At 37.2% G+C, this 71,376-nt stretch overlaps 6 protein-coding genes and 2 pseudogenes across 7 annotated transcripts in view; 1 reads left to right on the top strand and 7 right to left on the bottom strand.

The window, feature by feature from the left end:
- Nucleotides 1-742, top strand: part of LOC149011041 (homeobox protein knotted-1-like 1) — a 7,986-nt gene extending 7,244 nt beyond the window's left edge. The window contains exon 5 of the mRNA XM_089163162.1: nucleotides 127-742. Within this exon, the coding sequence (XP_089019288.1) occupies nucleotides 127-315 (189 nt within the window). The 3' untranslated portion in view covers nucleotides 316-742. The remainder of the gene's footprint in view (nucleotides 1-126) is intronic.
- A 4,214-nt stretch (nucleotides 743-4,956) lies between these two features.
- LOC149011040 (nicotianamine synthase-like) lies at nucleotides 4,957-6,073 on the bottom strand. Its single transcript, XM_089163798.1, has one exon. It carries the CDS (start codon nucleotides 6,025-6,027, stop codon nucleotides 5,017-5,019), a length of 1,011 nt encoding a protein of 336 aa, XP_089019924.1. The 5' UTR covers nucleotides 6,028-6,073; the 3' UTR covers nucleotides 4,957-5,016.
- Nucleotides 6,074-24,206: 18,133 nt separating this feature from the next.
- LOC149011039 (receptor like protein 27-like) lies at nucleotides 24,207-26,429 on the bottom strand (annotated as a pseudogene).
- A 271-nt stretch (nucleotides 26,430-26,700) lies between these two features.
- LOC149011038 (receptor-like protein 50) lies at nucleotides 26,701-27,478 on the bottom strand. Its single transcript, XM_089162552.1, has 2 exons — nucleotides 27,110-27,478; nucleotides 26,701-26,916 (listed from the first exon to the last, which is right to left on the bottom strand). Exons 1-2 carry the CDS (start codon nucleotides 27,476-27,478, stop codon nucleotides 26,701-26,703), a joined length of 585 nt encoding a protein of 194 aa, XP_089018678.1.
- An 11,635-nt stretch (nucleotides 27,479-39,113) lies between these two features.
- LOC149011037 (putative jasmonic acid carboxyl methyltransferase 2) lies at nucleotides 39,114-40,752 on the bottom strand. Its single transcript, XM_089163757.1, has 4 exons — nucleotides 40,646-40,752; nucleotides 40,100-40,504; nucleotides 39,763-40,017; nucleotides 39,114-39,681 (listed from the first exon to the last, which is right to left on the bottom strand). Exons 1-4 carry the CDS (start codon nucleotides 40,718-40,720, stop codon nucleotides 39,322-39,324), a joined length of 1,095 nt encoding a protein of 364 aa, XP_089019883.1. The 5' UTR covers nucleotides 40,721-40,752; the 3' UTR covers nucleotides 39,114-39,321.
- A 4,676-nt stretch (nucleotides 40,753-45,428) lies between these two features.
- On the bottom strand, nucleotides 45,429-46,842 carry LOC149011036 (putative jasmonic acid carboxyl methyltransferase 2). Its single transcript, XM_089161764.1, has 4 exons — nucleotides 46,735-46,842; nucleotides 46,231-46,635; nucleotides 45,894-46,148; nucleotides 45,429-45,812 (listed from the first exon to the last, which is right to left on the bottom strand). The coding sequence occupies exons 1-4, from the start codon at nucleotides 46,807-46,809 to the stop codon at nucleotides 45,453-45,455; spliced, it is 1,095 nt and encodes a 364-aa protein (XP_089017890.1). The 5' UTR covers nucleotides 46,810-46,842; the 3' UTR covers nucleotides 45,429-45,452.
- Nucleotides 46,843-53,308: 6,466 nt separating this feature from the next.
- On the bottom strand, nucleotides 53,309-54,948 carry LOC149011035 (putative jasmonic acid carboxyl methyltransferase 2; annotated as a pseudogene). Its single transcript, XR_016174677.1, has 4 exons — nucleotides 54,812-54,948; nucleotides 54,293-54,697; nucleotides 53,955-54,210; nucleotides 53,309-53,873 (listed from the first exon to the last, which is right to left on the bottom strand). The product of XR_016174677.1 is annotated as a putative jasmonic acid carboxyl methyltransferase 2 (transcript).
- A 5,703-nt stretch (nucleotides 54,949-60,651) lies between these two features.
- LOC149011034 (putative jasmonic acid carboxyl methyltransferase 2) lies at nucleotides 60,652-63,200 on the bottom strand. The gene is made up of 5 exons (XM_089161763.1): nucleotides 62,977-63,200; nucleotides 62,072-62,176; nucleotides 61,597-62,001; nucleotides 61,260-61,514; nucleotides 60,652-61,178 (listed from the first exon to the last, which is right to left on the bottom strand). Exons 2-5 carry the CDS (start codon nucleotides 62,144-62,146, stop codon nucleotides 60,819-60,821), a joined length of 1,095 nt encoding a protein of 364 aa, XP_089017889.1. The 5' UTR covers nucleotides 62,147-62,176; nucleotides 62,977-63,200; the 3' UTR covers nucleotides 60,652-60,818.
- Between the last annotated feature and the right edge of the window lie 8,176 nt (nucleotides 63,201-71,376).

Genomic DNA, 71,376 nt, shown 5'->3' with positions numbered 1-71,376 from the left:
GTAATACGAACCCTTTCATATATAGCCTTCCTGGTTGTGTTCCAAATTGTAATAACCAGTTAGCTATCCAGAGATGAGCTGTGTTTCCAGATTTGGATTATTTGAACATTGGCTGCAATGGTGCAGGAAGAGGAGAAGAAGATGATTGCCAAAGTTACAGGACTAGATCAAAAGCAGATCAACAATTGGTTCATCAACCAAAGGAAGAGACATTGGAAGCCGTCAGAAGATATGCGTTTTGCACTGACGGAGGGTATCAGTGGGGGTGATGCAGTTCCTCAGGATGTGTCTGATCACAAGAGGAACTGGCATTGATGGTCCTTCCAGTTTGAACTGCGCCTACCAAGTTGATCTTGTTATCCTCACCTTCTCTTATACTTTTACTTTCTTCTGTAAATATGTATGCTCTGCAAATAGTAATGTTTTTCCGGCATTATTTGTGGACTAAACTGATAACCATATAACCCAAGAATTGATAAACTAGGGCCCAATAAATTAGGAACCATCCAGTGGTAAGATCTTGGTACTGATCATCATCTTTGTCTAATGTCTCTAGAAGAAAATTTAGCAAGTGATGTTAAGCATGCCTGATCTCTGAATACACAATTGAATGTCTAATGCCTTAATGCGGCAAACGCTTTCATGTATAGATTTATAATCCTTGCCGAAGCTACAACTGATTCTACTACCTGAACCATAATTTAGGACTTCAAATTGACTCTACCTCCCCTGTAGCCTTCAATTTTCTTAACCCCCCTCCCCCCATCTTTTTTTCCCCCCCTTCTGTAAAGAAAATTTCTATGGTTGGCTTAGAATTCTCTGCTTATTTCTCTGAGTTCTCGTATCATGTGTTGATGCATTTTAGTTTTTACAAATGCGCACCTGGTAAGCATCCTTTTTCTTCTCTTCTTAAATTAAGGATCTAGTGATGATTGAGTTTTGCAATAGGTGAAAATTTATCTATTTACATGGCAAAAGAGCCAGTGTTATTGGGCCCATGTTTGTGCTTGCTGTAATTGCATTTGTAAGTTAAGCTATGATCTCTGCAATATTTCTGTTCTGAAGTAAGTCCATGGCCTTGGGTTGCTCCCCCAGGGTCCGAATTGTACACAAATACAAGCATGAAGAGTATGTCCATTTTCTGTTTCTGTAGTAAGTCCATAACCTTGGGTTTCTCTTCCTCTTGCCTGTACCTTGGTTACAGCTTCATTCAAGGATCACCAAAACAGGGAATGCTTTTGGTAAGAACTAGTTCGACTGCCTTTTCTTTTCAACCAACCATCATAAGAACCAGCAAGTTTCAATAAATTTTGTAATGAAATTTGCAGAGAGAGCGAGAGAGAGAGAGAGAGAGAGAGAGAGAGAGAGAGAGAGAGAGAGGAGAACTCGTAAATTCATGGTTTGTCTTTTGGCTCCCTGGTCCAAGTTTTGTGCTCTTCCCCATAGCAAGCAACCCATGCCTAGGTAATCAAATGCCTGGTTCAACTTCAATGCCCAGGCATTTAATAGGCATTTAATGTACAACACTGAGCTGCATATGATTATGATATTTTAGATGTTTTTTTGGTTACAAGTTGGTATGATTAAATACATAAAAAAAAAAAAAAAAAGTATGAAACCAGTGGTTGAGATTTGGACCTCGACCGCTCATTCTATCATCACCATACTCAGCACTGAAGCTGTATACCAAATGCCCTGCATGTTGCGAGACTGTTTGGTAGATTTTTTTGCAGATTGTTTCAATTTTATTAAAAATTTATAATATATACACTGTCTTAGGGAGCCACCGTCAATCAATCCACAACAGCGGTTCGTCTTCATCACACTCAATCTTACCGGTCCCTATAAAGCAGAACACGTTTCAAATGCATACTGCATACAAGAACTAGGATAACTTGACCAAGCTTCAGAATTTCTAGCTAAGTCTTCCTTTATGATGGGTTTGCAGGTACAGTATTTGACCCTTGGCCTCTAAGGAAGGAGATTTAACTTTCCACCATTGAGGCAATCAAAGCTACCGGTAGCTAAGTCTTCCTTTACCAACATATAGGTAGATTTCTCTGCAAATATTGTGTAAATGGAATCGTTGAGGCACCAATTATTTGATCCATTCTGGAACACGGCTGCTAGTTTCTCCGGAATATTTGTCTGTAGGAAGGATTTGTGAATCCAGAGGAATTAGATACTGTACAGAATAGGGTTATGTAAATTCTGGATTGTCAAGCGAAGCTTTCAGTTATTTGATTAAAACGCCAGAACGCAAATTGGTTTCTTGGGGTTCGATGATTTCTGGGTTTGTCCAAAGTGATGAAGCAGGAGGGACAGGGTTCGATTGGGTTCTATCAAAACAGAGAAGTTGTGGATATGAAGACAGATAAGATCACAATGACGACATTGCAGTGTACTTTGTTGGAGATTAATGCTGGCACATGGTTGGGGCCAATTGCTTTAAGCAATAAATAGGAAATTGATGCCCATCTATCTGATGATTGGCCACAATGGATTATTGAAACCAGGCCACTTGCACTTGCGGCTGATGATTGTGTATGGAAAGCATTACTGGGTACCTGTAGGTTTCAGGGGAATGTCAACTTGGGCGAGCACAAGTATTATAATTGAATTGGAGCCGTTCTTTTAATCAGGTAAGTTTTTTCAATCAGTTTCTTTTGGTGTAGATCATGGTTCTGATTTGCTTGTTTGCTGCTAAACTTTGTTTATTGGGAAGACTCTATTAGTTCATCCCTCCTAGCTAGTCTTGCCACATCTCTGAATTCCAGCATAAGCTTCTGAGACACAACAGTGCTAGCTATAATAGAATAATAAAGTTAGATCTCTGTTCTCACTCAAGTATTTCCCTGAGATATAGATTTGCAGAAATTTTGACTATAACTAGAAACTTAGGAAACTAGGTAATTTAGAATAAAATTCAACAGTAACTTGGGAAGTTAGGGAACTTTGTGAATTTTTTTGCATGAAAGGGTTGTGTTTGGTGATTATGAGAGAAATCTTGTGCATATCAATGTTGGGTCTGTTAATGCAGGATCTGAGGGGTGAGTTTGGATTTGCGCCTAACTTTTATTGGCACTTTTTGTTTTATTGGTTGCATAGCCATCTTCAAGAATGAACCTGACATATCTTCTTGTAGCTAGAACCACATTTCATGGTCCCATAATTCAGAGCAAACGATAAAATACGGAATTATAATGATTAGATGCCATATGTATAGCCCAATGTAGTCTTGTGTAATGGGTATGCTTTTCTTTCAAAAAAAAATGATCGACTAAGAGGCAAAAACAAATTTCCTGGACTTCATGGTCTTTAGCAGAAACAATTATATATATATATATATATATATAAAGAAGAACTTGAAAGAAATGGGAAGTAGGGAACTAACACTTAAAACAATCACACATGTTGTTAGGTTTTTTTTATTAAAATTTATATTATTTATATATTAAGTTTCAAAAATTACCTTTTGCATTTCTTTATTTAATTGTTTTGTTAGTGTGAGGATCCATAAAGTAAGGGTGGTAATGAGGCATCATGAGTAAAGGAGGCTCTTCATAACATTGGTTATAAGGCTCTTCATGACATTGATCATGGGTCTTAAAGGTCTTGATCATGGTGATGAGGTGCGCTTACTTGAATGATGGAATTTACTCAAATTCTAACTCTTGACCTTCATTTCTCATTTCAACTTCATGACCATTCATGGCCATTACCATGAGGGGGGTTAAGGTCTTTGAATGGATTAAATTCAATTCATTCCAAAGAAGTGAATATGAGAGTTACTTCTCTAAGTAGTGGGGATGTTAGGTCAAGGGGGTTTATTCACATTAGTAGAGAAGAGACAAGCCCATTGATTCTCCATTAGTGGATAATTGATTTTCCAATTCATTGCCTTAAGAATCCTAAAGGGTGTAAGGTGAGGTTTAGGCCTATATAAACCCAACATTTCCTTGCATGTGGTGGGCAATTGAGACACTTCTCACACTTGCATAATTTGTGTTATAAAGTTAATTTCTTTCTTTGAATTTGTCTAAGTGTTGTGCTCTAGCTTTTGACTCCTTGAAAGGACTAGAAGAACTACCTCATCTTCTAGTTGGAGGTTGCTTTATCTTGGAGGTGGTGGTGGAAATAACCCTTGGTAGTAGGGTGCATCAATTACCTTAAAGACAGCACTCAAGGTGTAACTCAACCTCATTGATCGGTGGTTCATTTGGTTGCACTTCAAGCTCTCTGGATTGGTTAAAGATCTTCATCTCTCAATTATATTGCAGTTTATTTTTGTTTGTTTGAAGAATTTTGTAATACAATTACCCCAACACATATGGAAATTACAAACAACAATCACACTATCAGGCACAAAATTTGCTATCTATCAAGAATGAGGTAACAGCTCACTGCTCGTCCTCAGGCCTCTCTCAGAGTGATTATAAAGAAAGACTGCCAATACAAAAAATATTGAAAAACCCTAAATAGTGAATTACTATAATAACCACATCTAGAGCCCTTCGGCATCTTAATGGCAGCTTTGTTAGCAGTCACTGCTAATACAAGCAACAGAATGCAAGACAGAATAATTATCTACAATTAAGCAACTGTAGAGCATTTTGGATCGATAGCTTCACTACTATCCATCTTCTTGAGCTTTAAGCCAATAAAGTCAAAATTGGGAACTGTGAATGGTTACAGTTTGATAGATGGCGACCTTGATGTGGATGTCTGAGTGCGGGCCACCATGATTTTATTGATGAGTAAGTCTTCGGAAGCCTTGGCTTTTAAACAGTGAAGATAACAAGCGATATGCACACTCCAACAGTTCAATTAACATCATGGATTTATAGATCAATCTTATCTTCAACTAATAATGGTAAAAGGAAGAAACATAAACAGATAAGAGATGAAGTTATCAATGCTTTTTTTTTATCATTTATTCCAAAAAAAGACCCAGAACAGATAAGGGAAGAGGATGCAAATTCAAAATGACTCAGGCATGCAGTAAGGGAAGTTCAATCAAGAAGGTTTCTCCTCAATGGCCAACTCTTCATGAATCATATTTCCACGGCTGAGGGGATTGAAGGCTTCAATCTCAGAACACTTGCCAGGTAAAATTATGTGTCCGTGGCCTTGATCCATTGGATGAGTGATGGGTACTGGATATTTTCGTGCGATCACCACCGAGTTTATCACTTCATCAGTTGGGTGAAACACCGATAACACCTCGAATCCATGGAGATCACCAGGTTCAATAACTGGGTAGAGGAAAGCCCGCGCACCATGAGCACTTCTAAGCAACAAAAGAGCACCAGGAGCCATATGCTTGGCCAGGTGATCAATGAATTGAGCCTTCTCTTCTTTGTTCATGCCCACAAGAGCTGCCAAGAAAACAACTTCATAGTCCTTTAGGGGAGTGGATACATTCATGATATCAGTAGTATGAAAGAACATGCGCTGGGAGAGGTCAGGGTCAGAAGAGATCAAGTTGAGGGCCAGAGAATTGGCCGAAGCATCGATGTCATAGTTGTGGAAAGTAGTTTTCTTCAGATGATAAGAAGCCAAGACAATGGAGGTGAGAGGTAGGGGACCAGACCCAATGAAAGCGATACGAGTAGGGACATGGGTGCATTGCTTGATGAGAAGACCAAATTCAAGGTGAGAGAGCTTGAGATAATTGGAGTAATAAGGGAAGATATCTATGTGATCAAGTGGGTTCTGAAAGGAGCCCAGGAGAGAGGAGAAATGAGATTCCAGGAACCCCTCAGCTTCACTACAGAGTCTAATGAGTTTAGAACGAATGTCTTGAACAGACTTGCTAAGCTTGGTGATATCTATGGAAATGGGTGGTATGCATGTGAGCACAAGCTGGGTGAAGAGCATGTTGACATCTTCTGATGGTTTCAGAGAGTCAAGTTTTGAGATGTTGTTGTAGATGGCACAGATCTTCTCTATCACCATCTCTTCTTGGGAACCCATGTCGACACTATGACACACTATGAGATGAGAACTCAGGAACTTCCCTTCCATACCTGAGACAGTAGTCCACGACCCTCTCTTTTCCTCCTTCCAAGAATAAAACTGAGGATGGCACACTTCAAGAACTCCAATGGGGTCTTTATTTATGATCAGCAAGAGTGTGGTTCCCACACACTGAGATTTAATATTCATTATTATTACTACTTTAATTCATTTTCAGATCTAGAGTGAAACCCGGGCAATTAATACTCGAAAATAAAGGCTGAAACTGCCGTGGGTTGAGCTTGGGGTATTACCAAAAAAAAAGAAAAAGGGGTTGGGGCTTCTATCGTTAGAATTTAGAAGTGTGGCAGCCATGCACTGGGTGTTCATTTTTTTATTCTTAGCTAAAGAAGTTAAAGCTGGTTACTGGTTTAGACTGCCATAAAAGCTGGAAAGACCATATGGGTTGACTCATATGGAAGAATCATATTTCATAAGAGTTAATGACTCGAGGGGATTAACCAAAAAAAAATAAAAATGACTCAAGGGGTTCAATTTTTTTTTTAGAAATTATTTAGAAGAATATAAGGTACCATAACAGCAGCATCTAGTAAAATGTCATGCGAAATTAATTGGTTAATATCATAGTAAAATCGTATATTAATCACCGGATTAATATTCTCTGATATATTTTAGAATCATTAAAAGAAAATTTAAAAGTCGACAGCATGAAAAGTCTGGTGATAGAAGTTCCAAACATTCCTTAAGTACAACTACTTAATTTGCGTAGATTGTCTAACTTTGAATTCTTCAATGTTTAATTCGACAATAAAAAAAATGATGAATATTTGTGGATTAGCTAAAAGGATTGAATACGAATAGCAATCAAGCATTTTTGTCATGTAAAACGGCCTTTTTTTTTTTTTTCATTTATTTATCTATGCTAAGAAGCATTTTGAACCCCGCTTACTAGTGTGTCTTTGTGTGATGCGTGCCTTTGGAGGGCTTTGCCGCTTGGTAATTTTACTATAAAATCAGCTTGGGAGCTATTTAGAAGAAAAAGAATGAAGGTTGATATGGCAATCTTCATTTGGAAGTCAACTTTATTGCCGAAGCAACAAGCTTCTCGTTGGCATTTCTTCCATCGGAAGATCCTTGTCGATGATTTGATTATGGCTACGGGGATCTCTTTGGCCTTTTGCTGTAGTTTATGTATGGAGGCTATGAAATCCCCTGGATTTCTACCCCTTTAACCTGTGGTTTCAAGACCGAGAACCCGGGCCTCAAGTCGGGGACAATTGGGGTCCATTCAATTCGAGCCCGAAGGATTGAAAATGGAACCAATGTTGATGGATGACCTTTGTAATGACTCAAAAACTCTCTTAGAGTTTAAGTGAAGAGAGAAGATTAATCACGATGGTGTAAAAAGGTGATCTTGAAACGTCCATAGGTCAACAATGGAGAATCTGATTGATGCGAATAAGGTATCAAATCGAAGATCGTCGAAAGACCTTTCCAACGAGTCAAAAATCATTAAAATCGGAGTTCGTTTGGGGTCCAACCATGGCCGGTAAGTTGGGCCAGTTGAGTGAACCAACCCCCCCATCCCATTTTCTATTTAGGGGCAAAATTGGAATTTTGGGTTTTTAAGCTCTATTTATGTTTTATCTCATCCGTAAACGCATTTTGGAGGCTAGAACGAGGCGGAGGCTTGGAGAAAAGGAGAAAGGAAGGAGAAGAGTATTTCCCATCTAATCAAAGGTGCTCTGTTACTCGGATCATTGCGAAAATATTAGGAAATGTTAGTTTTCTTTAACCCTTCTCTTATATATGGTTTTGTGAGCAATTTTTCTTCTCTTCTTTTGAGGAATCTAGAAAGGGAAGCATATTAGATTATTTGGATGCTTTTCTTTTCTTGTATTAATGTCCCTTCCTAGTTTGTAGGAGTAATGGTAAGATCCCTTACTTTGATTGATGCATTTTGACTCTCTGGATCACCCATGGGTGATTTAGGATAGCCAAATTTGGGATTTTTGAGTTGGGTCAAATTTGATAAAATTGAAGGTATCCGTAGGATCCTTTTGCTGCCAATTAGCTTCCCCAAAGTTTTGTTTCATTATAGACTTTGAATTGGTGGCAAATTAGAGACCATTCACTAGTGAGGTTGAGAACTACCATTTTAACCTAGTTTTCAGATTTGGGTTTTCGTGGGAAGACTTTGGGATATCCTTTGAAACCCAATTTGACTCTAATTTGTGATAATTATTTCCGTTACATAAATAGGATTATATATCTTTAGTCATCAACTTGTTGGAAGGAATTATTAAACTTTGGAAGAAGAACAAAGTAAAAGGTGATAATATACTTAACCTTATCTTGCATGTTTAATTATGTTAATCAATTTTTATTATTGATATCTTGACTTGCTTTAGTATTATCTTGTGATTATATATATATTCTATTTTTCAATTTCTTTGAATGGTAATATGAGATTGAATAGATTGAGTTTTTTTTGTTAAATCCTAAATTATTGATATGAAAATATATGGATGAAGTTGAATTAAATTACTCATTTTATTTTATGTTGCAAACTAGGGTTGTGGGTTCACCCATTGCCCTAGTGACATTATGTGATTGCTTAGATTGTGATTGGGAATGTGGAATGCCCTTTTGGCATTTTTGCTATAGAATACCAGAGGAGGTGGTATGAGACGCATTCCTATGGTGCCCTTGACGCTTCCCTGATTACTAATTGACAGCTAGGGCATGTTTAGAAATGTTGGGTTAGGTGATCTCATGAGTACTACTACCCTTTTGGCAGGGATATTGAAGCCGGTTAACTCGTGATGTTAGTGGCTGGGTCATGTGTGTCAAACAAGCCCACTATCATCATAGGGAGGTAGGGTTGCATATAATAGATAAGGGCTCTTGGGCGCTCAAGACCGGTGAAATGATCCGTGAGAGGACATGGAGATCATCCTGTCCTTATATGTGGATGACCACTGGATTAAAGAATGGGGTCCAACAGATGCCTCCCGTTGAGGATTCCATTCATAGGTGGGAAGGTATCGAACCAAAAGGGCACTAGGCATGAGGAGAGATATCTGGACCATATGTAGTACGAGACCGTAAGACTTGCATTGGGCCTAGGATTATCCTTGACACGCGCCAGATCTTATACCAATGGTGATGTGAGAGAGTATTATCTTGTAATATACTTAACCTAGGATTATCCTAGGACTTGCTTTAGTATTATCTTATAATATACTTAACCTTTATTTCTTCTGCAACCAAGGTTTAACGTATCAGTATCGAGTATCGTATCGTATCGGTTAGGTGATTTTAAGAGACGTATCGTCCTGTATCGAGTATTGTATCGCTCTAGCTTATGTATTTTAGTGTAATTCAATGGAGAGACGTATTGAGATGTATCGTATTGGTATGGTCAAATATGGATTCGTATCGGCTAGTATCATATGATATCTTGGGATACTTTAAACATTGCCTGCAACACAATATTATCTTGAATATGTCGGAAGATTTTCATATATTCGTGCAAAACATTTTGTGGGTTGAGTTTTTCAAAGAATCTCCTCACTCATAGTGATGCTATGTTTGGACTCTTGCATGTATCATTAATTCGTATTGTTTATTTTTATAAATATCTTTCTCCGATGCAGTGAGCGCCTAGACAAAAATACCTTTTGAGTTTTCACTATAAATAGATCTAGTATTCATTTAATAACTTGAAAATTACAGAAAATTTCGTCTTCCATTATACAAAGGGGAACAACCATGAAAGTTAGGAGAAATCTACACTTTTCATTAGGGTATTGAAGCCACCTTTTGACTGTGGGATCCATGCCTTTAGATGTGGGAGCTATACCTCATAGATGGTTCATGGTACCAAATCTATCTCTACATCTACTCATGCATGTTCATGCGAAACTAATCTGAAACCTAATTGCCTTCTATTATGATGCCCTGAAGGCATTTTGGCCTTTGTCACTATTATTTGGAAGGGACTTATGGGAATTTGGATCCAATGCGGGAAAGTTTATACCAAATTCGGTCTACCTTCGGTTTAATCTTTGACCCCCAGTCGAATACGGCTCAACCACGGTTGGGTTCGGACAATTGTTGAATCATTAAGAAGGAACCTTGAGATTCCAAGGATGAACGTGACCTCGAAGAATTCGGGATATGTAATTGACTTATAAACGGTTATTGCTACTTTAAGGAGTAGGCAATTGTGTTATCATGGAAACTACCACTGATGCGGGAGAAAGATTGTGCCTTGAGAGGAAACCACTTTTGCCCCCGAAAAAAAGGTAAAACCCTACAATTGGACGGCCACTAAGAAGGATCATGAACGAATCCAACGACTGAGAACAAGAGGTAAAACCTATATAAACAAGTAGCCTACGCACAGAGAAGGGATCGAAATCGTTTCCCTAATTACTATATTCAATTTCTACTTTGCAACTCGCCCAGAACTTTATGATCAATTCTATAATTGACTTAGCCTTCGGAGGTGAGTCGGGATCATCTCCCCGTCGGGGGAGTACAGAGTGCTCCCCGACGGCTTCCCAACCACAAAATGTAGTGGGGCCCATAGGTGAAAATATGGTTTTATTTTTTTTCTTTTTTCAAAATGTTTGTTTTTCACCTGTGGGCCCCACTGCATTGTGTGGTTGGGAAGCCGTCGGGGAGATGATCCCAACTCTTCGGAGGTGGCCTCACGACCCCACGGTCGGGCTACGTCTAACACTGTTTTGTAGGTGATTCCTCAAGTATCTTAAGGCTGAATAGATTTTGAACACATCAAGATCATTTCCCAAATGGTTTTGGATGGGGAATTGGGGACATTAAATATATTAGTTTTGTCCAAAAAAAAAAAAGTCTTTTTTTCTTCGAAAGTCATCTATATTAAATAAAATCAAGGACATTTTAAGTCATTTAGAGTTGGGTCACATATGAATAGTTTATGGTCTTTGTTTTTGGGTGGTGGGAGGGGGAGGGCGGAGAGGTGGGGCAAGAGAATAGTTTATGAGTTGGCTCTGCAAATAGAACAGTTGGAACAGTTCTCTCCAATAGGCCACAGAAAAAAGGTGTTTTTGTCTGATACAAATGGCCATCTTCACTAAAATGAAATATAATGTCGACATCAGATGTCGACATGAGAAGTAGCTCATATCCCTCCATATAAAACTTTCAACTCCTTCCATCCTTTTTGACTCCAGAAGTGAGCCAGACATGATTGTGTAGTGAAATGGTGATTGGTGAGGTGGGTCTTCCATGTATCTCGAGCTCTTTATATATTATTTGCTCCATTTTCTTCGTTGTTGTCCTCCATCCATTCCCTTCTCTATTCTCTTTCTTTTCCTCTTTCCACATTTCAGTGGTGCAAGCTGCTGCTATACCTTTACACCGGTGGTGCCTTTCCACTATGTGTTCTGCAGATACAGATTTCATTGCGTGACTTTCTCAGTAGAACCCACTAAGTTGAATCATCTCTCTCTCTGTGTATCTATAATTGGGTAGTGTGTTCTGTTATGGCACTACAGTCATCAATCAAGAATGAACGTATAAAGTTAAAGAAATCTGTGTTGTATTGATCTTCCCTTTTTGGCCAATTTGCGCACTTTAACCCTTAAAAAGAAGAGTAATGCGACTACTCGACACTGAGGACTAGAGATTGTTGTGAGAATGACACCCTCTTGTTGCCTGTGAAGACATTATATGAGAGTAAACCTTTCTAGGTGTTTTTCCACTTTTCGTTCCTCTCCATTCATTTTCGTCTACTTTGATTTCATAAGCTTAAAAAGTAAAATTGGGATTCCACGCCACCCGCTACATTTTCTTTTAATCTGGTTTGTACATCATGGGATTTTTTTTTTTGGAATCTTTGTTTATTGATGTTCCTACTGTTCGATGTTTTGGGTTAACTAACACTTGTCCATTGGTTAGATTCATATTTATTTAGAGTTTTTAAATCAAGGGTACTATTGACTCTTAACTGTTCTAAGAAGTTATTAGTGTTAGGGATTGTTGTAAATAAGATTTTGAATCCGCAAAACCACTACATATAATTTGTTTTGATTTCTCTCTCCATGTGTTGATACGGAATCTCGCTCGTCCTTCCCGTCACGATTTCAAGAAAATAAGAGCTCGACCTTGGGGGTTCGTTTTTCTTCTAATTTTTAGAAATGAAATGATCTCAACTACTCAATAGATAATTCAAGTAATTGATCACACAAAGTATGAATACCTACCTCCTAATGTTTACCAGAGGTCTTTATATAGTGTATGGTGATGGAGTTATATTCGGAATAACCCTGATATGAGTTGTCATAGGAGAGTAACTCTTTAGAAGAGTCCTTTTACCTAACAGACTCTCTTCTCCAGTTGTTGGGTGGTAGGACTCTACCTTCGTGAGGCCATCTCATCCTGTTATTTCGATGGGCTTATTAGTGTGGTCGGTCCTACCATGAACCGCCTGGCCGGACCTTGTTAGGTTGCGAACCCGGTCGGATCGTTCAACTGCCGGTTCAGACCGGGAGATATAGAATGACCATTTTAGTCATTAACGTATAATTTGTTTTGATTTCTCTCTCCATGAAATGAAGGATTTCTAGAAAATAAGAGCCTACGAGAGATTCTTTTTTTCTTCTAACTTTTAGAAATAAAAGATTGAAGACCCAGGAAAGGGAACATGAGGTTCAAGAACAACCTTATAGGTATTTTTCACTTACTATGTTCTAATTATTATAAGTGACGCTTTTATTATATTTAGATCCAAGACCTACTGCCCCATATAGTATGCGCTGATTAGAATAATTTCATTCTTCTTTGGGTTCACAACTATTTCTTTTGGTAACAGAAGAGATATATATTATAATGTTAAGGTAATAGTAAAGAATACATCAAAGGTTACAATTGGTAGAAGGTCCTCCCCTTGGGTCAAACACAATCTATCCATCAATGTTCATCAAGCCCGCTAAGAAGTTGGCACAGTAGTTAGCCTCACGAATATGATACTCAAACGTAGTGTGACAAAACCAGGGAACGCTTAAATCACTAAACCAACCGTCTTGCAAAGAAGGGTCTCGCCATATCACTGTCTTCCACTTTAACACTTAAATCACTAAACCAACCTCTAACTTCAGAGATAGCATGGAGACATAATTGTATAGCAGAACGAGAAGCCTTGTTGAAAGATCGTTTATTGCCCTCTCGTCATAGGTAATAAATCATGGTTGTGAAACTGAAACATGGCACCGAACTAATAAGGGAATGCCTAGGTACCAGATAGCCCAAGCAACTTCTTCTTGGATTGATATTAAGCAGGTTTGACCAAACCTCTCGCGAGTAGTTGCAGCGGAAGAATAGGTGGTCGATGTCCTCATCAGCCATGTCACAAAGAACACAACGAGTCTCAATATTCACATCCCATCTCTTCATCCTTACTTCCGCTGGCAACCTATCTAGGACAGCAAGCCAAGCAATGAAGTAGAACTGTGGGTGATGTTTCTTGCCCCAGATAAGCTCAGACCATTCCACCTTCACTGAGGGAGAGTGAACTACATCTATGGCTGATCTAAGAGAAAAAAAGACCAGAACTGTCTGAAATCCAAATAGGAGAATCCAAAGATAGCCGACAATATTTTCGAACACCCAATATTTCATAAAATTTTCCTTGAATCACCGAATCATTAGAAACAGTCATCCAGTTCCACCATCATCACAAATGTCCTTAACCTTCATAATTAATTCTCTATCCAATACTACGGAAGAGAGGCCGAGTTCCAGTCCTGAATATTAGAAAACCCAAGCTGCCCTCAACCTTCGGTTTGCATACTAGTTGCCACAATATGCGGTGAGCACCTCTATTCTAAGAACCTCTCAGAGAAAGCGTGCCATCTTTCCATCTAGCACCTTAACCACCTTTTGGGGTAATCTGAAACCGCTAACCAATAACCAATGATGCCTGACTAGGGGTGCAAGTTTGGCCCTGGCGGCCCTGACCCACCCTAAGCCCGCCCTGAGCCCGAATAGGGCTTGGGCTAAAGATTTTGGCCCTAAGGGCGGGTTAGGGCCAAAATATTATGGCCCTGAACTAGGGCCAAGGGCAGGCCTGGGATTACTCTCTGGCCCGCCTAGCCCATCCCGGCCCGTCCCTGATTTTTGGCCCTGACCCAGGCCCTGATTTTGGCCCTGACCCAGGCCCTGATCCTAGCCCTGATTTTGGCCCTGATCTTGGCCCTGATCCTGACCCTGATCCTGGCCTTGATTTGAGTCTAAAGACTCTGGACCCTCCACCCACATGGAGATGAATTAATTGTAATACATATGGGTGGATACTTGACACGTGTCAAATTTTAGAAACATGATCATGTTTTGTAGAAAATTAATAAAAATAAATTATAACCTCATTACCAATTAATAAGCATCAATTTGATTTTGGCCCTGATCCTGACCTTAATTTTGGTTCTAATCTTAATATTAATTTGACGATAATCATGTACTACAGTACTAGATTTTTACCTTGATCTTCATACTAACATTGATATGAATCTTGATTTTGACATTTAGTCACTTTGATCATATTAGACTAATAATTCACTTTTTATATTATTTTGAGGTAATTTTTATTTTTCCAACAAAGTCATTTTTAGTTCAATAAAATATTGATTTTGTTTTTTGACTAAGGCGAGATAATATATTATAAATAATAAAAACTATTACATAAGGAATTAATATCTAACAAATCTATACCCCAACTTCTCATCATGAATATCTAACAAATCTACTGTGATATTTCAAAAAATTTTATTAAAAACATATAGCTATGTTTGTAACTAAAACATCATTTTCTTTAACTATGAAAAAAATCTTTTTTTTTTTTAATACTAAATTATCGTCGATTTACTTGTTAACAAGGTTTTGAATATGAATTTTTTTGTATTGAATAAAGATATCAATTTATTGAACAGTTGTGAATGAAAACATACCTACCTACGGCTTAAGTTCTTGACTTTGAAGATAAAATTTTCATTTATCAGATTCCTTTTGAATTCTGAATCTCTGATGTTTCTAAGTTTACAAAAAGAGTTTGTGTGACATTCTCTATAATGTACTTGACTTTCAAATATGCCTAAATTTAATTACAATTCTTCTCTCTACTTATTCTATTTCATGAATAATTTTAACTCTTTTCCTCTGGAGAAAAACCAAAGTAAAAAACATAATAAAAGAGAGAGAGAAACTTGAGTGAAAGACAAATTGAAAATTTGGAATGAAGTTTGAACATTGTCTTAGAAGTTAGAAATTAATTGAGAATTGAGATAAATCTTTTTCTTTTTCCCTTCGAGCTTACATATAATAACCATAATTTTCATCGAATAGCAAATTAAAAAACCCTAGAAATTTGGATTTATCTATTTCTCTAAAATTTAAATGGGTATAAATAGTTAAATACATATTGAATATAAGTTTTGGATTATTTGTTGACATCTTTACTATTTTATTTTCCAGAACTGAGTTTGGAATTTAAGAATTTAATTACTTTAATATGTATTTTAATTACTACTTATCTTACATTTGATATTTACGACCAAAGATATGGCCAATTAAAGCTAGGGACAAGGCCAATTAGGGCCTGGGCCACTTAGGGATTGGGCCAATCAGGGACAGGGCCAATTAGGGCCAGGGACAGGGCCAATCAGGGACAGGGCCAATTAGGGCCAAGGACAGGGCCAATCAGGGCCAGGGACAAGGCCAATCAGGGTCAGGGCCAGGGCCAATCAGGGACATGGCCAATTAGGGCCAGGGACAGGGCCAATTAGGGACAGGGCCAATCAGGGTCAGGGCCAATCAGGGTCAGGGCCAATCAGGGCCAGAGACAGGGCCAATTAGGGTCAGGGACAGGGCCAATTAGGGCTAATTAGGGCCAATCAGGGCCAACCCATCCCGACCTGGCCCAATTAGGGCCAATTAGGGCGGGAATGGGCTTGGCTTGGCCCTGTAGGGCTTAGGGCCAGGGACAGTAATCATTGGCCCTGAACTAGGGCCAGGGCGGGAATGGGCTCAAATTATACCATATAGGGCTGGGCTTGGGATTGCAAAAGCCCGGCCCATCCCGGCCCAGTTGCAGCCCTATGCCTGACAAGACTGATTTAATGAGGGTCATTCAACCTGCAAAAGAGAGGAATCTAGTCTTCCAGAAAGAAATTTGTCTTTCAACTTAGCAACAAGGCTTGTATACTCCAAAGCAGTGGGTCTCTTAGAAGAGAGATGAACACCCAAGTAGGTAATAGGAAAAGTTGGGAAGCCCAGGATGTTGGTAAAGAAACTTCTCTCCATGTTCACAACTATTTTCCTCGGTTCAATAACTTTTCAAAATATTTTTGAGATTTCATGTTAACTTATACGATTAGGGCAGCAGACACAGGTTGCAGCCAAATTTGATGGCTCTAACTAAACTTAAAATACTTAACGACCTACTACTCCTTGGGAAATTTATCCAATCCATTTCCTTGTCGGAAATTGACCATTCATTTTCTTGTAGATGTATGCCATGTATCTCAACATCATATCAAATGGTTGAAATTCATTTATAAGTCACATTAAAGAGTTGTGATCAAATTTAAAAAAAAAAAATGATATGACTTGTTAAATGGACCTTACCTTTGTGTGTTTGGCTTGTCACACATCTATAGAATGGCAGATTTGTCCCTACCCCTTGTATATTAATTTTGAGAACAGAAAAGCACTATAGAGTCGTTTGGCATGGAAGGCACCTCCATCTACACACAAAAACAACTAAAATTTAATTATCACGTTAATCATATGGAATGATAGCAAAAGTTCATCAAAAACAACTTCCACTTATCAATGAAAAGGAGAGCAAACGAATGTACATTAAGTGGTTGATCATGTAGGGAAGATACATTTCATAAGATATACTGTCATCATTGTATATATACACATACCCTCTGATCTCATTCTGAGATCACTGATTTCAGCCAACCCTAACATGGTATGGAGAGCTTTGTCCGTTCCCTATGGGTCCAACGAGCCTGTTTTTTGGTTCTTGTTTCTGTCTAGTCTTTCACTTTCTTGGTTCTTGGTTCTTGGCTTTTATCCGAACCTGTTTTTGTTGTTTTCTTTTCTTTCCCTCTGTTCTTTGATCATGGCATTAGATTGGGCCACTTCTGCTACTCCGACAACTGAATCTCTTCCAGCTCCGACGATTTCTGCTCCTGTCAATGCTACTCCAATGATCCCTTTCTTTAATCTCCATCACTATTTGACAGTCTTCTTCGGATAACTATCGCATTTGGCAATCTCAGTATCTTCCCTTCCTTCGTAGCTATAAACTTATGGGAATCGTTGATGGCACAAATCCTAGCCCTCCGCCATTCTTGGATGCAAACTCTTCCTCTCCGGTGCTGAATCCGGCTTGTCTCTCTTGGTAACATCAAGATTAGGTATTGCTCAGCTGGTTGCTTTCGTCTCTGGCCGATCATGTTCATGCTCAAGTGGTAGAACTTCGAACTTCGATCTACTACGGTTTGGCAGTCGTTGGGTTCAATTTATGTATCCTCTTCTCTAGCTAGACTGATGCAGTTGCAAATGCAACTCCACACCACCCAGAAAGGTTTTGATCAATGGCGGAATATTTGTTGAAAATCTAGAAAATTGCAGACGATCTTGCACTTGCCTCTCAAACTCTTTCTTCAGATATGGTTTTGTACATTCTCGGTGGTTTGGGATCAGATTATCAAGCCTTTGTCACTTCATTCACCATGCGTGAGACGCCGATTCAAGTCTTTGATTTACAAGGTTTCCTCTACTGTGAGGAGATGCGTATTTCCTTAGCTCTGAAAGATCTAACAAATATTTTGACTCATTTATCTTCTACATCTCTGTCAAACTCTTTGACTCATTCAAAATTTTCAAGAGTTGCTACCCTCTTCTAGTCAGCCTTCTGGTCCTCAATATCATGGTCACTCTGCTAGCGGGGAAGATTTGGTGGACGTTCAAATGGTTCATATTTTTGACACATTTGTGATCGGCCCGAACATTTAGCTAAATTTTTTTTAACATCGTTACCCAAATTCTACTTCTGCTCGCCCTAGTTCATCATGGTTCCCTAGTTAACATGTGTCACAGCTTACTGTTCTTCAAGCGAATTTTGCTCAAGGAAATGTTTTAATTTTGCCCGATCCTCACCTTCTATCATGCATTGGATCCCTGACTCTGGATCCTCACACCAAATTACTTCTGATCTCAGTGACATAAGCTCTCCTACTGAATTTCTTGGGCAGTGATACCATGCGTATTAGCAATGGTTCAGGGATGTTTATTCATAACACTGGTGACTGCTATTTTTGTTTTTGATGACTCCATCAAGTTGAAAGATGTGCTCAATGAACCTTTGGCATCTCACAACTTGCTGTCTGTACAAAAGTTTGCTACTGATAATCATGTCTTACCAGAGGGGTGAGTCTTTGTTAAATAGTATGTGGGTTACCGTTTTGGGTACAGGCAGGATCCCCCGACCGTTGTTCCGCCTAATCATCTCTAGGGTTGACCTTCCTTTTACGACGGTTTTGCCATAGTGATCCAGCATGAGTGGAGCCTTCCATAGATGTCGCGTGGTTGGCTTATACCCCGACTATGTTGTTGGCCCAATACCCTAGTTGGGCCATGGTCCGGTCGGGGCATTCTTTCCATATTAGAAACCAATCAAGTCAAATTAAGATATTGATGAAATGGTATGGAAAGAATTTAAATAAGATGAGAAAATAATAGGAAATAATTCAAATGGGAGGAAGGATGAATGGAAAGAATTCAAATAAGATAATAAAATAATAGAAAATAATTCAAATTAGAAACAACTAAGGAAATGATGAAAAATCATCCTTATCATGCTGAATAAGTAGTGATAAATATACTCATTATTTTGATAGGTTCAAAATAAAATAGTGAGCATGGAATTGATCAGTGAAACTCATGTACCATGTTTGAATGAAGATCAAGCACTTACAATGATGCTCATGGAGTAATCAGAGGTAATGGGAATTCTAGAAATGTGAAAACAGTAGAAATATCAAGTGTTACCAAATAGTATCTCACCACTAATTCTATTACCACCAATATCTAGATTTTTTTTTGGGTAGAAAATCCATTTATTTAGGTGGAGAGACCGATATTCGCACTTAATTGGGCCTTCCAAGCTAAACTCAATTCCTTGAGATCCTTAAGGGCGCCAGAGATTTCAAACTCGGATTCAGATCCGGAATACCCGTTGGTTGAAAACTTTTCGAATTTAAATTCACCTTTTCCTAACGGATTTCGATTTATGGGTGGGTGAACCGGTTTAAAGCTTCTTTGCTTTACAAATCCGCGTCAATGTTTTTAGGTGATCCTTTTCTTCCCCACTCTTTTTTTTTCTCCTGTTTGATCTTGTTTGTCTCTGTTTGTCTCGCCTGCCGTGTAAATATATGAATATTTTACCAATTATTATCAGAAAGGTTTAGGGCAGCTAATCCCCATTGATTCTTGGGAAATTTCTGCGAAATGTGCCAATGTTGCATGAATTTCAAATTCAAGTTAGAAATTTGAGCATGGACAAAGTTGATGTCACCACCATGATTTTTCTTGGGTAAACCATTTCTAACTTCTTATAAGAAGCCTGAGTCATGCAATGAAAGGTCAAGTATTTTAATTAAATGTTTAATTCTTTGAAAACAATCTCATAAGGTCCTGTCCTTTCAAATGGTACTTAACAGAAACTCTACTGTTTGATGGGTGGAGAAATAGGAGGAATCTCATTTACGATTGCTAATGAAAAGAATTGGTTATCAGACAAATCCAACGACTAAGCAATAATGTGTGGAAGGCCCCTTCGAATAAAAATTAAGTCATTCAAGAATATTTCCTCACAATGTGAATGAGGATATGGCAATAAGAAATTGTGATATAGATTAGTCACACATAAAATTTCAAAGAATATGTTCAATGGAAGTTTATTTTAATTTTTAACACACCTGCTGCTGAAATGCTTTTCTACATAGCAATGTTGGACTTGATTGGTTACTAATTTTGGCATTCGGTTGGAGGTAAAAAACTTTATTAGTGGCATGATATACAAGGAATTTTTCAGTCACAAACCATTCAATTTATGGGTCTATTTCCATGGATAGGTCCCATGTGTATAGTAAAGGGCTTAAACACGTTTGCATCTCACTTTTTCAAAGTACGCCATCGCTAATGTAATGGCAAGAAACTAGGTCGGGCCATCCATTGGGTGGGTTGGTGCAAAACATTACTAGGTCTGACATAGCTTGGGCTAGAGGGAAATAAGCTCAGCCTACTCAACAAGCCAAATACATGACATAAGCTCGGGTGCGAAGGTCTGCAAAATTGAATGAGAATTATAAAGAAATGCCAGAGTCCACGAGATCAGACGAAGGGCACCCTCCACCCAACCATGGATGAAGCTAAGCGCATGGAATTGGAGGCTCGTGTAATGGTAAGAGAACAAGTCAGGCCAACTAGTGGTTGGGTTGCTGTGCAACAAGACTAGGCTAGGCATAGCTAGGGCTAGAGGGGTCGGGCCTGCCCTTGCTAGAGTAAGTAAAGCTCCCACTAGGGACTAAGTCAATTGGAGAGTTAAGAAATAACCACCCAATCCTCCGATGGTGAGATAATGAGGAATGCCTTGGGGGGATAATAACTCAATTAGAGCAAATCTAGGGAACTGCCATATGTGGGGATATGCTCTTGAAGGAAACTATGATCATATCTGACTGTTCATTTCATCGAGTGAGCTAGATACACGGGCTAAAAGGTTTGAGGTAATGCCTATATAAATCAAGTACTTGAGCCTTAGCAAGTATGAACAAATCTCTAATGCTATTGCTTATGCTCTGAGAACCTTACTTAGAGCCTTCATTACTGGGTCCACATTGATTTGACCGTTAGAGGCGGTTCCTTGACCTACCCAAGGTCTGACCGCATTGACTCTTCTGTGCGTGTAGGTAATCCAACTGATTGGGCAACACAAGCATGTTCTGGTGTGTCTTGTTCAGAATTTTGAGTCCTTCAAAATGGATGACTGTGGGCCCCAAACTATTTGAATATACAAACTATTTGAACGTCTTATATTCCTTTCCTCTTTTTTTTTGGGGCGGGGGTGAGTGGGTATAGGGACAACTTACTCTTCCTAGAAGTATGTTTTTATGTATAACTATTTATAGCCTTTTAACAGGGTTGAGAAGGGTAAAGAAACTGCTATGTTGCAATTTTGTTATTCTTCTTCATAGTGAAACACCGTATGTGTTCGGCTGTGGACGTAACATTGAAATGAACCATGTAAAATGTATGCTTGTTTTTGCAACACCATCATGATGGTGACTGCATAAATGCCCAAGTATAGTTGATAATAGAAAAAAATAATAATAAGACATCCAGTTACTGTTGATCAGAATGATTGGCTCATCTATGGTTTTTCTCCAACTAATTCATGTCATCTCAGCTAGAGCTTTACACCTTTACTATGTGAGGATTGAGTCTTGTGAAAATTACATGATGATAGTCTCTCTAACCCTAGACCATTAATTCATATGTCATTTTTCAGAGAGGCCCTCTATGGCAGCATTACTTGATTAGCTACAGATAAGGCTGAAGAATTTAATGCATCCAATTGCTGACTTTGAAACTTTGCGATTAGCAAAATATAAAAAAGACTTAAGTTGACTTTGACTATCCTTTTTCATTCTAGAACTGTGAGACTTGGACTAAAGGGGATGGATGGATGAGCTAAAGAGTTACTAGTTTCATTTATGAGTGTTTCTGAGTTCTTCATCTATTTAATGGCTATTTTGTATCAATTTTCATTCTCATTGTTTTTTTCATTCTTTTGATGTATTTGGATATTGTGGTATTCAATTCAAATCGTATTCTTATTTAAAAGAATATAAAACACCTCATCCATAATATACTTTTTCTCTATTATGGATTCTAGATAAAACAAATTATTCTATTCATTTTTGTGTATGTTACTTAAAATCCAAATGCAAATTGAGGATATGATAGTATGTATACATTCATTTTATGGAAACTCTAGGATTTCTCATATTTTTTTACTCTAAAAACCTAACAATCTGTTGTCAATTTTTATTCTTATCTGTTATCAAATTTTCATTTTGATATTACCAAAAATCATTCTATAATTTATTATTGAACAAAAGTTAACAACCTATTTTTCATCCTTGATAAAAATGAATTCTTGTATTCATTTCTTTTAAATCGACAAAATACAGAATGAGAACTAATAGCAAAAAGGCCGTGAACCATATACATGATTAGTTTCGCATCTTGGAATGAATCAACAGAACCTAGAAGTACATATATATATATATAACAACAATAGACAGCTTAGATGAATCAGTCTATAGATAATATATAGCTGACTTTCAAGTGTGCCAATCTATAAGGAAAGCTCGCATAGATTTGGTTTGGACTCAGAAATTAGAATTAGAGAGAGACGATAGAAAGGTCAACAACATGATAGGTGGCTCTCAAAATCCCTTAACTGATAGATCAAGAATTGGTTTTTATAATTTGGGGATATGAAGGTCAAATTCTACGCATGATCTTCAATGATATTTCCATAGGTGAAGCTTTTCAAGAGTGGTCTCCTAGACGGGTTGGCATTGCATAAGATAAGATTGAAGTCGAATCCAATAGCATGGAGACTTTTATTAATGGTAGAAGCCCGATACCCTCTCGCCTAAAAGCGATCCTAGATGATATTTGCAAGTTGACTGAAGTTCCCATTTCCTTATCCTTTCTTATAGTCCTAGAGAGTTTAATGTAGTGCTAGTGGATTTCTAATCCAGAGGGCCCTATCAAATGATTGTATAAAAGAATGTCTACATTTCATTACGTGGTTATATGGGACATGCATTTTCCCCCAGTCTCGTGCCCTTCAGGTTGATAAAATCCTTTTTACCAAATAGATCCCCGGCTAAGAATGAAAAATAGTGAATATAACTTCAAATTGTTGCTCTACTCCTACTACCCACCAATAGAAAATAGTAAGGGAAAGTTTCTATCTCTCCCCTGTACTAGCTCTCTATTACCTCTTACTCCCTTCTCAAAAGTTTCACCTCCCAAAACTATGAATTATTCCTTTTCCTTTGATTTTTCCACATGACCAAATTTCTTTATTTTTTCCCTTTAATTGAATAAAGCAATTTCTTTTTCTCCCTTTCTTTATTGAGGAATTGTTGTAGGTGATTAGGTGTACTTTTATCTTAATAATTTTTATTGTAAAATCTTTCTTATTTTTCCTTTCTCCTTTGATAGATTCTTATAAAAGATGGAAGTGTATTTGATCATGTTTAATGGATTATGATACAAGACCGAAGAAGAAAAAGAGTAACACGTACATTTAGTGGATTCTTATAAGAAAATGGAAATGGGAAATAATTTTTTTTTTATTTTTTATTTTTACTAAAAGGCCATTAGCATTAAAGTAATTATTTATTTATTTATTTATTATAGTCATACAATAATACACAGGTTGAGAGCACTCAATCAATCCTGCAATAATACTTGCCCCAAATACACGTAATCTCACAGGAACCTTAAGATTTAAACCTTTGCTCACTCATTATTTAAAACTATATCGAAGATGTAAATCTAGAGGCATCCTAATCTAATTCACTCTTAATCATGGTTGACCAAGGTAAAATAAACAATTCCAACAAAATAGGAAGAGAGAAAAAGTATACATATTAAAAAGTTACATATAATTACGTATAATGGACTCCTATAAAGACGGAGAAAAGGAAAAGAAGTAAATAAAGAAAAATAGTAATAAAGAATTAAGAAGGTAAAAACAAAGAATAATTTGCTCATTTTTGAAATATCATGGGAAAAGAAAAATAAAAAGTTTTTTTCCTTGGGGAATGAGAGGTGAAACATATGAGAGGAAAACAAGAGTGAATATAGAGTAAGTATAGGGGAGAGAGACTTTTTTTCCAAAAAAATAAATATACATTTAAAGGGGAAACAATGTCTGACTCAGACCAAATATGAGTATACACAAACATAAAAATATAACAGAACACACAAGGGAATTTTTTTGTGTGGTGCAATAATGAATCTAATTTATCCAAGTTGTGGATATTGATTAATTTCCTTCTATTGTGGCATTTGATTTTCCTTCATCATTTTCTCAAATTCAATATCATAAACGTAGCAATGAACTGAAAACATCTATTTTTTCTCCCGAGTAACTCTCGTCCAACAACCAATCCAATTACAACACCAGAGCAATATCCTGCCAATGCAAACCTCCAATCGAGCAAACATGTTTCTTCATCATCATCAACTCCTTTTTGGACTGCTGATGTTGGAGGTAAAACTCTACACTTCTTTGTTAAAGGGAAACCACATAATCCTGCATTTCCTTTGTATGAAGCATTTGAAAAAGTGTTGAATTGGCTCCCTTGTGGAATAATTCCTGTTAAGTCACTGTAAGATAGATTCAAGACTGCAAGGAACATCAAACTTGCTAATTGCACTGGAATTTCTCTAGAGAGTATGTTTCTTGAAAGATCCAGTGACTCAAGTCCCTTTATTTTTTCCATCGAAGATGGAATATGACCTATTAAGCTATTTCCAGACAAGTTGAGCACTTTCAATGCTTTTAAATTTCCCAATGCATCAGGAATCTTTCCTACAAAGAAGTTGTTGGATATATCAATGGTGGAGAAGGTAGTTAAAATTTTCTGCATTTCCAAGCATATTGCCTTCTCAATAATTACAATTGTGTCTTGATAGAATGCAGAATTATTTGTACTATGATACAAATTGGACATATCGTCGTCAGACATCATAGCCTTCTAGTGACAAATGTATTGCAATGGTAAATCTCCACTAAAATTATTAAAAGAGAGATCAACGACATGTAGGCTTGGGAAGGGACGAGAATGAGGTTGGACGGGTTGAGCAATTGAACCAGCAAATCTATTAGACCTCAAAACAAGAACTTGCAACTCAACAAGGTTTTCCAACCAATGAGGAAAGGTGCCATTCAACTGGTTGTCTGAAATATCCAATAAGGTGAGTAACTTGCAGTTGCCTATTGATCTTGGAATTCCTCCTTGAAAATTGTTTTTGTTGAGTTTGAGGGTATGTAGATTGCACTCATTTTTGAATAAATCAGGAATGCGTCCTTGTAATTTATTTTCTTCCAAATTTAGCACTCCCATATTGCTTTTTCCGAGGCAAGTTGGAATGCTACCGCTCAATTTGTTCTTGGACAAATCCAAGATATCAAAATTTCTTACTTTACAAATTGAGGAAGGGATTTTTCCAATTAATTTGTTGTCTGAAATTGAAAGAGATAGGCGGTTTTAGAGAAAAGGGAAGTGAGACTCCCTAAGATATGGGAAACAACCTTAGTATCATACTCATCAAATGTTTGGGGAGAGCATGGTGTAGATGATTGACATTCTTGTATCATGTTTGAGTGAAGATCAAGTACATCTAACATGTTGAAGGAGTGATTAGGTAATGGCAATTCCAAACCTGTTATCACATTGATAGAAAGGTTCAGATATCTCAAATTCTTTTTCCATTTGGGTATCTCACCACCAAGTCTATTACCACCAATATACAGAGCATTCAATTCCTTGATATCCTTAAGGAAATCTGGGAATTTTATAATTCTATTGTCAAAAAGTTCTAGACTAGCTAATTCGTTCTGATTCTTGGGAATTCACTAATGTTGCAAGAATCCAACCTCAAGTAATAAATCTGAGCACTGAAAAAATTGATGTCACTACAATGACTATTTCTAGGGAGACCATCATAGGAAAGATTTCTATCTTCTCCTAAGTAGCTAAAGTCATTGAGTGAAAGGTCAAGGAATTCAATTTTACCTTTGATCTTTGAAATTGATCTCATCAAGTCTTCTCCTTTCAAATGGTTGCCACCCAGAAGAAGTTCTTGTTGGAAAGAAGAGGAGATGTTGTGAATAGGAGGAGGCTCATTTATGACTCCGTCGAATTGGTTATTGGACAAGTCCAACAACCATATTGACGGGAGAAAAAACAATGAAAAAGGGATGGGCCCTTAGAGTAAGTTGTTGCCCAAATATAGTGACATAAGATTGGGAAACCTACCCTTGAAAAAGTAATTAGGAATTTGACCCTAAAAGTTATTCCCATGAAGATCAAGAGAAACCAACTTGGTGAGATTTGAGATTTCAGATGGGATTTGGCCTTGAAAGTTATTCCCATGAAGATCAAGAGTAACCAACTTGGTGAGATTTGAGATTTCAGATGGGATTTGGCCCTAAAAGTTATTCAAAGAAAGATCAAGAGAAACCAACTTGATAAGACCTGAGATTTCAGATGGGATTTGGCCCTGAAAGTTATTCCCATGAAGATCAAGAGAAACCAACTTGGTGAGATTTGAGATTTCAGATGAGATTTGGCCCTGAAAGTTATTTAAAGAAAGATCAAGAGAAACCAACTTGATAACATTTGAGATTTCAGATGGGATTTGGCCCTGAAAGTCATTATTAGAAAGATAAAGAGAAACCAACTTGGTAAGATTTGAGATTTTAGATGGGATTTGGCCTTGAAAGTTATTCAAAGAAAGATCAAGAGAAACCAACTTGGTGAGATTTGAGATTTCAGATGGGATTTGGCCCTAAAAGTTATTCCCATAAAGATAAAGAGAAACCAACTTGGTAAGGTTGGAGATTTTAGATGAAATTTTGCCATGAAATTCATTGTAAGAGAGATCAAGAGAAACCAAATTTGTAAGATTCGAGATTTCAGATGGGATTTGGTCCTGAAAGTTATTCCCAGAAAGATCAAGAGAAACCAACTTGGTAAGGTTTGAGATTTCAGATGGTATTTGGCCCTGAAAGTTATTCTTAGAAAGATCAAGAGAAACCAAATTGGTAAGATATGAGATTCAGATGGGATTTGGCCCTAAAAGTTATTCGAAGAAAGATTAAGAGAATCCAATTGTATCAGCTGAGACATTTTGTCGGGAATTGTCCTGAAAAAGAGTTACCTGAGAGGTTGAGATGCATTAATCCCGAGAGTCTTACAAAGCCTGATGGTGCAAAATAATCAAAACCGTTCCATGAGACGTCGAGCATTTGAAGGTGAAGGAGATTGAAGAGGGAACTATTGGAATGGATGGAACCATGGAGTGACAAATTAAAGAGACCAAGGCCAACTACATGACCAGTAGTGCCATCACAAGAGATGCCTTCCCAGAAGCAGCAATCAGTATTTGGCTTCCACGAGTTGAGAGATGTGGAATAGTTTATAGAGATATCATGGTGCTTTTGCTTAAATTGAAGCAAAGCAGAGTGCTCATCATGAAGACATATATAAGAAGGAGACGGAGAAGGAGAAGAAAGGAAACAAACCTGAAAGAGAACTAGTAAGAAAAGAAGGAATTGCCAAGACATACTTCCTTTCTATTTCTTCAAAGGAAGTAAAAAAAGGTTTGGGTTTTGTAAATGTTGGACGATTGATGCATGAAGGAGTTCTTCTTGCCACTTATTTATAGACAAACTGTTGTTCCATTGGCCTAAAATGAAGGTGTTGTCATTGTTGGCAACTTAAGTGGGCTTTGATATTGTAACATCCAGCCCAAACCTAGCCCGGACACCCTTTTTTATTTTGGGATAAAGAAAGACTTGTTTGATATTAGACCTTAAAGTTGGACTTTAGTTTCAATATTATTATCTTTGAAAACCTTAGGAAGCCATGTTAGACCCTTCCCTTAGGATAGATTTGTAATGTTTGGCCTTATCCTACCTTGGCCCGGCCCGGGACCTATTATGTTTGTAGGTCCGAAAACCCAAAGTGGGGGAAATGAGACTTGTGGACCCTTTTGGTTGATGATTTGGTGTCGGAACCCAAGCCCGTGAACATTGATGATGATGCCTCTCACTTGAAAGCATTGTCAGTGTTAGTTTTGAATCTGCGCACCGAAGAGGGGTGGATTAGTTGAAATACCAAATGAACTCCTGTTCTCAATCCAAATATATTTCTGGAAACTAAACTTCTTGATGGACTTGTAGGAGAAAACCCGACTCCATTTGATCCCATATAGCCCTCCAAATCCTTGTCCGAAGTTGCTGAACTATGTCTGGCAAATCCTGCTTGCGCATCAAAGAAGGTGAGCTTAGTTGGTGGACCTAATGACCTCACATGCTTGATCCAAAGGTATTTCGGGAAACTAGACTTCTTTATTGACTTGTAGGAGAAAACCTCACTCAATTTGACCTTGTATAGCCCTTCAAATCCCTATTCGAAGTTGCTGAACTATTTTTGGATTTTCTGCTGAAACCTGTTACCTGTTTTGGTCGATGCCATCAACCAAGGACCATCGACCAAAGTTGCCCAGAATCGAGAAAAAGATGCTTTTTGGATATTCCTTCATCTATTTAAGTGAAACCTCGAATCTAGAATGATATTTCACTCATTTCAACACCTGAGAACGTGGGAAGGCTCCTCTTAGGCTCCTCCTTAGCTTGGGTGATGACCTTCTACAAGAATCCTTGTCTCTCTTCTCCAACTACCATCTTCTAAGGTATGATTCTCTCTCTTGCTCTCTATTCTACTCACTTCCCTTCTTCTTTTATTGATGAGACCATGGCCAAGGTGCTGCAACCTTGCAAACACCTTGCCATGAACGTCTCTTCCCATTTATACTTGCTTTTCCTTCATTCTTGCTATGCTTCACTTGCATCTTGATCCTTACATATATATTACCATGATTCCTTGCTTAACAACTTGATTTCTTATACTAAACTGAGATGTGGAGTATGATTAGTCTAATCTCTGGCTTGCAAATGATTGTAATCATGTTCGTAACCTATTCCCCAACTAATTCTCTAGCTTCCCTTTCAATTACATCAATTTCTCATGAATGCTAGGATTCTTGTCTTTAGAACATAGGACATCAATTTGGGGGCTTTCATTTGGACCATTGGATTGTGATAATACTTTCTAGGTAGTGTTCTTACATTGTTATTAATCATCCCTCCAAGTTTCAGATCGATCCGAACCCCGGAAGACCCATTTCGGACCAAAATCCCCAAAATCCACTATTCTGTCCCGAAGACAATTTTGGTCGATACCATCGACCAAGACCATCGACCAAACTTGTTGTTGACAGCAACCTTGCTCCGTTTTGATCTGTTTGACATCCGATCTTCCCGACTTCTTCTCTAACTTATTATTGATGTTTGTTTAGGGTCTTAACAATTCTTTTGGACTAATTCTTGGTATTCTCAATTCATCATCAATTCAACCCAAGGTAAGGATGGTTATCTCCATAAACATATAGATCATCAACTTATGATTTATGTTCTTATTTATGAATAGAATCTCTTGATTTCTTTTAATCCTTATAAGATTGTGATATATGTGTTAGAACAGTAGTATTGAAATCTTTATACTCTTGTCATGTTACATTACTATTCTCGTTTACTTATGTCTATGATGATTCATTTCAATATCATGATTTAACTTGTATTATGAAGATGTATTGGATGGATGAGAAGTGATGAACTTGAATATGTGATTGCCTACGTATAACTTGGGATTGGGGAGTGTCCTATTGACGCTTCTGTCCTTGGGCACCGGAGGGAATAGTATGGGATGTTCTCCGAAGGTGCCTATCGACTCTTTCCCGGGTTATTGGATGACATATATAGGACTGTTTAGTGGTTTGGCTAGGATGTCCTTGTCGTATCAGACCCGAATCGGAAGGGCATTGAGACCGAACGACCCGTGGTAGCAGTGGGGATTTGTGGGCACTCAAGATCAGTAACCAACCCGTGAGAGGTCATAAATCTCATTGTGGGAACCATTTATTGGTAGGGTTGCAAATGGATAGACTTGGGCTCACGGGTGCTCAAGACCGGTAACCAACCTGTGAGAGGACGTGAGAGCTTCCCGTTTATACCAATAGGGTTGATGAGTCCGTAATTCGGGATTACGCTGACTCTAGTGAGAAGGATACCGAAAAGAATCGCCGGGGGCGAGGAATGGACGTATCTGGATCTGAGTTGATATGACTGAGTAGATGATTTGCATTGGGCTAGGCTTTACTGTGACATGTGCCAATACTTATACCAAATGGTGATGTGAGAGAGTGGTGACTAAATCCCCAACCATGGTTTTTTTGAGGACTTTTACCGATATTCCCCGGGCATTCCCAAGATATGGAACGGGAGAGTGACAGACGACCCAGAGAAGTATGGTGTTATGACTTAAAGCATGTCTACCTTAGAGACCAGCATTCATAGAGTTAGAACCATACTTGCATCATGTGTTCCATATCATATTGTATCATGTTATGGCTTGTATCATATGGTTTATATTTTATGGAATGACTACCTTGCTGAGTTCTTTCGAACTCACTCCTTTTTGCAACATATTTTGTTAGACTTTCCTGCAGGTACTACCACTGTTGACTGTGGCAGTCAATCCTCTGGAGGCCGAGTTGAAGACTTGTATCATACTGGTGGCGATGAACCAGTTGATAAAGACGAGTAGACCGAGATCGGGACTTGTTGTAGCAGTTTAGTTTTATATTTGTGTGTTAGGGATGGGATGTCGCCTCATTCCCTTTTTAACCTTTTATTTGAATTGTCGGGACTATAGCTTAGTTGTTTTACTTGTTATTTGGTGAATCGGTTGTAACCTTTACTTTTAGTCGTCTCATCTTCCGCTATTATTATAGGATGGGTTTCCTCCCTCCTTTTCACACTTGATTGTTTATACTAATGAAATCCTTTCCGCACTCTGATGTTATTTGTGAATCCTTCTGAGGTACTTTCTCGACTTTTATTATTAAATTATTTGGATACAAGGAATTGTTCTTGCTTTTGATTATATTATTGTGCTAAGTGACTATGATCGTTCCTAAACTTGATCGGCGGGACTGTAATTCACTCCCCGGGTAATCCAGATAGGGTATCCCCTTGGTGGATTTAGGGCGGGATGTGACAGATATGGTACAGCAACACACAAAAAGGTTCCGAGAGAAAGAATCCAATTCAAATAAAGAAAACTCAAGAATCCCGTTTTTGAGGGTCTCTGTCCAGTTTTGATCAACCTCTTCATCGGATGGTCATCTAGTGTCCGATTGAGCTGATGTTTGGAGGAGAGCTTTACGACTTCTTGATATTCAAATCCAACGGTGGGATTGTTCATTGGAGATATCTAAGTTAGTCTGATTTGTACGTCAAAACACTCCTTGTTTAAGTCAGATAGGAACTCTGAGTTTGATTCAAACTCTGAGTTTAATTAATCTATAAAAGGAGAGCAAACTCCAGCAGAAGAGGAAGGACATTTTGAGGAGTTTGGGAAGAGCGTGGAGGTCGAACCAGAAGACGTTGGTTGGCTTTGGAGATCTGAAGCTTGGGAATAAGAAGTTTTTTGTTTTTCTGAACAAGAAGGAAAGTGAAAGAGAAGGAAGAAGAAGCAGCAGAAGAAAAGAAGGGAACATGGTTGTATGGTTTTTTTTTAAAGAGAGAAAACTGGAAAAGATTGAAAAGAGAAAAAAAGAGTTGGAGAAAAAGAGAAACAAGTATTGTTACCATGCATCTTACACAAGTTGAGGTAACTCGTATTCACAAGTTATTGTTTATTATTTTCTAGGTTATGTTTAATGATGAAGAACCTAGATCATGAATGTAATTTGGGGAACTTGAATTATTGGTTTACATTGTGACCTAGCAAGTTGGAATTTGTCTATGGGGTTAGGGTTGGTGCCCTTGTCTGAATTGCATTTTAGACTATAGTAGGGATTGGTGTTCCTGGACTGTTGTAGCAGTCAAAATATCTTGGAGTGTATTGAGTAATATACGAAATCCTAGGTAGGGTATTACTCCGTGGATGTAGGCAATTTGGCCGAACCACGTAAACTCTGGTGCATTGCGTTTTTTGTTTATTTTTCTTTGTTGCACATATTGGAGTGCCTTGATTGCAGAGTGGTGGTACACTGTCTGGTAGACCCAGCCACATTGTGGTAAATTTTCGAAGACACTGATTCACCCCCCTCTCAGTGTCAATCTGGGAATAACACAAACCATGAGAGACAATCTTTAAAAAAACAAGGCAACAACACATTATTATTGACTAGAGTGACCGGATCATTAATCGAGAAAGGACTAAAGACCTGAAATGTTTTATAATTTTTTCCACAAATCACTGCCATCTCAACTAGAGCTCAAAACTCTGCTGTGTGAAAGTCTTCATATAGTTTGGAAACTGTACTGTCTCTACCCACGGTCAGTTGGAGCTTTCAAATTTCTTTTAAAATTTCTTTCAGTAAGGCATCCAATGCCAACTGACCAGAGTGACGGGTCGTCTGGGTTAGGACTGAAGTCTTTCTCTTTTTTCTTCGCAGCATATCCGGTCAAAATAATCTTATAACCATATTATATTATAGGAGTGAAGTATATCTAAAGATTCTAAACTAATGCTTCTGGGGATTTCATGTATCCCCATCATGTTATAAATTATTTCCATTTTCTAAATCTATGGGTAGTCATATGATCAAATTGAACTATATAAGGTGAATCCAGTAGCATAATTAGATTAAAATGGTATGTAAATTCAGGAGATATGAAATTGACTTGATTTATAGAGATGAGGTCAAGAAGAGAAGGAGATGAAGATGGAATATTAATGAAGTCTAACTCATGTCTAGGAAGAATGGAGATTTTTTCTGAATGTGGAAGGGGCCGGGTATCAGAAATATATATTCAATGAAAGTCTGTTTCAGAGAAGAATCTTATTAGTGGGAACGTGTTGCGTGGGTTTCAAAATCAATGAAAGCACTTATATGACCTATTGAGGATCCCACCTCTAAATTATTTTATTATATTAAGAAATAACCCACATATATTTTGTGGGGCTCACACATATTTGAAAGAAAAGGCAAATTATTGATAATGATATTTTTTTCTCACAAAATATAGTAAATTAAAACAACAATACAAAAAAAAAAAAAAAAAAAAAAAAAAAAAAAAAAATATATATATATATATATATATATATATATATATATATATATATATATATATATATATATATATGTGCATCCAACAATGTGTACTATAAGCACCACCACGTCAGACAAACCACTAAAGAAAAATCTAGAAAAAAAGTTCTAACATGAGTCATACTCTGCCAATGAGATATATATTATTAAGAGTTCTTTTCATGTTGTCAATTTCGATTGGGCCAAAATTCTTGATTGCCCACTTAAGTGAAAAAAATTACATGCTATTCCTAGTGTATCTTTACGAAAATTATAAATTATCCACAGTTAATTTTTTAAAAGGGCCAATGTGGCAACATGTAATTCTTGCTATGAGTACTGTCAAGACTTTTGGCAAAACTTACATGAGCAGCATGAAAAAAGCTCTATAATTAATACTATACTTGTGCACGGTACTTTAGTGTCTGTATTACTTATCTTAAACGTAATTTTCATGAGATCAACATTTATTAATTGATTGCAAATGCCAAATTAGCTTATAAGTAACATAAGATGTAGGAGAGAGGAGGTATATATTAAACAACATTAGAAGATTAGAAAATAAAGTAAGCTTTGATTACGCTGGGAGGACTTGTCCTTGCCAAGCAAATGTGCCCCTTGTTTTTGACCAAAAAAAATTAAAATTCAAGGAGTTATGCCAATGTACTGTTGACGGAACTAGCTAATACCATGCACACATTATGGTTATAAAAAAATTGATCGAAAAATAATTAATGTAAATTATTTATGAAGTTCTAAACTTAAAAGTGCCAATGTAGGCCATAAGAGGAATGAAAGGAGTCTATAGTACTCCTTGGAAAGAGCCTTTCATAAAAAGAATCAAGTCACCCTGCAATAGAACATTGCCTAAAATTTTCACTCTTTTCCTTCTTTAGGTGTTCATAGTAGGTGAGCAAGGTTTCAAAAATGGTGTTGAAGTCATTACTTTGGAAGATCATTAAGGAACACTAGGAATTCAGACATTTTATGATTCAACTAAATACATGTTTAATGCATGGCCTTAATGATCTCCGTGATCACTAGAAAAGTGTTGGGTTTTTATGAGCAACCCAAATCTCCTATACTTAGAATCACACCCCACCCGCCGGTCTCGGTTACCCGACTGACAACCCGTGGGAGTGATCTGTCACAGCTGGATCCACGGTTCTAGTCTATCAACAATAATTAATACAAATATAAACAATCAAGAGCAATAAATGTTCAATAAATGAATTAAAGAATTACAGGAGCCCAAATACTCCAATAAAAATGATAAAAGAAAGAATAATGAATGAATACGAGTTCAACGGAACAATCAAAAGAGTTATATCAGTTTCTTTCCAGTTTCCTTTTCTAAGGCTAAATAGTGTTTTTCATGAATTTCCAGATAGGGTGTCCTCCAGTTCTTCTCCATTCGCTGAGCGAACTGTCTAACCACTTTTTGTCTCTGACCATCAATATGTGCGATAAGCGCACTCCGTGCACCTGCAGGAGCACCCGCACAGACTATCTCCATTTCCCACTGCCGGTGCCCGATACTCTTCATACGGGATGGTTCCTTCATAGGAAACTAGTCCATCTTCCGATACAATTCCTTCATCTGTGCAGGCTAATAAACATATACAACATAAAGGAGTGAGTTCTAAAGAACTCAGTAAGAACAATTACAAATCCCATCAATTATCCAACAACGAATAAATGCATAAATGACATGAATGAGTGCAAAGTATGAATGATACTATGATTTCTAACTATGCAGGTCTCTAACAGCTGACATGCTTTAAGATATACACCAGCTCTCCTCTGGGTAAGTCTAGTCACTCTGATCCGGCAAGGACTAGTTACCTCTGTAGGGATCCTGGGCAAAATGGAAAGTCCACACCTGGCTCACAAACCATGGCTGGGGTTAAGTCAACACTCTCTTATCACGACCATTGGTAATGAGTATTGGTGCATGTCGGGGTTTCTAATCCAATGCAAGGTCATACTGGTAACATGTCTACATGAAGTCCAGATACATCCCCTATGGCACCAACCAGCTCGATTCAGCATCCTTCGCAACCTAGGAATGAGAATCCTCACGGACTGGCTACCGCTGTTGGACTCCACTCCTTAACCCTATGGTCTTCCACATATTATTGAGGCGGATGCTCTCATGACTCCTCACAACACCCGATCCGTTCCTTGGACGTCCATGAGCCCAACCCTAACATATGCAACCCTACCATTTATATGACTAACAGTGGACCAACGTCACATCACTGTCATCACGGGTCATTTGGTCTCAATCCCCATACCCAAAAGGTAGTAGCATGTGGGGTACCTAGCCATGCAATTCTAGACTTTACCTAAGAATGTCATCAAACAGTCATGACAGTGCTCGAGACATCAACAGGCATTTGTCCCATTCCAAGCGAAGATATCCCAAAGGAATAACTCATCCATCAAAACCACATACTAACCATAATCAGTACATAGCATTCACAATCAACAAAGTATATATGTAAACCAGACAAACAGCAGTAGTATAACAAGATCAGTATATAAAACATGACTACAACAATATATATAATGAAAGGCTACTGCTAACAGACACTGGACTAGCATGTTTAAGTCTATTCATAAAGATAGGTTTGAATGTCCTTACCTGCATATAAGTAACTTGTCCGTAAAAAGAGATCCGTAAACTATTACAAGACTTTTCTTTTCAAATAGAGAATACCTAAACACAGGGTTACAATAATGTATAAGCTAATTGAATCAAAGTGGATCAAAACCAAAATTCATTTGGTCACTGTTTACTAGCCGGTCGCTCGTGCCGGTCGCTTAGGTTGAGCGACCGCCACTAGTGACCGCCCCAAAAAGAGAGAGTTTCAATCCGAAACTCAGGCTTCTGATCATCCGTTTTCAATCCGGATTTCGAGTGATCATGGCCTAAGTCTCAAATCTAACACTCCTATAGCCAAAGGGTGAAGGAATCCTATCAATTACCATCATTGGATTACCCAGAACTCTCCCCTTGACTGGATTATCCTTTTCACAAAAGCAGGGTTTCGTTTTCGGATGAATCACCTCAAGTAGATTGGAAAGAGAGAGTTACAATTGATCAAAAAGGGTAACCACCATGATGAGGGTATGGGTTAACATGAAATTGAAAGACAAAGGAGATAAAGGATGAAGGGTGAATCCATTACCTCACTTCAGAACACCAGAAAAAGGGAAGAACTCACCTCCAGATCACTATCAGCACTTTATATCCACTTTCGGCACTTCTCCGTAGCCGTCACACCTCCAAAAACGGTAACCACGAATAAAATATTCGTAAGTTGGACAAGGGTTACCTTTTATAGAAGTCAGGGGGAAAAATAAGGCAAAACCCCGAAAACAGATCGGGTGGTCGCTCCAGTCGGTCGCTTGGTTTGATCGACCGCCACTAGCAACCGCCTCCATGTAATTTGCGATACAAGGGTGCATTTTCTAGGGGGTTGATATCCAAGTACAACTTAGCCCTAAAGAAGAGATGGGGGAGATATTACCTTCATTCCGGACATCTCCGACCAACACTTGTCTTCCAGAAGACCAACTACCAAGCAAGGCAGGCTCTTCAGACAGAGGATCCAGATCCATGGGTTCAGGGTATGGATCCTGGACTTCTATCCGAACAATCCACAACTTTACCCGACTACACCTTCGGGTTCTCGGACATGCAATATGGATCTCGGGTTAGAAATATGGAGGTTGTTACACTTAGACACTGAGATAACTCAGTGGAATGTGACTCTGAAATGCTTCAAATTATAATGGGTTTTGCCTTGGCTATCACTGAGATGGCTCCGAATCCTCTATCTTTTACATGGTTAAAGATTTTACCCTTAGTTATAGAATATTATAGTTTGTGATGGAAAATGGTCGACCCAAGCTTCTCACCCACCTCATCTATCTTGTCACAGCTAGGACTCTTATTTTGAAGCATTCTGTGGAAGTGGGGCGTCCAACCCTATTTGTGTGGTTTTTATGGGAGGAGATGCTCCGAAAGGGAAAATTTTGGAAGCAACAATTTTATTTGAAGAAATATGTACTTAGCCATGCTTTTGAAGAGAGAGAGATCTTGTTTTTACATACCATTGTGTCAAAGCAGGAGCTAGACAACATTCTTTTTCCAATTGTTCCATGTTTCATGTGTTCTGATCTAAAATTTAGGGAGTCTAGATCACCTCCAGTCAAGGATGAACAATGTACTCTTCATGATGGTTTTTTAACCACATAATAGTAGTGGGTTCTATCTATAAACATTAAATAAATAAATAAATAATAAGAACTCAATGAGTCCCCATGTGGACTCCGTCCCCTATTTATATGGTTGAAAACCATTAAGGGAGTACATTGTAGTCCCCTGAGGAGAAGGTGATCCAAACTCGAGCTTTGTTTTTTTAGGGGCCGGGGGGGGGGGGGCGAGAGGAAAGAGGATTGACTAGCACATTGTCAATTCTTTTCCACTTTTTAATTTTTAAATTTTTTTTCTAAAGTGGGTAACCACGTTGGGAGGGAGGAATGTCCACTGTGAAACCTTTATGAACTCCATTTTTAACACTTAAAACAAGGTCATTCACATTATTAATGATGGGATTGAAGAAAGAAGATGAAAAAAAAATTGAAGAATATGTATAAGAATGCAGTGACAAAATTGAAGAAGGAAAAGGAACAAATTTGTGGAAAAAGAGAGTAAGGGTGGAAATATTCCCTCATGGAGTGAAGAAAAGAGTGTTGGATAAATAATGATATCATAGGCAATCGTATAAAACAAATGAAGACATACAATCATAAGAATGAAAACTTATCTTATTTTAAATAGCACGAATGATCACCTTGTTGAAAGCATTGTTGTATACATGCATCTAATGAAGCACAAAAGTGATGGAGTTGAAATATTCCAATAGTTGTTGGCACTTTCTTTAAGGTATTTAAACGCCCCCGAATTGTGCACACGGGTCCAGAATGCATTTTCACCCCCAAGATCAGTCAACCCCTCCATCTCAAACGGCGCACTCCGTAATTGATGGAGTAATTGATCCATAAAGCTACATTCACCAATTCGTTTTCTATGACATAATTTAAAGAAAACCAATGCTTTTAAAAATGTTAGTGCCAGAATAACAAACTCCTCCCACCTTTTTATAGGAGAGCAAGAGACACCGACGAAGGTTGTTTCCAAAGGTCATAATTCTTCCCTTAAGACATGTTGGTTAGGAAAGACATCTATTGGCCATTTTGGTGTTTTAGGAAAAGACCCAACCTTTAGAAGAAAAAAAATTGTTTGAATTTTCAAATAAATTACAAAAATTACAACAAAGAAAAGCAAAAGTAGCGGGAAAATTGAAAGAGAAGGTTAGTTTTTTCTTAATATGAGTTTTAATTGCGATCATTGGATAAGTTATCCCTACGTGTCACAATCCTAATGAGTGATTGTAGGGAATTGTAAGATTGCAAATTGTAGAAAATGTGAATACACCAATAGAATACCAATTTAAGTGATACCCTTTCAATAAGTTAACCCTGAAGCATCTCTCTTATCTCTTTTGAAATTCTAGCATCTAACCCATTTTTTGGTTCTTGGATTTAGATATCAAGTGTGGTTATATATGATTTTTGGCGTTTTAGTGCCTTGTACAATATGATGGTTTTCACCAGTTTGACTTTGAGAATCTAATCAGGGATGGGTCTTTCCAAGTCTAGCCCCACCCTTCACTAACCAGACTGATTAAATGATGGTTTCCCCCAGTTTGACTTTTACTGATTTTAGTTTTCTTTATACTTTTATCAGACCATATAGTATTGATAAACCACAATTTTTTTTGGCCAGATCTATAATTAAATAGACCTTAGAACTTTTGTATGTTACTTCAATGTTAATTTCCTTTTTCCTTCACAATATGAAACCACCACAACTTTACCTTTCCCTTTTCGTCTAGAGATTGAGATTATAGAATATGATGAAAAAAAAAAAAAAAGACTTAGCTCGACACATTAGGCTAGAAAAAGAAATGTCGTTGAGTGAAAACTTTATTTTCCAACGATGGTGTAGAGTACTAATTAGATACATATATTAAGACATGCACCATTATTGATCGCTCCGGCCAACAATCACAATAACATTTATTGAGGAAATAACCAAAGTGCATTTACTTATTACTTGAGGAGACGACCAACATTAATATTTTTACGTACACTCCTCAGGGTCCTAAAAAATCACTTTGCTCTCAAGGAAATAACAAAACTAACAAGCTTACTCTCTTCCTTTAAGATGTGCTTGCTGACATTCGACATGTACCTGCTAAATAAGGTACTAATGATAGAGTCTCCAAAGTGGTCAGCAAGCATGGATTCGAAAACAGCTCTTATAATCTTCGCCACCTTCAGCCCTCTTATAAAGTTATCCAACATAAACTCATTGTCATCATCATCACTTGCGTCCCAATTGGTATCAAATATTTCTAAGTGATCAAGATAAAAGGATCCTTCTGCACAAACTGCACTTTCTAATTCTTTGCTAGAAGGCATATACAACGGCAAATTGAAAGAATCCACTTTGGCTTCCTCAATGAGACCCTACAACAAGATAAGAAAACTTGTAATAATTTTAAATACTAAGAGGAAAATTGTACATGTTCCTTAATTAAGCATGTATACCTCGTTGACCAAGTCATTTAGTGAATTAGAAAACAGGTCCAAAATGCAACTCTCTTTGCCAAAAGGATCTTCACTTCTCCTGCCAAGAAATGTCAAAACCATTCTTCCTTCCGGTGTTATTTCCTTTGAGCGCAAGCTAAGAAACAAGGAAAAATCCTTTTGAAATTGCACCTGGTAAGCTTTCAGCACACTAGGAGGGCTTGTCTTTGCCAAGTAAATATTCCCCTTATTGTTACTTCCAACTGCTGGAGGAACCTATAGTTTTCATTATACATGGTTAGAAAAAATATACTAAAACACACGAGCGTGCATGATATGTATCAATTAGGTTTCAAACCTGAGAGAGCCAATGAAGACTGTAAGAGGAATGAAAGAAGTCTATAGTACTGCTTGGAAAGAGCCTCTCATAGAAAGAACCGGGTAATCCTGTGATAGAAACTGGCCCAAAATTTTCACCAAAATCCTTCTTTAGTTGATCATAGAAGGTTGGCAAGGTTCTAAAAATGGTGTTGAAGTCATTACTTGGAAGATCATTAAGGAACACTAGGAATTCCGGTGTTTTACAATTCAACTGATGACATGTTTCATAGATCCCTTCAACGATTAAAGTGATCACTTGTAAGGTGTTAGGTCCCGATGAGCAGCCCAAATCTGCTATCCTTAGACATTGAGATAACTTGGTGGAATAGAAATCTGAAATGCTTCGAATTATCAGTGGCTTTGCCTTGGTTATCGCTAGTTTCTGAAAGAAAAAAACAATGTTCATGCTTAGTTGCTTGAATGGAATAAAAATGAAAGTATTAGAGAGAGAGAGAGAGAGAGAGAGAGAGAGAGAGAGAGAGAGAGAGAGAGAGAGAGAGAGAGAGAGAGAGAGAGAGAGTACTTGAAGTTGGGAGTTACTGGCATAGCTAATTTCTCCATCCCCACCATTCATGTGAAGAACTTGTTGAACTTCCATGGCTTCTCTTTGCTTTAGATTCCTAAGTCTCTATTTTGCATTCAATGTGTTACACATGTAAATCATCCTTGTATATATAGGCAATGATTGATACAACTATAGATTATAAAATGCAATATAAAATTTGTTTAGAGTTTTACCAAAGACAAAACGTGCACAATTATTAATTAAGTCTTTGTTGGAAGATTACCTTATTTTTCTTTTCTTTTTTTTATTAAAAGCATATAAAATGAGAACCCCAAGGATAACTCTTGCAAAAGATCAACACTTCCTCATTAGATGTTAAATTTTGAATCTCCTCCATGTTAGAGGCGAAGTCCTGCCTATATTAATTATAAAAGCTTTATCAAGGATGTTGTCAAGGTAAGCGTGAGCTAGCCTGAATGAACACCAGATATAATAATAATTGAATATATTTACATATAAAAAGAGAGAGAGAGAGAGAGAGAGAGAGAGAGAGAGAGAGAGAGAGAGAGAGAGAGAGAGAGAGAGAGAGAGAGAGAGAGAGAGAGAGAGAGAGAGAGAGAGAGAGAGAGAGAGTAAGCGTGAGCCAGCCCGAATGAATATTGGATATAGTAATAATAGAAAAAATAATATATATAATAATATATGTGCATCCAACAATGTGTACTATAAACACCACCATGTCAGACAAACCACTAAAGCAAAATATAGAAAAAAAGTGCTAACATGAGTCATGCTCTGCCAATGAGATATATATATATTATTAAGAGTTCTTTTCATGTTGTCAATTTCGGTTGGGCCAAAATTCTTGATTGCCCACTTAAGTGACAAATATTACATGTTATTCACAGTATATCTTTTCGAAAATTATAAATTATCCACAGTTACTTTTTGGTTAACTTTGAAAATGACTATTTTGCCTGTGGGATAAAAGAAAGTATAAATTTATATTTTTACCAAACCTCATTTAATTTTTTAAAATTGAACAAAAACAAAAATCCTTGGTTCGCACGATTCACGTTGGCTGCCTAAAAAAATATCCACCACCCTAGCATGAAAAATCTCTCTTTGCAATAGGTTGGTTTGTGCTCAAGACGTTATCTACGTCCTCAGTTCTTCAGCAAAATAAAAGAGGTTGAGAACCAGGTCAAACCGATCGAGAGTTTTTCGAGCAATGATGAACCTTCAATTGCTGGTAGTGGACACTGGTAGGAGAAGGAGTGGGTGCTATTCGAGGAAGTAGTGTGTGTGTTTTACCCGAGGAAGAAATGGTAACTCCTGAAAGAACTTGCTTGATCGAGCAATGGATGGAGAAGAAAGTGACAGAGAAGATCGATATTCTTCTTTGTTGAATTCTACATCCAGCTCCTTAGATTCCAGCTGTGAACAGGGAGTTCTTTTCGTAAATTTGAAAAAATTAAGCGAGATTTTGTAAAAGAGAAAAATTATATTTTCCTTCACACACCATGGGCAACATGGTCATTTAAGTTTTAAAGTTAACAGAAAAATAAGTGTGGGTAACATTTAATTTTTGCTATGAGTACTCTCAATAGTTTTGACACAATTTAAATGAGCAGCATGAAAAAAGCTCTATAATTAATACTATACTTGTGCACACTACTTTAGTATTTGTATTACTTATCTTAAATGTCATTTTCATGAGAACAACATTATTAATTGATTGCAAATGACAAGTTAGCTTATAAGTAACATAAGATGTAGGAGAGAGGAGGTATATATTAAACAACATTAGAAGGTTAGAAAATAAAGTAAGCTTTGATTACGCTGGGAGGACTTTTCCTTGCCAAGCAAATGTGCCCCTTGTTCTTGACCAAAAATAAAAAATAAAAAATTCCCCTTGTTATGCCAACGTACCGTTGACGGAACTAGCTAATACCATGCACACATTATAGTTATAAAAAAACTGATCTAAAAATAATTAATGTAAATTATTTATGAAGTTCCAAACTTAAAAGTGCCAATGCAGGCCATAAGAGGAATGAAAGGAGTCTATAGTACTCCTTGGAAAGTGCCTTTCATAAAAAGAATAAGGTCACCCTGCAATAGAACATGGCCTAAAGTTTTCACTCTTTTCCTTCTTTAGGTGTTCATAGTAGGTGGGCAAGGTTCCAAAAATGGTGTTGAAGTCATTACTTTGGAATATCATTAAGGAACACTAGGAATTAAGACATTTTATGATTCAACTAAATACATGTTTCATGCATGGCCTTAGTGATCTCCACGATCACTAGAAAAGTTTTGGGTTTTGATGAGCAACCCAAATCTCCTATACTTAGACACCGAGATAACTCAGTGAAATGTGACTCTGAAATGCTTCAAATTATAACGGGTTTTGCCTTGGCTATCACTGAGATAGCTCAGAATCCTCTATCTTTTACAAGGTTAACGATTTTACCCTTAGTTATAGATTATTATAGTTTGTGATGGAAAATGATCGACCCAAGCTTCTCACCCACCTCATCTATCTAGTCACAGCTAGGACTCTTATTTTGTAGCATTCTGTGGAAGTGGGGTTGTCCAACCCTATTTGTGTGGTTTTTATGGGAGGAGATGCTCTGACAAGGAAAATTTTGGAAGCAACAATTTTATTTGAAGAACTATGTACTTAGCCATGGTTTTGAAGAAGGAGAGATCCTGTTTTTACATACCATTGTGCCGAAGCAGGAGCTAGACAGCATTCTTTTTCCAATTGTTCCATGTTTCATGTGTTCTGATCTAAAATTTAAGAAGTCTGGATAACCTCCAGTCAAGGATGAACAATGTACTCTTCATGATGGTTTTTTAACCACATAATAGTAGTGGGTTCTATCTATAAACATTAAATAAATAAATAAATAATAAGAACTCAATGAGTCCCCATGTGGACTCCATCCCCTATTTATATGGTTGAAAACCATTAAGGGAGTACATTGTAGTCCCCTGAGGAGAAGGTGATCCAGACTCAAGCTTTGTTTTTTTAGGGGCCGGGGGCGGGGGGAGAGGAAAGGGGATTGACTAGCACATTGTCAATTCTTTTCCTCTTTTTAATTTTTTAAAATTTTTTCTAAAGTGGGTAACCACATTGGGAGGGAAGAAGGTCCACTGTGAAACCAATATGAACTCCATTTTTAACACTTAAAACAAGGTCATTCACATTATTAATGATGGGATTGAAGAAAGAAGATGAAAAAAAATTGAAGAATATGTATAAGAATGCAGTGACAAAATTGAAGAAGGAAAAGGAACAAAATTGTGGAAATATTCCCTCATGGAGTCAAGAAAAGAGTGTTGGATAAATAATGATATCATAGGCAATCATATAAAACAAATGAAGACATACAATCATAAGAATGAAAACTTATCTTATTTTAAATAGCACGAATGATCACCTTGTTGAAAGCATTGTTGTATACATCCATCTAATGAAACACAAAAGTGATGGAGTTGAAATGTGTCAATAGTGGTTGGCACTTTCTTTAAGGTATTTAAATGCCCCCGAATTGTGCACACGGGTCCGTAATGCATTTTCACCCCCAAGATCAGTCAACCCCTCCATCTCAAACGGCGCACTCCGTAATTGATGGACTAATCGATCCATAAAGCTACATTCACCAATTCGTTTTCTATGACATAATTTAAAGAAAACCAATGCTTTTAAAAATGTTAGTGCCAGAATAACAAACTCCTCCCACCTTTTTATAGGAGAGCAAGAGACACCAACGAAGGTTGTCTCCAAAGGTTATAATTCTTCCCTTAAGACATGTTGGTTAGGAAAGACATCTATTGGCCATTTAGGTGTTTTAGGAAAAGACCCAACCTTTAGAAAAACAAATTGTTTGAATTTTCAAATAAATTACAAAAATTCTAACAAAGAAAAGCAAAAGTAGCGGGAAAATTGAAAGAGAAGGTTAGTTTTTTCTTAATATGAGTTTTAATTGGGATCATTGGATAAGTTATCGCTACGTGTCACAATCCTAATGAGTGATTGTAGGGAATTGTAAGATTGCAAATTGTAGAAAATGTGAATACACCAATAGAATACCAATTTAAGTGATACCCTTTCAATAAGTTAACCCTGAAGCATCTCTCTTATCTCTTTTGAAATTCTAGCATCTAACCCATTTTTTGGTTCATGGATTTAGATATCAAGTGTGGTTATATATGATTTTTGGCGTTTTAGTGCCTTGTACAATATGATGGTTTTCACCAGTTTGACTTTGAGAATCTAATCAGGGATGGGTCTTTCCAAGTCTAGCCCCACCCTTCACTAACCAGACTGATTAAATGATGGATTTCCCCAGTTTGACTTTTACTAATTTTAGTTTTCTTTATACTTTTAACAGGCCATATAGTATTAATAAACCACAATTTTTTTTGGCCAGATCTATAATTAAATAGACCTTAGAACTTTTGTATGTTACTTCAATGTTAATTTCTTTTTTCCTTCACAATATGAAACCACCACAACTTTACCTTTCCCTTTTCGTCTAGAGATTGAGATTATAGAATATGATGAAAAAAAAAAAGGAAGACTTAGCTCGACACATTAGGCTAGAAAAAGAAATGCCGTTGAGTGAAAACTTTATTTTCCAACGATGGTGTAGAGTACTAATTAGATACATATATTAAGACATGAACCATTAATGACCGCTCCGGCCAACAATCACAATAACATTTATTGAGGAAATAACCAAAGTGCATCTACTTATTACTTGAGGAGATGACCAACATTAATATTTTTACGTACACTCCTCAGGGTCCTAAAAAATCACTTTGCTCTCAAGGAAATAACAAAACTAACGAGCTTACTCTCTTCCTTTAAGATGTGCTTGCTGACATTCGCCATGTACCTGCTAAATAAGGTACTAATGATAGAGTCTCCAAAGTGGTCAGCAAGCATGGATTCGAAAACAGCTCTTATAATCTTCGCCACCTTCTGCCCTCTTATAAAGTTATCCAACATTAACTCATTGTCATCATCATCACTTGCGTCCCAATTGGTATCAAATATTTCTAAGTGATCAAGATAAAAGGATCCTTCTGCACAAACTGCACTTTCTAATTCTTTGCTAGAAGGCATATACAACGGCAAATTGAAAGAATCCACTTTGGCTTCCTCAATGAGACCCTAAAACAAGATAAGAAAACTTGTAATAATTTTAAATACTAAGAGGAAAATTGTACATGTTCATTAATTAAGCATGTATACCTCGTTAACCAAGTCATTTAGTGAATTAGAAAACAGGTCCAAAATGCAACTCTCTTTGCCAAAAGGATCTTCACTTCTCCCGCCAAGAAATGTCAAAACCATTCTTCCTTCCGGTGTTATTTCCTTTGAGCGCAAGCTAAGAAACAAGGAAAAATCCTTTTGAAATTGCACCTGGTAAGCTTTCAGCACACTAGGAGGGCTTGTCTTTGCCAAGTAAATATTCCCCTTATTGTTACTTCCAACTGCTGGAGGAACCTATAGTTTTCATTATATATGGTTAGAAAAAATATACTAAAACACACAAGCGTGCATGATATGTATCAATTAGGTTTCAAACCTGAGAGAGCCAATGAAGGCTGTAAGAGGAATGAAAGAAGTCTATAGTACTGCTTGGAAAGAGCCTCTCATAGAAAGAACCGGGTAATCCTGTGATAGAAACTGGCCCAAAATTTTCACCAAAATCCTTCTTTAGCTGATCATAGAAGGTTGGCAAGGTTCTGAAAATGGTGTTGAAGTCATTACTTGGAAGATCATTAAGGAACACTAGGAATTCCGGTGTTTTACAATTCAACTGATGACATGTTTCATAGATCGCTTCAACGATTAAAGTGATCACTTGTAAGGTGTTAGGTCCCGATGAGCAGCCCAAATCTGCTATCCTTAGACATTGAGATAACTTGGTGGAATACAAATCTGAAATGCTTCGAATTACCAGTGGCTTTGCCCTGGTTATCGCTAGTTTCTGAAGGAAAAAAACAAAATTCATGCTTAGTTGCTTGAATGGAATAATAATGAAAGTATTAGAGAGAGAGAGAGAGAGAGAGAGAGAGAGAGATAGTACTTGAAGTTGGGAGTTACTGGCATAGCTAATTTCTCCATCCCCACCATTCATGTGAAGAACTTGCTGAACTTCCATGGCTTCTCTTCGCTTTAGATTCCTAAGCCTCTATTTTGCATTCAATGTGTTACACATGTAAATCATCCTTGTATATATAGGCAAGGATTGATACAACTATAGATTATAAAATGCAATATAAAATTTGTTTTAAACGTGCGAGTATAGATTTCTTTTTTGAAAACATATGGTTGATCTTACTAGTGTAGCTTCCACTCTGACCCCCACCCCCAACAACATGATAAACTCGTAAAACGTGCAAGAGTTTTAGCAAAGACAAAACGTGCACAATTATTAATTAAGTCTTCGTTGGAAGATTACCTTCTTTTTCTTTTTTTCTTTTTTATTAAAAGCATATAAAATGAGAACCCCAAGGATAACACTTGCAAAAGATCAACACTTCCTCATTAGATGTAAAATTTTGAATTTCCTCCAGGTTAGAGGCGAAGTCCTGCCTATATTAATTATAAAAGCTTTCTCAAGGATGTAGTCAAGGTAAGCGTGAGCAAGCCTGAATGAACATTGGATATAATAATAATTGAATATATATATATATATATATATATATATATAGAGAGAGAGAGAGAGAGAGAGAGAGAGGGGAGGAAAAAAAATATATATATATATATATATATATATATATATATATATATATATATATATATTTAGAGAGAGAGAGAGAGAGAGAGATAGGATGTAGTTAAAGTAAGCGTGAGCCAGCCCGAATGAGTATTGGATATAATAATATATATATATATATATAATAATATATGTGCATCCAACAATGTATACTATAAGCACCACCATGTTAGACAAACCACTAAAGAAAAATCTGGAAAAAAAGTGCTAACATGAGTCATGCTCTGCCAATGAGATATATATTATTAAGAGTTCTTTTCATGTTGTCAATTTCGGTTGCGCCAAAATTCTTGATTGCCCACTTAAGTGACAAAAATTACATGCTATTCCTAGTGTATCTTTTCGAAAATTATAAATTATCCATAGTTAATTTTTTAAAAGGGTCAATGTGGCAACATGTAATTTTTGCTATGAGTACTGTCAAGAGTTTTGGCAAAACTTACATGAGCAGCATGAAAAAAGCTCTATAATTAATAGTATACTTGTGCACGGTACTTTAGTGTCTATATTACTTATCTTAAACGTCATTTTCATGAGATCAACATTTATTAATTGATTGCAAATGCCAAATTAGCTTATAAGTAACATAAGATGTAGGAGAGAGGAGGTATATATTAAACAACATTAGAAGGTTAGAAAAGAAAGTAAGCTTTGATTACGCTGGGAGGACTTGTCCTTGCCAGGCAAATGTGCCCCTTGTTCTTGACCAAAAAAAAAAAAATTCAAGGAGTTATGCCATTGTACTGTTGACGGAACTAGCTAATACCATGCACACATTATGGTTATAAAAAAATTGATCTAAAAATAATTAATGTAAATTATTTATGAAGTTCCAAACTTAAAAGTGCCAATGTAGGCCATAAGAGGAATGAAAGGAGTCTATAGTACTCCTTGGAAAGAGCCTTTCATAAAAAGAATCAGGTCACCCTGCAAATAGAACATGGCCTAAAGTTTTCACTCTTTTCCTTCTTTAGGTGTTCATAGTAGGTGGGCAAGGTTTCAAAAATGGTGTTGAAGTCATTACTTTGGAAGATCATTAAGGAACACTAGGAATTCAGACATTTTATGATTCAACTAAATACATGTTTCATGCATGGCCTTAATGATCTCCGTGATCACTAGAAAAGTGTTGGGTTTTGATGAGCAACCCAAATCTCCTATACTTAGAATCACACCCCACCCGCCGGTCTCGGTTACCCGACTGACAACCCGTGGGAGTGATCCGTCACAGGATCCACGGTTTTAATCTATCAACAATAATTAATACAAATATAGACAATCAAGAGCAATAAATGTTCAATAAATGAATTAAAGAATTACAAGAGCCCAAATACTCCAATAAAAATGATAAAAGAAAGAATAATGAATGAATACGAGTTCAGCGGAACAATCAAAAGAGTTATATCAGTTTCTTTCCAGTTTCCTTTTCTAAGGTTAAATAGTCTTTTTCATGAATTTCAAGATAGGGTGTCCTCCAGTTCTTCTCCATTCGCTGAGCAAACTGTCAAACCACTTTTTCTCTGACCATCAATATGTGTGATAAGCGCACTCCGTGCACCCGCAGGAGCTCCCGCACAGACTATCTCCATTTCCCACTGCCGGTGTCCGATCCTCTTCATACGGGATGGTTCCTTCATAGGAAACTAGTCCATCTTCCGATACAATTCCTTCATCGGTGCATGCTAATAAATATATACAAAATAAAGGAGTGAGTTCTAAAGAACTCAGTAAGAACAATTACAAATCCCATCAATTATCCAACAACGCATAAATGCATAAATGACATGAATGAGTGCAAAGTATGAATGATACTATGATTTCTAACTATGCAGGTCTCTAACAGCTGACATGCTTTAAGATATACACCAGCTCTCCTCTAGGTAAGTCTAGTCACTCTGATCCGGCAAGGACTGGTTACCTCTGTAGGGATCCTGGGCAAAATGGAAAGTCCACACTTGGCTCACAAACCACGGCTGGGGTTAAGTCAACACTCTCTTATCATGACCATTGGTAATGAGTACTGGTGCATGTCGGGGTTTCTAATCCAATGCAAGGTCATACTGGTAACATGTCTACATGAAGTCCAGATACATCCCCTATGGCACCAACCAGCTCGGTTCAGCATCCTTCGCAACCTAGGAATGAGAATCCTCACGGACTGGCTACCGCTGTTGGACACCACTCCTTAACCCTATGGTCTTCCACATATTATTGTGGCAGATGCTCTCATGACTCCTCACAACACCCGGTCCGTTCCTTGGACGTCCATGAGCCCAACCCTAACATATGCAACCCTACCATTTATATGATTAACAGTGGACCAACGTCACATCACTGTCACCAAGGGTCATTTGGTTTCAATCCCCATACCGAAAAGGTAGTAGCATGTGGGGTACCTAGCCATGCAATTCTAGACTCTACCTAAGAATGTCATCAACCAGTCAAGACAGTGTTCGAGACATCAGCATGCATTTGTCCCATTCCAAGCTAAGATATCCCAGAGGAATAACTCATTTATCAAAACCACATACTAACCATAATCAGTACATAGCATTCACAATCAACAAAGTATATATGTAAACCAGACAAACAGCAGTAGTATAACAAGATCAGTATATAAAACATGACTACAACAATATATATAATGAAAGGCTACTGCTAACAGACACTGGACTAACATGTTTAAGTCTATTCATAAAGATAGATTTGAATGTCCTTACCTGCATATAAGTAACTTGTCCATAAAAGAGATCCGTAAACTATTACAAGACTTTTCTTTTCAAACAGAGAATACCTAAACACAGGGTTACAATAATGTATAAGCTAATTGAATCAAAGTGGATCAAAACCTAAAGTCATTTGGTCATCTGTTTACTAGCCAGTCGCTCGTGCCGGTCGCTTAGGTTGAGCGACCGCCACTAGTGACCGCCCCAAAAAGAGAGAGTTTCAATCTGAAACTCAGGCTTCTGATCATCCGTTTTCAATCCGGATTTCGAGTGATCATGGCCTAAGTCTCAAATCTAACACTCCTACAGCCAAAGGGTGAAGGAATCCTATCAATTACCATCATTGGATTACCCAGAACTCTCCCCTTGACTGGGTTATCCTTTTCACTAAAGCAGGGTTTCGTTTTCGAATGAATCACCTCAAGTAGATTGGAAAGAGAGAGTTACAATTGATCAAAAAGGGTAACCACCATGATGAGGGTATGGGTTAACACGAAATTGAAAGACAAAGGAGATAAAGGATGAAGGGTGAATCCATTACCTCACTTCAGAACACTAGAAAAAGGGAAGAACTCACCTCCAGATCACTATCAGCACTTTATATCCACTTTCGGCACTTCTCCGAAGCCGTCTAACCACCAAAAACGGTAACCACGAATAAAATATTCGTAAGTTGGACGAGGGTTACCTTTTATAGAAGTCAGGGGGCAAAATAGGGCAAAACCCCGAAAACAGATCGGGCGGTCGCTCCAGTCGGTCACTTGGTTTGATCGACCGCCACTAGCAACCGCCCCCATGTAATTTGCGATACAAGGGTGCTTTTTCTAGGGGGTTGATATCCAAGTACAACCTAGCCCTAAAGAAGAGATGGGGGAGATATTACCTTCATTCCGGACATCTCCGACCAACACTTGTCTTCCAGAAGACCAACTACCAAGCAAGGCAGGCTCTTCAAACAGAGGATCCAGATCCATGGGTTCAGGGTATGGATCCTGGACTTCTATCCGAACACTCCACAACTTTACCCGACTACACCTTCGTGTTCTCGGACATGCAATATGGATCTCGGGTTAGAAATACAGGGGTTGTTACACTTAGACACTGAGATAACTCAGTGGAATGTGACTCTGAAATGCTTCAAATTATAACGGGTTTTGCCTTGGCTATCACTGAGATGGCTCAGTATACTCTCTCTTTTACATTGTTAAGGATTTTACCCTTAGTTATAGAATATTATAGTTTGTGATGGAAAATGGTCGACCCAAGCTTCTCACCCACCTCATCTATCTTGTCACAGCTAGGACTCTTATTTTGAAGCATTCTGTGGAAGTGGGGCGTCCAACCCTATTTGTGTGGTTTTTATGGGAGGAGATGCTCCGAAAGGGAAAATTTTGAAAGCAACAATTTTATTTGAAGAAATATGTACTTAGCCATGCTTTTGAAGAGAGAGAGATCCTATTTTTACATACCATTGTGCCGAAGCAGGAGCTAGACAGCAATCTTTTTCCAATTGTTCAATGTTTCAATGTGTTCTGATCTAAAGTTTAGGGAGTCTAGATCACCTCTATTCAAGGATGAACAATGTACTCCTCATGACGGTTTTGTAACCACATAATAGTAGTGGGTTCTACCTATAAATATTAAAAATAAGAACTCAATGAGTCCCATGTGGACTCCAACCCCTGTTTATATGGTTGAAAACCATTAAGGGAGTACATTGTAGTCTCTCGAGGAGAAGGTGATCTAGACTCGAGTTTTTTTTTTTTGGCTTGTAAAACCCTCAATTTCTTCCAAATTCCAAATTATTTTCCTCTTTTTTATTTTTTTATTTTTATTTTTCCAAAGTGGGTAATCACGTTGGGAGGGAAAAAGGTCCACTGTGAAACCTTTATGAACTCCATTTTTAATACTTAAAACAAGGTCATTCACATTATTAATAATTGGATTGAAGAAAGAAGATGAAAAAAAAATTGAAGAATATGTATAAGAATGCAGTGACAAAATTGAAGAAGGAAAAGGACCAAATTTGTGGAAAGAGAGAGTAACGGTGGAAATATTCCCTCATGGAGTGAAGAAAAGAGTGTTGGATAAATAATGATATCATAGGCAATCGTATAAAACAAATGAAGACATACAATCATAAGAATGAAAACTTATCTTATTTTAAATAGCACGAATGATCACCTTGTTGAAAGCATTGTTGTATACATCCACCTAATGTTGCACAAAAGTGATGGAGTTGAAATGTGCCGATAGTGGTTGGCACTTTCTTTAAGGTATTTAAACGCCCCCGAATTGTGCACACGGGTCCAAAATACATTTTCACCCCCAAGATCAATCAACCCCTCCATCTCAAACGGCGGACTCCGTAATTGATGGACTAAGCGATCTATAAAGCTACATTCACCAATTCGTTTTCTATGACATAATTTAAACAAAACCAATGCTTTTAAAAATGTTCGTGCCAAAATAACAAACTCCTCCCACCTTTGTATAGGAGAGCAAGAGACACAAACGAAGGTTGTCCCAAAGGTTATAATTCTTCCCTTAAGACATGTTGGTTAGCAAAGACATCTATTGGCCATTTAGGTGTTTTAGGAAAAGACCCAACCTTTAGAAAAACAAATTGTTTGAATTTTAAAATAAATTTTAAAAAATTACAAAAAGAGAAACAAAAGTAGCGGGAAAATTGAAAGAGAAGGTTAGTTTTTTCTTAATATGAGTTTTAATTGCGATCATTGGATAAGTTATCGTTACGTCTCACAATCCTAATGAGTGAATGTAGGGAATTGTAAGATTGCAAATTGTAGAAAATGTGAATACACCAATAGAATACCAATTTAAGTGATACCCTTTCAGTAAGTTAACCCTGAAGCATCTCTCTAATCTCTTTTAAGTGATACTCATTTTAGTTTTCCTTATACTTTTATCAGGCCATATAGTATTGATAAACCACAATTTTTTTTGGACAGATCTAAAATTAAATAGACCTTAAAACTGTTGTATGTTACTTCAATGTTAATTTCTTTTTTCCTTCACAATTTGAAACCACCACAACTTTACCTTTCCCTTTTCGTCTAGAGATTGAGATTATAGAATATGATGGAAAAAAAAAAAAAGAAGACTCAGCTCGACACATTAGGCTTGAAAAAGAAATGTCGTTGAGTGAAAACTTTATTTTCCAACGATGGTGTAGAGTACTAGTTAGATACATATATTAAGACATGCACCATTAATGACCGCTCCGGCCAACAATCACAATAACATTTATTGAGGAAATAACCAAAGTGCAGCTACTTATTACTTGAGGAGACGACCAACATTAATATTTTTACGTACACTCCTCAGGGTCCTAAAAAATCACTTTGCTCTCAAGGAAATAACAAAACTAACGAGCTTACTCTCTTCCTTTAAGATGTGCTTGCTGACATTCGCCATGTACCTGCTAAATAAGGTACTAATGATAGAGTCTCCAAAGTGGTCAGCAAGCATGGATTCGAAAACAGCTCTTATAATCTTCGCCACCTTCTGCCCTCTTATAAAGTTATCCAACATAAACTCATTGTCATCATCATCACTTGCGTCCCAATTGATATCAAATATTTCTAAGTGATCAAGATAAAAGGATCCTTCTGCACAAACTGCACTTTCTAATTCTTTGCTAGAAGGCATATACAACGGCAAATTGAAAGAATCCACTTTGGCTTCCTCAATGAGACCCTAAAACAAGATAAGAAAACTTGTAATAATTTTAAATACTAAGAGGAAAATTGTACATGTTCATTAATTAAGCATGTATACCTCGTTGACCAAGTCATTTAGTGAATTAGAAAACAGGTCCAAAATGCAACTCTCTTTGCCAAAAGGATCTTCACTTCTCCTGCCAAGAAATGTCAAAACCATTCTTCCTTCCGGTGTTATTTCCTTTGAGCGCAAGCTAAGAAACAAGGAAAAATCCTTTTGAAATTGCACTCGTAAGCTTTCAAAGCACACTAGGAGGGCTTGTCTTTGCCAAGTAAATATTCCCCTTATTGTTACTTCCAACTGCTGGAGGAACCTATAGTGTTCATTATACATGGTTAGAAAAAATATACTAAAACACACGAGCGTGCATGATATGTATCAATTAGGTTTCAAACCTGAGAGAGCCAATGAAGGCTGTAAGAGGAATGAAAGAAGTCTATAGTACTGCTTGGAAAGAGCCTCTCATAGAAAGAACCGGGTAATCCTGTGATAGAAACTGGCCCAAAATTTTCACCAAAATCCTTCTTTAGCTGATCATAGAAGGTTGGCAAGGTTCTGAAAATGGTGTTGAAGTCATTACTTGGAAGATCATTAAGGAACACTAGGAATTCCGGTGTTTTACAATTCAACTGATGACATGTTTCATAGATCGCTTCAACCACTAAAGTGATCACTTGTAAGGTGTTAGGTCCCGATGAGCAGCCCAAATCTGCTATCCTTAGACATTGAGATAACTTGGTGGAATACAAATCTGAAATGCTTTGAATTACCAGAGGCTTCGCCCTAGTTATCGCTAGTTTCTGAAAGAAAAAGACAAAATTCATGCTTAGTTGCTTGAATGGAATAAAAATGAAAGTATTAGAGAGAGAGAGAGAGAGAGAGAGAGAGAGAGAGAGAGAGAGAGAGAGAGGTACTTGAAGTTGGGAGTTACTGGCATAGCTAATTTCTCCATCCCCACCATTCATGTGAAGAACTTGCTGAACTTCCATGGCTTCTCTTCGCTTTGGATTCCTAAGCCTCTATTTTGCATTCAATGTGTTACACATGTAAATCATCCTTGTATATATAGGCAAGGATTGATAAAACTATAGATTATAAAATGCAATATAAAATTTGTTTTAAACGTGCGAGTATATATATTTTTTTTTGAAAAATATGGTTGATCTTACTAGTGTAGCTTCCACCCCGACCACCACCCCCAACAACATGATAAACTCGTAAAACGTGCAAGAGTTTTACCAAATACAAAACATGCACAATTATTAATTAAGTCTTTGTTGGAAGATTACCTTCTTTTTTTTTTCTTTTTTTTTTCTTTATTAAAAACATATAAAATGAGAACCCCAAGGATAACTTTTGCAAAAGATCAACACTTCCTCATTAGATGTTAAATTTTGAATCTCCTCCAGGTTAGAGGGGAAGTCCTGCCTATATTAATTATAAAAGCTTTCTCAAGGATGTAGTCAAGGTAAGCGTGAGCTAGCCTGAATGAACATCGGATATAATAATAATTGAATATATATATATATATATATATAGAGAGAGATAGATATATATATAGAGAGAGAGAGAGAGAGAGAGAGAGAGAGAGAGAGGAGGTGTAATCAAGGTAAGCGTGAGCCAGCCCGAATGAATATCGATTATAATAATAATAGAAAAAATAATATATATAATAATATATGTGCATCCAACAAAGTGTACTATAAGCACCACCAAGTCAGACAAACCACTAAAGCAAAATCTAGAAAAAAAGTGCTACCATGAGTCATGCTCTACCAATGAGATATATATTATTAAGAGTTCTTTTCATGTTGTCAATTTCGGTTGGGCCAAAATTCTTGATTGCCCACTTAAGTGACAAAATTTACATGCTATTCACAGTGTATCTTTTCAAAAATTATAAATTATCCACAGTTACTTTTTGTTTAACTTTGAAATTAAAATGACTATTTTTCCTGAGGGATAAAAGAAAGTATAAATTTTTACCAAACCTCATTTAATTTTTTAAAATTTACCCAAAAGAAAATCCTTGGTTCACACGATTCACGTTGGCTGCCTAAAAAATATCCACCACCCTGGCATGAAAAATCTCTCTTTGCAATAGGTTGGTTTGTGCTCAAGACGAGATCTACGTCCTCCTCAGTTCTTCAGAAAAATCAAAGAGGTTGAGAACCAGATCAAACCGATCAAGAGTTCTTCGAGCGATGATGAACCTTCAATTGCTAGCGGTGGACGCTGGTTGGGGAAGGAGTGGGTGCTATTTGAGGAAGTAGTGTGTGTGTTTTACCCAAGAAAGAAATGGCAACTCTTGAAAGAGCTTGCTTGATCGAGCAATGGATGGAGAAGAAAGTGACAGAGAAGATCGGAATTCTTCTTTGTTGAATTCTACATCTAGCTCCTTAGATTCCAGCTGTGAACAGAGAATTCTTTTCGTAAATTTGAAAAAATTAAAAGAGTTTTTGTAAAAGAAAAAAATTATATTTTCCTTCAAACCATGGGCAACATTGGCATATCAGTTTTACTGTTAACAGAAAAATAATTGTGAGGAACTTGTAATTTTATAAAAGGGTCAATGTGGGCAACATGTAATTTTTGCTATGAGTACTGTCAAGAGTTTTGGCACAACTTAATTGAGCAGCATGAAAAAAGCTCTATAGTTAATACTATACTTGTGCACGGTACTTTAGAGTCTGTATTACTTATCTTAAATGTCATTTTCATGAGATCAACATTTATTAATTGATTGCAAATGACAAATTAGCTTATAAGTAACATAAGATGTAGGAGAGAGGAGGTATATATTAAACAACATTAGAAGGTTAGGAAATAAAGTAAGCTTTGATTACGCTGGGATGACTTGTCCTTGCCAAGCAAATGTGCCCCTTGTTCTTGACCCCCAAAAAAAATAATATTCCCCTTGTTATGCCAACGTACCATTGATGGAACTAGCTATACCATGCACACATTATGGTTATAAAAAAAATTTGATCTAAAAATAATTATAGTAAATTATTATGAAGCTCCAAACTTAAAAGTGCCAATGTAGGCCATAAGAGGAATGAAAGGAGTCTATAGTACTCCTTGGAAATAGCCTTTCATAAAGAGAATCAGGTCACCCCGCAATAGAACATGGCCTAAAGTTTTCACTCTTTTCCTTCTTTAGGTGTTCATAGTAGGTGGGCATGGTTTCAAAAATGATGTTGAAGTCATTTTTTGGAAGATCATTAAGGAACACTAGGAATTCAGACATTTTATGATTCAATTAAATACATGTTTCATGCATGGCCTTAATGATCTCCGTGATCACTAGAAAAGTGTTGGGTTTTGATGAGCAACCCAAATCTCCTATACTTAGACACTGAGATAACTCGGTGGAATGTGACTCGAAATGCTTCAAATTAAAACGGGTTTTGCCTTGGCTATCACTGAGATGGCTCAGAATCCTCTATCTTTTACATGGTTAAAGATTTTACCCTTAGTTATAGATTATTATAGTTTGTGATGGAAAATGGTCGACCCAAGCTTCTCACCCACCTCATCTATCCTGTCACAGCTAGGACTCTTATTTTGAAGCATTCTGTGGAAGTGGGGCGTCCAACCCTATTTGTGTGGTTTTTATGGGAGTAGATCCTCCGACAAGGAAAATTTTGGAAGCAACAATTTATTTGAAGAAATATGTACTTAGCCATGCTTTTGAAGAGAGAGAGAGATCCTATTTTTACATACCATTGTGCCGAAGCAGGAGCTAGACAGCATTCTTTTTCCAATTGTTCCATGTTTCAATGTGTTCTGATCTAAAGTTTAGGGAGTCTAGATCACCTCTAGTCAAGGATGAACAATGTACTCCTCATGACGGTTTTTTAACCACATAATAGTAGTGGGTTCTACCTATAAATATTAAAAATAAGAACTCAATGAGTTCCATGTGGACTCCATCCCCTATTTATATGGTTGAAAACCATTAAGGGAGTACATTGTAGTCCCCTGAGAAGAAGGTGATCTAGACTCGACTTTTTTTTTTTTTTTTTTTTTTTTTTTGGGCCTGTAAAACCCTCAATTTCTTCCAAATTCCAAATTATTTTCCTCTTTTTTATTTTGTTTTTTTATTTTTCCAAAGTGGGTAATCACGTTGGGAGGGAAGAAGGTCCACTTTGTGAAACCTTTATGAACTCCGTTTTTAACACTTAAAACAAGGTCATTCACATTATTAATGATTGATTGAAGAAAGATGATGAAAAAAAATTGAAGAATACGTATAAGAATGCAGTGACAAAATTGAAGAAGGAAAATGAACGGAATTGTGGAAAGGGAGAGTAACGGTGGAAATATTCCCTCATGGAGTGAAGAAAAGAAGCAAAAGTAGCAGGAAAATTGAATGAGAAGGTTAGTTTTTTCTTAATATGAGTTTTAATTGTGATAATTGGATAAGATATCGCTACGTATCACAATCCTAATGAGTGATTTTAGGGAATTGTAAGATTGCAAATTGTAAAAAATGTGAATACACCAATAGAATACCAATTTAAGTGATACCCTTTCAATAAGTTAACCCTGAAGCATCTCTCTTATCTCTATTGAATTTCTAGCATCTACCCCATTTTTTGGTTCGAGGATTTAGATAGTAGGTGCTGTTATATAAGATTTTTGGTGTTTTAGTGCCTTGTACAATATGATGGTTTAAACCAGTTTGACTTTGAGAATCTAATCAGGGATGGGTCTTTCCTAGTCTAGTCCTCACTAGGAAAGACCCTTCACTAACCTGACTGATTAAATGATGGTTTTCCTAATCTGAACAAAGATGGGTCTGCATAATCTTAATCCTGCCACTTAATTTTATCATCTAGAAGAATGATGCATCAAGTTAGATTTTCAAAATAAGATATGTTTTACATGTATCAAGTCCTAGCTTGTTTTTGTGGTGTAAGTCCTTTTGGATCCACATATAAGATCACTCATGCTCAATGGATTACGGTGGTATACAACTATAGTGTCAAAATCATGGAAAAATTTATAGACCCAGATGAATATAGCTACTTGGATATGTTCAATGACATTTACAACACAATCATTTGGGAAGATGGCACCACTTAGGGTTTGATGTCGATTTCTATATACTAACCATTTTTAAGAAACATGAGGACTTTGAGTTGTAAAGCCATACGTATATGATCTTCAGGTTGGCTCATCCAAGTTTGCACGGCACCATGTGACTAGATATCCAAGTGACATAGTATTGAGGCAAACTAATGATCCTGGTGTTAGAAGGATTGAAACAATTTTAGAGAGGGGATGTTGCTCCAAAATCTGATTGTAGACCAACCGGTTCGTTATTACGCCAATCATGATCAGTTCTCGAGATACAAAGAAAGCGAGTGTGGGGTGCCTCGGAGGATGGAAGCCACCTCCAATGATTAAGTCGAAATCGGTGAACACGAATCCTCGTAAGGAGGAGTAAATACTCCAAGAAGACGAAAGAGAATATCTCCTTGGATAATTGCAGGAGAATAAATATTCAGAATTAATGTTCTTTGACTTACCCTAATTAGTGTAGAGTATTGGCTTATATATCAAGTTAATACCTCTGAGGTGGCGAAGATGCATCATAGCCGTCGAATTTCTTGATCCTAGATGCAGGGTTGTGATGGCATCTGATGAGTAGCTTGATCAACTAGCCAAATGCCCAATCTTCTTGAAGAAGCTTCAAGACAACTGTGCACAATCCCACCAAATTAGGATAGAGTGACAAATATCCCTTACTTTGGTAGACAAAACACAAGGGATACTTGAGGAAGCTTTAAGCGAATGAGAAGCTTTCTTGCAGGCAATGAGCATTAATGAATCTTAGTGCATTCAATGTGGAAATTAATACAATGATTGACGTTGGGAAGAAGATACGCAAAAGTCTTTTACAATGTTACTTTAGCCAAGACGTAACTAGTCGGGCACTTAATGGAAGGCCATCCAAAAAGTCCATCATGACAGTTGGCCGTCTCTATGAGGAGCTCTTCGGAGCAAGTATTCTGCCGAGAAGTGCCTTATGAACTCATGAACAAGGACTAAATCATACATATTGGTTTGCTTGGTCCTCTTGAGTCGAAGGGTTCAAACCATAATATTTATAATAGGGGTATTATAGAAATTGACATTTTAAACATGAGAACTTTGCTTAAACCTGTCAATACTGTTTTTGCTTCTATAAACAAATTTTATCAAACACATATAAAAAGGCTTTTTACTTTCAAAAACACTTAAAACTGTTTCTGGTGTTTTTCAAAACAGAAACACCTGATAGGTTATCATATAGGCCCTTTGATTTAGGTGACTCTTCCAAGTCGGATAAAAACAATTTGAGACTTGATTAGGGGTCATGAAGACACTCCCATGGTTTAACAGGTGACAAGACAAGATCCTACTATGTCCATGTTGGTACTTTCACTTGAGCCATGTGAGACTCACTAATTCTAGTTTTCTTTATACTTTTATCAGGCCATATAGTATTGATAGACCACAATTTAGATCTATAATTAAACAGACCTTAGAACTTTTGTATGTTGGCTTCAATGTTAATTCCTTTTTTTCTTCTCAATATGAAACCACCACAACCTTATCTGTCCCTTTTCGCCTAGAATTGAGATTATAGAAGATGATGAAAATAGGAATGTAAAGAAAAGAGTAAGAAAAAAAGGGAGACTTGCTCGACACATTAGGTTTGACAAAGAAATGTCGTTGAGTGAAAACTTAATTTTCCAACGATGGTGTAGAGTATTAATCAGATACATATATTAAGACATGCACCATTAATGACTGCTCCGGCCAACAATCACATTAACATTTATAGTGGAAATAACCAAAGTGTGCCTACTTATTATTTGAGGAGATGATGAAGATTAATATTTTAACACTCCTCAGGGTCTTAAAACATCACTTTGCTCTCAAGGAAATAACAAAATTAACAAACTTACCCTCTTCCATTAAGAGGTGGTTGCTGACATACACCAAGTACCTGCTAAATAAGGTACTAATGATAGAGTCTCCAAAGCGGTCGGCAAGCATGGATTCATAAACAGCTCTTATACACTTCACCACCTTCCGCCCTCTTATAATGGTATCCAACATTAACTTGTTGTCATCACCATCACTTGCGTCCCAATTAGTATCAAATATTTCTAAGTGATCAAGACAAAAGGATCCTTCTGCACAAATAATACTCTCCAATTCTTTGCTAGAAGGCATATAGAGCGGCAAATTGAAACAATCCACTTTGGCTTCCTCAATGAGACCCTAAAACAAAATAATAGAACTTGTAATAATTTTAAATACTAAGAGAAAAATTGTACATGTTCATTAATTGAGAATGTATACCTCGATGACCAAGTCATTTAGTGAATTAGATAACAGGTCCAAAAAGCAACTCCCTTTGCCAAAAGGATCTTCACTTCTCCTGCCGAGAAATGTCAACACCATTCTTCCTCCATGTGTTATTTCCTTAGAGCGCAAGCCAAGAAACAAGGAGAAATCCTTTTGAAACTGCACCTGGTAAGCTTTCAGCACACTAGGAGGGCTTGTCTTTGCCAAGTAAATATTCCCCTTATTGTTACTTCCAACTGCTGGAGGAACCTATAGTTTTCATTACACATGGTTAGAAAAAATATACTAAAACACATGAGCGTGCATGAGATGTATCAATTAGGTTTCAAACCTGAGAGAGCCAATGAAGACTGTAAGAAGAATGAAAGAAGTCTATAGTACTACTTGGAAAGAGCCTCTCATAGAAAGAACCAGGTAATCCTGTGATTGAAACGGGCCCGAAATTTTCACCAAAATCCTTCTTTAGCTGATTATAGAAGGTTGGCAAGGTTCTGAAAATGGTGTTGAAGTCATTACTTGGAAGATCATTGAGGAACACTAGGAATTCCTGTGTTTTACAATTCAACTGATGACATGTTTTATAGATCGCTTCAATGATTAAAGTGATCACATGCAAGGTGTTAGGTCCTGATGAGCAGCCCAAATCTGCTATCCTTAGACATTGAGATAACTTGGTGGAATACAAATCTGAAATGCTTCGAATTATTAGTGGTTTTGCCTTGGTTATCACTAGTTTCTGAAAGAAAGAAAAACAAAGTTCATTCTTAGTTGCTCGAATGGAATAAAAATGAAAGAAATTAGAGTACCTGAAGTTGGGAGTTGCTGGCATAGCTAGTTTCTCCATCCCCACCATTCATGTGAAGAACTTGTAGAACTTCCATGGCTCATCTCAGCTTAAGATTCCTAAGCACCTATTTTGCATTTAGTTTTGTTAGCAAATGTAAATCATACTTGTATATATGGGTGGCAAGGATTGGTACAATCATAGATTATAAAATGCAAAAAATTTCTTGGGGACCAGTGAACCCACGAATTATAGTTGATCTGTCTGGCATCTCTTCCCCCAAACAACCTTATAAGGATTTAATATAAATAAATAAATAAATAAAAACAAACGGGTGGTCGAGATCCACTTTAGATCTGGACCGTAGGCAGCTTAGTGCTACGCATTTGCACAATAAATCAAAATCCACCTAATAAACTCGTAAAACGTGCAAATTTTTTAACAAAGTAAAAACATGCACAATTATTATCTAATTCTTCATTGGAAGATTACCTCCCTCTCTTTCATAAGAAATATAAATAAAATGAGGCAAAAGGATAACATGCTATCTATATGTAATCAAATTCACATAGCATGCATCCAACGGTGAGCACCATAGGTACTACCACGTTAGACGCACCACTAATGCAAGATTTAGAGAAAATGCTAACATAAATCATCATCTACCAATGAAATGTAGACACATAAGAATATCTACATAGATATAATTAAGAGTTTTCTTTTTCATGTGCCCATTTAAGTTAGACCAAAATTGTTAATTGTTCACTTAAGTGGCAAAAATTATGTGCTTTCCACAATCATGTTTTAAGTTGCTTACTGTTATTTTAATTACTATTTTGCCCATAGGGTGAAATGAAATATAAATATAAATTCATATTTTTACCAAACTCTACTATATAATAAAAAATAAAAAACTACGTGGCTCACATGATTCACGTTGGCCTCTGCTGGAAAATAGCCACCACCATTCCTGGCGAGAAAAATCTCTCTCTCTGCCGGGGAAATCTCTCTTTGCAACAGGTGGGTTTGTGCTCAAGAGAAGATCTCCGTCCTTCTCAATTCCTTAGCAAAACCAAAGACGTTGAGAGCCAGATCAAACCGATCGAGAGTTCTTCGAGTGGTGATGAATCTTCCAAAAAAGAGGTTTTGCAGAATCGACCATGCCGTTACCTTCAAAAAGGAAGTGTGAGAATGCAGATCTCGGTTTCGAGATCGAGATCTTCAGGTCTGAAACCAGATCGAACTGCGGTTCCTGTTCGATCGGAGAAACCTCTATGCCATGAACAATAGCAACAGAAGAAGTTCAATGATTTTGATGCACGTTTCCAGCAGAGAAGCAACTCTGTTCCTCAGCAGAAGCTGAAACATGAAAGTGGTTTCACCAAGACAAAATCCAGAGCTTTAAAGATCTATGATGATCTAAAGAAGATAAAGCAACCCATCTCCCCTGGTAGTCGTCTCGCTAGCTTTATCTATTCTCTGTTCACTGCAGGTAGCCCGAAGAAAGCGAAGATCTTTTCTTCTTCTTCTTCTTTAGCTGCAGGTGGAGACGATGAGAGCAAAACAAAATCGAGGACGTAGCGTGCGCTTTACCCGAGGAAGAAATGCCAAATCTTCAAAGAGTTTGCTTTGATCGAGCAATGGATGGACAGAGAATATTGGAGATCTTCAACTCTCGATTTTGAGTTGAGTTGAAAAAAAAATTTTACATTTTATTGTAATGTTTCTGGGATTCGACCCAAAAAAAAAAAAAGTTTCTGTGAAAAGAAGAAAGAGAAGGAAAACAGCTTTGAAAAGAAGAAGTGGCGAAACAACATCATCCTTGATTAGAAGCTTTATTATTTTTTAATAATTTGAATTGTATAACTTATTTATACAGCAAAACTTACTTTGGATGATTTAGAAAAAAAATTATCATCACATTCCAAGATCAGCTAACTTAGTCATTGAATCCTAATAACTTTTCATACATTATCATTGTAATAACTTTTCCTCTTGGGATTATTTCTGAAAATGGAGGAATGTTAGCATACAATCACATAAGGAGGAACAGAAAGGAATCAAAAGATCTACCAAAGTCTCATATGCAATCCACTCTCAATCCTCAAAATCATACATTGATGGTAAGTAGGGTTAAATATTTTCAGTGTGACCATGAAGCTAATACTGTTATTTTCGATTTGCATTCAACACAAAAAAATAGGCAAAATTTCAGTACAATTCGATGAAAATACAGTTATTACCAATGTGAATTGACTCAGAGAATCTATGGCCTAGGGACCAAAACTAAGGAAGATCGAAATTCTTCTTTGTTGAATTCTACTTAAATCTCTCTAGATTCCATCTGTTTCACAGGGATTTTTTTCTTCTGTAAATTTGAAAAAAATTAAGTGAGATTTTGTAAAAGAAAAAAGAACCTTATATTTTCCTTCACACCATAGGCAAAATGGTCATTTCAGTTTTCAAGTTAATAGAAAAGTAATTGTGGGGAGCTTGTAATTTTTGAAAAGGGTCAATGTGGACAACATGTAATTTTGGCTACTTAAGTGAACAAGTCAATAATTTTGGTCCAACTTAAGTGGGCAGCATGAAAAACTCTACAATTAATATTGTACGTACTTGTGCACGTTACTTAAGTATCAATTACATACCTTAAACACGATTTTCATGAGATCAGCATTATTGGTTGAATGCAAATGACAAATTAGCTTATAAGTAACATAAGATATAGGTGAGAGGTGGAATACATTAAACAACATTAGACGGTTAGAAAATAAAGTAAGCTTTGATTACCTTGGGAGGACTAGTCATTGCCAGGTAAATATTCACCTTATTCTTGACCCTTAATGTCAACCATTGAAGGAACCTAGCTATATCATGCACGCATTATGGTTTAAAAAAAAAATTAATATAAACTATTTATGAAGTTTCAAACTTTAAAGAGCCAATGTAGGCCATAAGAGGAATAAAAGGAGTCTATAGTGCTCCTTGGAAAGAGCCCTTCATAAAAAGAATCAGGTCACCCTACGAGAGAACATGGCCTCAACTTTTTACCCTTCTCCTTCTTTGGGTGTTCATGGAAGGTGGGCAAAGTTTTGAAAATGGTGTTGATGAAGTCATTACTTTGGAAGATCATTAAGGAACACTAAGAATTCAGGCTTTATGATTCAACTGATGACATGTTTCATGCATGGTCTTAATGATCTCCGTGATCACTAGAAAAGTGTTGAATCATGATGAGCAACCAATTCTCCTATACTAAGACATTGAGATAACTCGGTGGAATGTAACTCTGAAATGCTTAAAATTATGCTTAGTTTCCTTGGCTATCACTGGGCTAACTTAGAATCCGCTATCTTTTACATGGTCAAAGATTTTGCACCTATTTATAGATTATTGTAGTCTGTGATGGAAAATGGTCAACCCAAATTTCTCACTAATCTATCTTGTCATAGCTAGGACTCTTATTTTGTAGCATTCTCTGGAAGTGGGGGTGTCCAACCCTATTTGTGTGGTTTTTATGGGAGGAGGTGAGTGGGGGGGGGGGGGGGGGTAATAGCACTAACAAAGAGTGTTGTATTATTTTTAATATAATAAAAAATGTTTCATTTTATTGGATCTGTAAGTGCGGAAAACTTTCCTTTAGTTATTTTAGGAAAGTGTATTATTATATAGTCCCACATTGGAAACCGAGGTGTCGGAATCCAGGTTAATTAATAGGTACCACCTATTAACTCTAACTTATAATAATGAGACACGCCAGTGTGTGTGCAGTGTATGAGTGAGGACGGTATACCGTCCGAGCGCGCACGCGCACGCGCGGCGTGGGCTGTGGGCGTTTGTGGCGCACGCACTTAGCACTTAGCACGCTTGCATCGCTTCGAGCGAGATCAGATCTAAACCGTGTGTTGTGATCAACAGTAGATCCATAAATATTGTTTTGATGGTTCAATATGGACCGTTAGATCGTGCGGCCGAACGATCCGACGGCTCATATCTGAACGTCAGCATTCGTATCCCTACAGAGAGGTGCACCCATATGAACAGAGTCATGAACTGTTCAGTAGAGGCACCTCAATGCCTATATATACGTCTAGCTTCACAACAGCAGGAGAAGAGAGAAAATCCCGAAGTCTTCTCTGTTCTTAAGTTTTGCGAGTGCTCAGCAAAACTTAAGAGATTCAACTCGAAGTTGGGCTTCTTTGTATCCTGGGAGACGGTTCGCAATACCTATAGCACCTTGATGTGAGGGCGAATTACGTCTTAAGATTGTTGACAATATGTAAAATTGCTCTACAATTTTTATGGGTCATATCAAGAAGGAATGTCGGCTTCTGAAAAAGAAGTCAGATAAATCAGATGACAAGAACAACCATAAGGAGAACCTAGTGGCTATGATTTCTGAAGCCAATGTTCTTGGTGTTGATACTTCCTCGTGGGTCGACTCTGGTGCTACCAGACATGTCTGAAATGACAGCAGTTTCTTTTCTGAGTATAAGTCAGAAGAAAATGGGAGTATTCTCTACATGGGAAACGCATCCACTGCTACAGTGAAAGGAAAAGGGAAAGTGAAACTTGAGTTCACTTCGGAAAAACCCCTCACTCTGACAGATGTTTATCATGTCCCAGAAGTTAGGAAGAACCTTGTGTCTGCAAGTCTTTTAAGTAAATTTGGTTTCAAACTTGTCAACAATCTTAAGACGTAATTCCTTGTTTGAGATGGCACAGTCACTGAAGCAACTTGCGATGGATATCATCAAGTTGGATCGTTTTGATGGAACTAACTTCAAGCGCTGGCAGAAGAAGATGCATTTCCTGTTGAGTCAATTAAGTGTGGTGTATGTACTGACGACACCCAAACCAGAAGAGAAGGAGAATGAAACGGTCGCAGAGACGCGAAACAGGCGTGAGTGGGAGGCTCGATGACTACTGTTGCAAAGGTCATATTTGCAATTCACTGTCTGGACACTCTGTCGACATGCACCATGAGAAGCAGTCTGCAAAAGAAATATGGGATGCTTTGCAGAACACCTATCTAGTGGAAGATGCAACAAGCAAGAAGTTCCTTGCAAGTAAGTTCTTTCGATACACTATGGTAGATAATAGAAAAGTGATGGAACAATTTTTTGAAATTAAACAAATCCTCAATCAATTTTCCCAACATGGTATGAAAATGGATGAAAGCATTGTTGTCTCAGCCATTTTAGACAAGCTGCCTCCCTCCTGGAAAGACTATAGGAAAAGTCCGAAGCACAAGAAGGAAGATGTCACTCTTGCGAACTAGAGAGTGATATGCAAATTGAAGAAGAGGACAGAATCCGTGATGGAACTGATACCTCTAAAGTTCTTGTAGTGGAGGAAGGCAAAGACCCTAAAGAGAAGAAAGACTCTGACAAAGGTAAAATGAAGAGGAAGGGGAGCTCAAGTTCTAATTCTTACAAGAAGCAGAAGTTTGATCCGAAGAAAAAGGGTCCTTGTTATCACTGTGGCAAAATGGGTCATATCAAGAAGGAATGTCGGCTTCTGAAAAAGAAGTCAGATAAATCAGATGACAAGACCAACCATAAGGAGAACCTAGTGGCTATGATTTCTGAAGCCAATGTTCTTGGTGTTGATACTTCCTGGTGGGTCGACTCTGGTGCTACCAGACATGTCTGTAATGACAGAAGTTTCTTTTCTGAGTATAAGTCAGAAGAAAATGGGAGTATTCTCTACATGGGAAACGCATCCACTGCTACAGTGAAAGGAAAAGGGAAAGTGAAACTTGAGTTCACTTCTGGAAAAACCCTCACTCTGACAGATGTTTATCATGTCCCGTGGTTAGGAAGAACCTTGTGTCTCAAGTCTTTTAAGTAAATTTGGTTTCAAACTTGTATTTGAGTCAGATAAATTTATTCTGACCAAGGGTGGTTTCTTTGTGGGGAAAGGATATATGTATGAGGGTATGTTTAAGTTAAATGTTGTTCCTATTTCAATGAATAAAGTGAATAATTCTGTTTACATGCTTGGTTCGTTTTCTTTATGGCATGGTCGTTTAGGACATGTGAATTTTCGTAAAATGAATGATATGGTTAAACTAGACTTGCTTCCTAAAGTTAATCATGATGTAGATAATTGCAAAACGTGCATGCTGACTAAGATTACTAGGAAGCCTTTTCCTAAAGTGAATAGAGATTCTAACATTCTAGATTTGGTACATAGTGATGTTTGTGATCTCCACAAGTACCCTACTCGAGGAGGAAAGAAATATTTTGTAACATTTATTGATGATTGTTCCAAATTCTGTTATGTATATCTCTTGAATACCAAAGATGAAGTTTTGAAATATTTTAAAATATTTAAAAGTGAGTCTGAGAATTTTTGTAAGACAACAATCAAATGTCTTAGAAGTGATAGGGGTGGGGAATACTATGACCCTGTATACTTTGAAACTGTGGGCATAGTACATGAGGTTACAAAGACCTTATTCTCCTCAACAAAATGGCGTGGCGAGAAAGGAAAAATAGGACTTTAATGGAAATGGTGAATTCTATGATGTCCTATTCTGGTTTAAGTAGTGGTTTCTGGGGTGAAGCATTATTAACAGCCTGTCATATACTAAACAGAGTTCCTTTCAAGAAGAGCCCAAAGACCCCATATGAACTTTGGAAGAAGCGAAAACCAAATTTGGTGTACCTTAGGATTTGGGGTTGTAGAGCTATTGTGAAAATCCCAGAACCAAAAAGGAAGAAACTAGGTGAAAGAGGTGTTGAGTGCATTTTCTTAGGATATGCTTTGCATAGCAAAGCATATAGGTTCATGGTTATTGAACCTAATGACTCAATAGAGTTGAACACTATTATTGAGTCAAGAGATGCCATTTTTGATGAAACCAGATTCTCTTCTATCCCTAGGACCACTAGTTCTTTAACTGTGAGAGATATAAATGAAGAGTCTCAAACACCTAGTGTAGAACCAAGGAGAAGCAAAAGGCAAAGGACAGAAAAATCTTTTGGCCCAGATTTCTTTATGTATCTAGTTGAAGGTACTAGAGAAATTCAGAGTAATCAAACCTTATTGTCTTTAAATGTAGAGACAGATCCTAAAACATATGAGGAAGCTATGAAGTCACAGGATGCTGCTTTCTGGAAAGAGGCCATAAATGATGAAATGGACTCCATCATAGGAAATAATACTTGGAAACTAGTTGATTTACCCCCTGGATCTAAAACAATAGGGTGTAAGTGGATTTTCAAAAGGAAATTAAGGGTTGATGGAACCATTGATAAATTTAAGGCAAGGTTAGTGGCAAAAGGTTTCACACAAAAGGAGGGCATAGATTATTTTGATACTTATGCTCCAGTGGCTAGGATTGCTACTGTTCGAGTTTTAGTTGCATTGGCATCTATATATAAATTTGTCATTCACCAAATGGATGTCAAAACAGCATTTCTAAATGGTGAATTAGATGAAGAAATTTATATGCAACAACCTGAAGGGTTTGTTGTGAAGGGACAGGAGCATAAGGCCTGTAAGTTAGTGAAATCACTATATGGACTCAAACAAGCACCAAAACAGTGGCATGAGAAGTTTGACAGAGTAATTATGTCGAATGGGTTTAAAATACATGAGTCCGACAAATGTGTGTATAGCAAGTTTTCTGGAGGGAAAGGTGTGATAATTTGTTTATATGTTGATGACATGCTTATATTTGGTACTGATTTAGAACAAGTAGAAATTACTAAAAAGTATTTGTCTGCTAGTTTCGATATGAAAGATATGGGTGAAGCTGATGTCATTTTGGGCATTAGAATAGTCAAACATGATGATGGGTTAATGCTGACACAATCGCATTACATTGAGAAAGTGTTGAAGAAATTCAACCACTTAGATTGTTCACCTGTTAGTACACCTTTTGACTCCAGTGTCAAGTTAGTACCAAATGATGGAAGAGCTGTGTCTCAAACAGACTATGCTAGTGCTATTGGTTGTCTAATGTATGCAATGACCAGTACAAGACCAGATATAGCATATGCTGTAGGAAAACTTAGTAGGTACACTAGTAACCCTAGTAACCTACATTGGAAAGCTATCTTTAGGATTTTTAGATACCTAAAGGGAACAACTAGTTATGGCTTAAGATACAGTGGGTATCCTACTGTTCTTGAAGGGTTCACAGATGCTAGTTGGATAACAGACAGCGAAGACCACTCATCCACAAGTGGTTGGATATTCACTCTTAGTGGGGGTGCAATATCTTGGGGTTCAAAGAAACAAACTCGTATTGCTGATTCTACTATGGCAAAGCAGAGTTCGTGGCGTTAGCTTCTGGTAGTAAAGAAGCAGAATGGCTTAGGAATTTATTGATAGAAATTCCAATATGGCCAAAACCCATGCCACCAATATCGCTTCATTGTGATAGTGAAGCAACCTTGGCTAGAGCCTATAGCCAGATTTACAATGGAAAGTCAAGACATATTGGACTTAGACATAGTTTAGTAAGGCAGTTGATAGTTGATGGAGTAATTACCATCGATTTTGTAAGATCAAGTCAAAATTTGGCAGATCCATTGACAAAAGGTCTTACAAGGGATTTGGTCAAAAATACTGCAAGAGGGATGGGTCTTAAGCCCATTTCCTAAGATCACCAACAGAGGAAACTCGTCTCAATACTTGAGATATCAAATTTGAGTTCAATGAGTAAAGTACTCTGTATGGAGTGGTCTGCAAGCACTAATAATATACCATCCCATAAAGGAGTGCTTGGTTCCTGTAATGTAGATGGAGGATGAGCTATATGCTCTTAATAGATCTATAACAGTTCTTGTTGAGGTGTTTATTACAGGACACTTCTGATAGATCTACCTAAGTGAGTGCATGAAGTGAGGGCCGCTTCTGTTGAGTTTGGGCTTAGACTCTAAGGCACTCATGATACCGGGATTGAGACACATGGCCTTATCAGTGTCTGTTTTTGGAGAGTATTCGGAGAAGAATTCAAGTGTGTGAGATACGTCCAGCTTGTCATCATAGAATTATCAGTTCAAAGACTTGTCTACTGTATACTTCTGATTAGCTTTGATGGATTTCACTAAGTGGAGGTTCAAGTCTAAGTACACCTACCATTTAAGCATTTGGTTCCCAGTTGTTGTTGTGTATTTATTTTCATTATATTGAAAATAGTGGGGGAATGTTGTATTATTTTTAATATAATAAAAAATGTTTCATTTTATTGGATCTGTAAGTGCGGAAAACTTTCCTTTAGTTATTTTAGGAAAGTGTATTATTATATAGTCCCACATTGGAAACCGAGGTGTCGGAATCCAGGTTAATTAATAGGTACCACCTATT

This window comes from Hakea prostrata, chromosome 7 (assembly GCF_041222555.1).
Source record: "Hakea prostrata isolate BN-2017 chromosome 7, UWA_Hpros_2, whole genome shotgun sequence".
NCBI classification, from domain to species: Eukaryota; Viridiplantae; Streptophyta; class Magnoliopsida; order Proteales; family Proteaceae; genus Hakea; species Hakea prostrata.
Note: the sequence above shows the minus strand (reverse complement) of the source record. Positions and strands in the feature narration are given on the sequence as shown.

What these genes read in the sequence shown, in the direction of transcription:
- LOC149011037 (XM_089163757.1), bottom strand. Translation starts at nt 40,720, where the DNA reads ATGGAAGTTCAACAAGTTCTTCACATGAATGGTGGGGATGGAGAAATT. An exon ending in CCAGTAACTCCCAACTTCAA is followed by an intron (nt 40,505 to 40,645) that starts GTACTCTCTCTC and finishes TTTTTCTTTCAG; the next exon opens with AAACTAGCGATAACCAAGGC. An exon ending in GTCTTCATTGGCTCTCTCAG is followed by an intron (nt 40,018 to 40,099) that starts GTTTGAAACCTA and finishes TGAAAACTATAG; the next exon opens with GTTCCTCCAGCAGTTGGAAG.
- LOC149011040 (XM_089163798.1), bottom strand. Translation starts at nt 6,027, where the DNA reads ATGGAAGGGAAGTTCCTGAGTTCTCATCTCATAGTGTGTCATAGTGTC.
- LOC149011038 (XM_089162552.1), bottom strand. Translation starts at nt 27,478, where the DNA reads ATGTCTTGGCAATTCCTTCTTTTCTTACTAGTTCTCTTTCAGGTTTGT. An exon ending in ATTTTGCACCATCAGGCTTT is followed by an intron (nt 26,917 to 27,109) that starts GTAAGACTCTCG and finishes AATAACTTTCAG; the next exon opens with GGCCAAATACCATCTGAAAT.
- LOC149011034 (XM_089161763.1), bottom strand. Translation starts at nt 62,146, where the DNA reads ATGGAAGTTCTACAAGTTCTTCACATGAATGGTGGGGATGGAGAAACT. An exon ending in GTCTTCATTGGCTCTCTCAG is followed by an intron (nt 61,515 to 61,596) that starts GTTTGAAACCTA and finishes TGAAAACTATAG; the next exon opens with GTTCCTCCAGCAGTTGGAAG. An exon ending in TAAATGACTTGGTCATCGAG is followed by an intron (nt 61,179 to 61,259) that starts GTATACATTCTC and finishes ATTTTGTTTTAG; the next exon opens with GGTCTCATTGAGGAAGCCAA.
- LOC149011036 (XM_089161764.1), bottom strand. Translation starts at nt 46,809, where the DNA reads ATGGAAGTTCAGCAAGTTCTTCACATGAATGGTGGGGATGGAGAAATT. An exon ending in CCAGTAACTCCCAACTTCAA is followed by an intron (nt 46,636 to 46,734) that starts GTACTATCTCTC and finishes TTTTTCCTTCAG; the next exon opens with AAACTAGCGATAACCAGGGC. An exon ending in TAAATGACTTGGTTAACGAG is followed by an intron (nt 45,813 to 45,893) that starts GTATACATGCTT and finishes ATCTTGTTTTAG; the next exon opens with GGTCTCATTGAGGAAGCCAA.